The sequence below is a fragment of the Nicotiana tabacum genome, chromosome 1 (assembly GCF_000715075.1).
Source record: "Nicotiana tabacum cultivar K326 chromosome 1, ASM71507v2, whole genome shotgun sequence".
In the NCBI taxonomy this organism is placed as follows: domain Eukaryota; kingdom Viridiplantae; phylum Streptophyta; class Magnoliopsida; order Solanales; family Solanaceae; genus Nicotiana; species Nicotiana tabacum.
This window is the reverse complement of record NC_134080.1, coordinates 52,957,889-53,029,977: the sequence shown is the minus strand read 5'-3', so window position 1 is coordinate 53,029,977 and position 72,089 is coordinate 52,957,889. Positions and strand designations below refer to the sequence as shown.

Sequence of the window (72,089 nt, the reverse complement as noted above, 5' to 3'; positions counted from 1 at the left end):
TGCCTTTCGAGAAGCACTCTCTCCATCTTGCATTGCTCTGTATTGCATAAGGCTACTGTTCTGCCTTTCGAGACTAAGCATTATCTCCATCCTGCATGGCTGAAATATCGCCACTTTATCACTCTTGTATCAGCTGAAATTTCGCCACCTTTTATTTACGTCTTGCATCGGCTGAAATATCTCCAGCTTCTGGATTTCATAGGCTAAAAGATCGCCAAATTGTCCAAAGGCATCATTGTTCGGAGGCACCATTTGCATAGCCCAAGAATGCCATGCCATGGCCTGAGGACCGCATTTTATCTCCTGCATATCATTATTCAAAGGCATCATAGTTCAGAGGCATCATTCTCATAGCCCTAGAACATCATTTCATAGCATGCGAATCCTTTATCATATGCTTCATGGCCAAGGACGTCATGGTCCGAGGACATCATCCTAACCGTCCGAGAAAAGCATTCATGGTCCAATGGGAACTTGCATCACGTTTAAATTTATGCACAATATACGCTCACTTGCAGGTAAACCGACTAGCAATGGCCGTCTCAGCAGGAGTGATCTCGCTCTAGTTCCCGCAGCTTATCAAACTCTGACCATCCTTCTCAACCCGAACATCGCGTCCGCTCTTCGAAATTTCCATCGGTATATTCCGCTAATGGATCCTGAACTACATATGGCATGATTCCTGTAAGACCAGGGATATGTAGGCAGCTCAGGAACCAGAGCTCGGTCAAAATTCTTCAAATCGTTTCATTCGGTCAAAATTGGCCATCATATCTTTACCCGATAACTCTTTCATCCTTCCCGGGTAAAGAGGGGCAGTTGTTGATACCCAATTTTCCCTATGTATTTTTATAAATAAAATACTTTCAAAATAGCATGTACATGCATAAATAAGCATGTCCAAGAGTTCTGGTATTTTTTTCCTAATTTTTTTAAGATTTTTAAAATCAATTTATTGTCTATTTTAGCAGTACAAAATTCATGATTATTCCCAAAATTATCAATTTTGTGAATGATTTATTTTATTCCCATATTTATACCAAAATATAGTTAAGGTAATTTTTGTATATTTTTACAAATTTATTTGGTATTTAAAAGACTAAATTGCATATAACTGCAATTCTAGCCTATTTTAAGATTAATGGCATTTTATAATTGTAAAATTTGTTCCAGTATTTTTAAATTAATATTTTTGTATTATTAACTGGCTCAGTACTTTTAATTTGCTTTTAAAATCATTTTTTACCATTTCTATAAAATAAAAGGGAAAAACTGGTCATTTAACATTTAGCCTCATTTCATTACAATTACAGCCTATTTACATTTGAATTTTATCCCTCGAATTAACCCAATCCTAACCCCCAGCTAGACCGGCCCGATTTCATCTTCTACCCGGCCCATGACCCAATTAAAAAACCCACCCGGATTCCCTTTTGATACAGGTCGTTGATCATTTTGATCAACGGCCATAATTCCCCTTTCCTTTTTAATTTCTCAAACACCCCTAACCCTAATCACTTTCACCTAACTAGCCACCTTTGAATCCCTTCGTCTCTCAAACACTCTCGAAGGTTCTTCGAAACCCTAGTCGACTTCCACCCTTTTCAATCGTTACTTCACCAGAATCTATGGCTTCTCAGGCCATGGATGACCTGTACTCACCCTTTCTCACAAACAAACCTAAGATGTTCGATGATTTGAAGCCCGACTCTGATGGTTCTCTTTAGATCCTGCTCAGATCTGTAGATCTATGGCTTCTCCGGCCATGCTCCGGCATATTCAAGCACTAGAAGCCTTTTCTGACCTCATTCGACTCAAGATCGGACTTTCTTCCAAGCCTTTCTCATTTCTAGGGTTTCTCTAAAACCCTAGCTATTCGAGGTTTTTCTCTGTGTGTTTTTCTTAGATCCACGCTATATCTGTGTTCTACTGGTGTTTTAAAACGTTTTCCCCAATCTTCTCTTTCAAAATTTGTTTCTCTTCGATTTAGGGTTTCTGAAAAATTTTCAAAATGTTTTCTGACTCTTCTTTTTTTTTTTGTGTATCTGCCTATGTTTTCTTCTCTTATGTTTTATTTTTATGCCTCGCATGATCCTCCCCTTTGTTCTTATATTTGCTTTATTATGCATATTCTTCTACTATGCTCCGTTCTTTCTTCTACTAATTTCTATGTCATGCTTTCACACGTTTATCTTATGTGTTTGTTTAACCCTATGTCCCGTTACTGTATTTTCTACTAAGCTCTTAGTTCTTATATGCCTTCTTCTGGACTTTGTTTGAGTTCTTTCTAAACATGTTTCATCTACTGTTCTCTTAAGTGCTATGTTACCTGTTTTCTCCTCTGAACCTGTTTAAGTTCCGAGCTTTTCTTAAAATATGTCTTTATGCTTCAAATCAGTTTCTTCACTATGTTTGCCTCGAACTTGTTATTGTATCTGCTTGTTTTTCTCATAAGTCTCTGAAAGTGATTCCTAAGCATGTTTTAATTACTTGCCTCCTCCTCTTTGTATCTTACTCGAGTTGGAAACCCTAGGATTTGGGATTTTTCGGCGAGTTCTGATCTGGTGTTCGGACTAGGGTTCTACTTTGGAACTCTGCGCTTTATCTGACTTGTTTCGAGTCTATGTATTGAACTTGAAATTCTTTGTTTATGACTTTGAACTTTTCTATACTAGATCTTTCTAATTAGCATGACAGTTCTTTCCTGATTGACATGTTTGTATGCTTTATATATGAAGAATTCTTCCTTCAAAAAAGGTTTGCCAATTTGTGATTGATTTAGAATTCCTTTTCAATAAGGTTCGATTAGTTGTTGCTGATATTCTTTAATTAAACCTTTCTTCACCTTTTCTGGTTGGATTCATTCATACCAAAACTATATTTCCGATTTTACTGGCTATTGATTGATTGCCTTTCCTTATTTGCACAAACTGTGTACCATTGGACTTTTGCCTTAAATAGTTTCTATGTATTTGCCCTTTTTGTACTACTTTGGAAAATATTTTAATCCAATTCTTTCCTTAATTGTCTTCTACCCGTTTGAAATCAGAATCCTTTAACTGAAGGGAGTTTCTGTGTGATTGATTGCAATCTATTCCCTTACTTTTTCTTACTTGTTTTATGCACTATAAAAGGGGCACGACCCTTCTGCACTTAGACAACCTTGAACCTTCAGTTCAACACTTCGAATTCAACACTTTACACACACACCTCTCAATTACAATACTCTTTCAACATTATACTCTCTCTGAGATCTTTTGGAACTGTCTGCTTGCAACTTGGCTTTCTCAAGACTGCTTTTACTTGTTTGTTTTCGCTGAAAGTGGTATATTCTAATTTAACTTTTCTGCCTCACTCCCCTATGTGTTTATTTATAGTTTCTGCAAGCTTGTTTACTTTGTTGTTCATGTTCAGTGATTAATGTTAACTATGTAAATTGTTTTTTTTTTCTCTTTGCATCTGCTGTTTGTTATGAATTCCCTATGCGCCACTCCCTTCTATGTGTTTGAGTTAAGATTCATGGCCTGACAGCATCCAAATTACTACTTAGGTTTGAACCTGATCCTCAATGGATCCTAACTCTCAAAATGTGGCTAATAGGCTAGTTAGGGGTGTGCCAGCACTCCTGATTGCTGGGCATGACCACCAGCCTGTCATGTCCTTCCCCTAAATCCCCTCTATGCACTTACACTTACTCTTAGATTCTAAGTTCTGCCCCCCCTTCTTATGAACCTTGCTTTGGGACCTTGAGTTCCCTCTGAACTTTGACATCTGAGGGCTGGCATTTCCACACTGCACTATCTTAGTTCTACAGTATATTTGGGTTGTAATCACTGCCCGGAGTCCACTCGAGGCTCTTAGGGAACTTTGACATATCCCAAATAGGAGAAGGCTTTGGAAATCTGTTCCTGGAAGTTGGTTCACCTCATATTGTTGGACTTTGAGTCTGAATTAGGCTCCTTGGTTGTAGCTTAATTTCTGATGTAATTTCACCTTTTTCTTAATTCATTCTGGTATGTAATATGTCGTAATAACTTATGGGGTTCTAGTGAAAAAGGGAGGGTCACTTATGTATGCATACAGGTAGACATCATGATCTTATGTATTTATTCCTGCAATCACAACCTGTTTTTACTTCTGCATTTCATATAGAGATCCTGACCATAGGATTCTACACTTCTATATTTCATATAGAAATCCTGAGTATAGGATTCTTCATTTATGCATTTCATATATAAATTATGCCTATTGGTTTTCTACACTTCTGCATATATAGAGATCATGTCTATAGGTTTTCTTCACTTCCATGTATCATATAGATAACCTGTTTATATGATTCTGCATTTTACATCTATCATTAGGCAAACAGTCATAGGTTAAATAATAATCAATTGCATTCTAGATACCATGTCTATAGGATGCCTGCACTTTCATAATCGTTTTAAAACCAACAATGCCTACAAATCATGCCTATAGGAGTAACCTTTGAATCTGGTTCGCTTATGTCATCTGCATTGTTTTCTATAATCAGTAACTTTTCTTTAAAATCAGAGCAAGCACTACTAGATATCATGCCTATAGGTCTCACTTAGGCAAGCCATTAGGTAATTAATTAACTACATCAGTCTTTGATAAATTACAACCAGGGAAGGCTAATTCGGACTCCTCATCTGAGAAATATGTGATGAATCAGCCTATCCCATGCTTTAATTTGATTTTAGACCATAACCAGTACATGCAAGAAATGCTAAACAATCTGTCTTTAAATGAGGAAGCCTGTTTGAGCCCTTTAAACTGTTATATGTTCTTCCCATACTTGCCCTATAGGTTTTGATTTTCGCCCTAGAATTTTGTCCTATTAAAACTTTGAAAACCAGATCTCCCTTCCCTTTAGGACTAGTAGTCCCAAATGCCTCCGGGACTGATAGGATTGGGGCGGGTACTAGCATGCAATAAGTAACGATACTATTCTGCGCTTAATACCTTAACGGGATGGGAAAGGGTAGATATGGATATGATGACCGATGCGCTAATACCACGTGCAACCCATCTTCCGAGGAGCGATTGTCGGGTATTGCATTGACGTGATCCATATTGTTTGTAAACCTAGGACCCCTTTTCTTTTGACTTGTTTTATTGTCCGAAAATATCCGCTTTTTTTAATCTCTTCAACCTTTCAATTTGCTTGCAATAAGATGTGAAAATCCCCTTTTATTTCATGCCCTTAATTGCTTACTTGATTATGTGAAGTCACAATTGTAACATGGCCGGGAACCACACTAGTGGATCTTGAGGGGTGCCTAACACTTTCCCCTCGAGATAATTTCTAGCCCTTACCCGAACTATGGTTCTTCAAACTCAAACCCTTCTTAGTGTCCTAATGCACTTAATTATTAGGTGGCGACTCTTCAAGTTCCAAAACCCAATTCCCAAAATGGAACGAGTTGTCCTCCTAAATGTCACAAGCCCGATTTCGCGAGAAAAAAGGGGCGCGACAATTCCTTTTGTCTTTGATTTCAAGACCAAAGACGTTGGAAATTGAAAAGTTATTCATCCCAACACTTCAACCAAGTCTTAAAGTTAAAGTTGAAAGCTAGAAACATAAGCTTCAACATAGGAACAAAGATAAGAATTTTGTTCCAAATTTCAAATTTAAAGTATAAATTTCGTTCAAGCATTTAGCAGAAACAGATTCGTTCAGATAATTTAAGGGACAGGTATGTTAAGGCTATCCCTTATTTCTTTTGGCATGATCCATACGATATGAATGGAACATGCAATTTCACAAATTCCATGAATGACTCTATTCATAGAAGTATTAGAGATATCTATGTTCTTGAATTTCCATGTGGCATAATATTTTATCATCTGTTCATGGGTCTTAGAAAAAAATATGAAAGTTGAAAAGAGTTTACTTTATGATATTTCTCAAAGACAAAATGGTCTAATGAAATTCTGAAAGATTTTATTAACGTACTTTTCATGCATTTCATACATGTGCATTGACCCATGACCAGATAGTGTTATATACGCGCATATATGTAAATATATGGGATATGGGATATGGGAAAAGGTTACGGCGTTATATACACACCACCAGCTAATACGGGTATGTATTCAAACGGCCTTATATACGCATATATATGTATGTATTCAAACAGCGTTATATACGCATATATATGTATGTATATATATGTATATGGGATATGGGAAAGGTTATGGCGTTATATATGCACCACCACCTGATCAGCTGGTATACGATGATGATTTTGCCCATAGTGGCCGATATGATATGATGGGATGCCCTCAGAGGCTGATGATGTTATGAAACATGTACCTATGTACGACATGACATTCATACGCATATGCATGATGCTAAAAGTAATTTATGATTTACAAAGTTATTCAGACTTACAGGTTGAGTAATGTACTCTATATGTCTTCCATGTCTCTTATGTATTTATGTATGTGCCTTACATACTCGGTACATTATTCATACTGACGTCCCTTTTGCCTGGGGACACTGCGTTTCATACCCACAGGTCCCGATAGACAGGTCGAGAGCCCTCTAAGTAGGCTATCAACTCAGCGGAAGATGTTGGTGCGCTCCATTTGCTTCGAAGTTTCTCGTTTGGTTAGTATAATTTAGACGTGTATTATTCTGTATGGCGGGACTCTGTCCCGATATTTATGACAATTATGTATTTTTAGAGGCTTATAGACATATGTCGTGTACGTGACAGATTGTACGGCCTTGTCGGCCTATGTTTTGAGTTTATAAAGGATCATGTTGGCCTATTAGGCCTATATGTCATGTGTATTTGGTGATGTAATAAGAAAGATACGCTACATTGGTACTCGGTTAAGCAAGGTACCGGGTGCCCATCGCGGCCCATCGGTTTGGATCGTGACACTCCACTCCCTAGTCGGTTTTTCCAATATAGGGTCTCCACTCCCTAGTTGATTTTATTTTAGACACAGGATGTCCACTCCCTAGTTGTCTTTCCAATATAGGGTCTCCACTCCCTAGTCGCTTTTCCAACATAGGGTCTCCACTCCCTAGTCACTTTTCCAACATAGGGTCTCCACTCCCTAGTTGAAGTTATTTGAGGCATAGGGTCTCCACTCCCTTGTCGCCTTTCCAACATAGGGTCTCCACTCCCTAGTTGATTTTATAATAGGCTTAGGGTCTCCACTCCCTAGTATTCTTTTCCAACATAGGGTCTCCACTCCCTAGTTGAGTTTATTTTTAGACATAGGGTCTCTACTCCCTAGTCGCCTTTTCAACATAGGGTCTCCACTCTTTAGTTGATTTTATTTTAGACAGATGGTCTCCACTCCCTAGTCTGCTTTTCCAATATAGGGTCTCCACTCCCTAGTTGAAGTTCTTTTACACATAGGGTCACCACTCCCTAGTCTGCTTTTTCAACATATATAGGGTCTCCACTCCCTTGTTAATTTTATTTTAGGCATAGGGTCCCGCTCCCTAGTCTGCTTTTCCAACATAGGGTCTCCACTCCCTAGTTGATTTTATTTTATACATAGGGTCTCTGCTCCCTAGTGGCCTTTCCAACATAGCGTCTCCACTCCCTAGTTGATTTTATTTTAGACATAGGGTCTCCACTCCCTAGTCGCCTTTCCAACATAGGGTCTCCACTCCCTAGTTGAAGTTATTTAGGCATAGGGTCTCCACTCCCTAGTCGCCTTTCCAACATAGGGTCTGTCACACTTCCTTTTTACCTACACCCCCGTAAGGGAGTATATAAGGGAGTTTTTTCCAATTTAAAGTGACAATCGAAACTGGATTATTTTATTTAAATTCAGAGTCGCCACTTGGGATAATTTATGGTGTCCCAAGTCACCGGTTCAAATCCCGAATCGAGGAAAAGATTGAATCTGTTTAACAATCCGCGAACCAGAAATCCAGGTAAGAAATTCTGTTAACTCGGGAGAAAGTGTTAGGCATTCCCGGATTCCGTGGTTCTAGCACGGTCGCCCAACTGTTGTATTCGGCTTAATTATCTGATTTTAGTACATGTTTTAGCCTATGGTTCAATGTTAACTTATTAACAGCTTTTATTCATTTTTAAAAAGAAAATTGCAATGCTAATAAAACACGCCTCGAACCACATCACATAAATGCACATGTGGCTTTCAACATATTTTAATATAGTTGAGATTTGGGTTTGGGTCACATAAATGTGCACCCGAATTTAAGAAGGTAATATTACTAAACTAACGTGCCTAAAGCAATTGCGCGTTTGCAACTTTGCGAGGGCCATGAAATTTGCTAAATGGATTATAGATTTGGTTGTAGGAAAGGCAAACTAGCAAACAATCTCAAACCCTACGACTCATCTCAACAAATCATCCACAAGATTCCCCTGTACCTACTACTATATCAACAACCCTAATTCTGCTATTTCTTCTTAATTAGTTTACTATCGGATTGGTTTCTAATCACACTAGGAAATTTTGCTGCAACTCAGATACAAACAGTTAAGTACCATACATGCCAAAATAGAGAAGAATATTTCAAACACTTAACAAATGACATGAACAAATGGAAGCAAATATTTCAAACATTTTACTATGACATGAACAACAACAACATCTAACATCCAAATGCAATCAAACACTGAATTGACTCAAAAACATGTATATGAAAAAATTGAAACTCGAACCTCAAACCAGAAATGAAGAACAACGGTCTCAAGCCGAACCTCGCCAGAAACTTGAACCGGAATCAACCTCGACTTAACTCCATTCCCACACCCGAAAGCCAAAAGTCGAAACCAAATGAAGCACGAAAACGTTCTCGTCGGTAGACTCAAACTTCAAATGGAAATCTGGAATGCAAAGAAGGTTTAACGCAAAAACAGAGGCTAATTGCATAGGAATAACAGAATTTTGACCAAAACGAAAATCAAAAGGGAAAGGATTGATCCCATCTCTTGTTCGAGTGAGAAGTTGCAATAGAACATCAAAACAGCCCAGGAAATCACCTCAAAACCCAAGTCAGATTCAGTCAATTTCTAACTAATAGGACACCATACAAGAGAGGTCGGCAGACAAACAACATCAACAACAAACAACAATAGCTCCTTTAAATTTTCAGAAGTACAAAATAGAGGAGCAAGGCTGAAACGCAAAGAAGCTTGAAATCCAAAGAAAACGTCGAATGAGTTGCCGGAAAAACCATTGGTTCGCCAACAAAGTAGACTTCGAGTTCTAAGGATTCATAAGGGGTCCGATGACTGGCCGGATTTTTTGCATTGACTCGCCGGAGATGAAGCAAAAAAAAGGGATGTATAGCTTTTGGAGTAGAAGGCTGTGTTCTTGTTCTAACTTAAGGATTATGTGGGTTTTTAGTGAAGAATAAGAAGCCTAGCTTAAAGGGTGTGGAGGAAAAATGGAGATCAGATGTGTTCTTTTGTTGTCATCTGAAGAAGGAGCAGAGGCGTGAGGGTGTGAAGAAGAAAAAGTTCGGGGGGCGGGGGGCCTCAGATCCGCCGTTTGTCTGTGTGGGAGCCTACTTGTTTTTGTTTTTTCCCTTTTTTTTGATTTTTTAAGCACTAATTTATAGGTAGAGTCTAGGTCTAGGTGTATCTTTGTGTATTTTGCCTATTAGTCCCTAGGTCTTTTGTGTTAAGTCCTTAGGGTCCTCTTTATTTGTTTTTTTATTCCAAAGAAGAGTCTAGAAGAGTCCCTAGGCTTAATTGACTAATCCGAATTGGGCCAAGAATTGGGTTCTAAAACCCATAAAATTATGATCCAACACCTTAATTGACTCATTTTAAAGTAAGATAAAAATACTACCCCATGCCAAAGGCTAACATGAAACTATTATATATTTTTTATTTTCAAAATTATATAAAGATAAAAATAAGTACTATTTTTGTATATTTTTATTTAAATTTATGAAAGATACGTAAGCAAAAAATATATTTTTTCGTAATTTTCCATTTTTATGACGAAAATAAAGTAAAGAAGTTAAAAATAGTTGAAATAGCTATATTAGGCCTAAATTAAATATTTACATGCTAAAATATAAAAAATCTTGGGGAGAGTCAAAAATCGCATGTCTACAGCTGCCCCTCTTTGACTGGAAACGCGAAGCGTTTTCGGACAAAGAATGACTAGACAGGTTTTTGACCTGACCCTTATTTGGGAGAGACTAAAGCTAAGAGAAAGGGGGAATGTGACCGAGCCCTGGTATCTGAGCTGCCTACATATCCTTGGCTATAAAGGAATCAGGCCACGCGTAGTTCAGAGGTGAGTGAGATGATGGAGTATGCCGAGGTGGAGATCCGGTCAAGGTGTCGTTCCGCCGAGGTTCCAGTCCGCAATCCTATTATTACATCAAAATCAAAACATGAAAAAGACTAGCTAAGCCTATCAACTATGAGTTACAAGATTCCTATATATAAGTCTTCTGAAGTTTGATCTTGAGCCTTAAATGGTTCTTCATGCAGACTTTAGATTTGAACCTTGGCGCTTGTTAGCTGCAGGTGCTAACTCGTTCTTTTTCAGTTTTTTTGGTCAAGACCGGACCTGTAGTGCTTGTGACTTCTACCATGTCTTAAGCAGTTCACATCCTCCATCAACTTCTGCATTTGGATTAACTTGTTGCCTTTCTCTCTTTTTCCTTTATTGTGGCAAACTTCGGTTGATCATCTAGGACTACTGACTCGCATTCTTGACGCGAGCTTCTTCTGTTACTGACCTGCATTGCATTCTGAATTGAATTCCCTTTTTTTTCCATGTGGGCGCCTGACTGCTGAACTTGAACCGTCTTCTCTTGTTACTTGATACTGTTTTCCCTTGCACCTTGAATCATTTTCCCCTGAAACTTGAACCGTCTTCCTTCGAAACTGCTTTCCCTTGAAACTTGAGTTGTCTCCCCTTGTTCTCCAGGTGGGCGCCTGATTACAACAGAACAGAAAAAACAAAGAAATTTTTCTGCCCCAGTTTGCACTAGGAAGATTTGTGAGTTGTTAGCAAAATTGTAAGCCACTTGTACTATTGATGCAATGATGAAAGTAAACTAAAGAATAGACTAAGAAAACTATAAACTGAGCTTGACTAAAGTAAAAACTGACCCGATTCTCCAGGCGGGCCCCCCTGACTGCTAACATGAAATCTATTCCCTGCTCTCCAGGAAGGCTCCTGACTACTAAACTTGGAATGCATTCCCTGCTCTCCAGGCGGGCTCCTGACTGTTAAACTTGAATGTATTCCCTGCTCTCCAAGCGGGCTCCTGACTTCAACAAAATAGACAAAACAAAGAAAATTTTTTGCCCCCGTTTGGGTATCCGGCACATATGTAAGTGTAAAACGAATCACATTACCAAATATCAATAAGAACTTGAAAGCTATATCTTGAATTGTACTCTCTTGTTCTCCAGGTGGGCTCCTGATTGCTGACTGGAAATGTATTCCCTGTTCTCCAGGCGGGCTCCTGACTGTTGAACTTGAAATGTATTCCCTGCTCTCCAGGCGGGTTCCTGACTGCTAACTTGAAATGTATTCCCTACTCTCCAGGCAGGCTCTTGACTGTTGACTTGAATGTATTCCTTACTCTCCAGGCGGGCTCCTGATTTCAACAAAATAGACAAAACAAAGAAAATTTTCTGTCCCAGTTTGGTGGCTGGGGACAGATGTGAGTGTAAAACTATCCACATTTCCAAATATCAATAAGAACTTGAAAACTAAAACTTGAATTGTGCTCCCTTGTTCTCTCGGCGAGCTCCTGATTGCTGACTTGAAATGTATTCCCTACTTTCCAGGCGGGCTCCTGATTTCAATAAAATAGACAAAACAAAGAAAAATTTTTGTCCTAGTTTGGTGGTTGGGCACAGATGTGAGTGTTAAACTGAATCATATTACCAAATATTACTACGAATTTGAAAGCTAGGTCCCATTATCCAGGGGGGTCCTGACAACTCTTAACTAAACGACAGTTTTATATCTAAGCTATATCTTTTAAAGATGTGACTTCCGCTACATCTTATTATCTAAGAAGGTCTTAAACTACTCCCCATTATCCAGGAGGGTCCTGAAAATCAAAGGTCAAGTTTTATCTTAAGGGTGACAACTTCTATGGCTGAATTATACTACCCTACAACAGAGTCTACGCTAAATGTTGTTATCTAATCAAAATCTTAAAGCTAAGTCCCACTATTCAGGAGGGTCCTGGAAACTCCTAATTGAATCCTATCTCGAACATGCAAACTTCTAAGCCAACTTACATTCCTTTGGGATGCATTTATGCTAGATTATGCTATTTCTGAACATTTAAACTAGGTCCTATTTTCCAGGAGGGTCCTGAAAGTTTACGGTCAAACCTGTCTGGTGCTTGCTTTTCCATGCGGAGGGTTTCTCCGAAACAAACGAAGACCTTGCTCGAGGACTGATTAAAATGTGGTGGTTGGTTTGTGGCCTTGACTTTAAGGGCAATTGCTCCTTCACTTCCCATGATAACTGATTTCCACTCGAGGACCTTGCTTGTTTATGGACTAACCACTTTCTCTGTCGTCCTTATCACAGAAGATACCCCTTCTCCGTTCAGACCCAATTCCTTTTATCTGTTGCATTACTCATGAACTGACATTTACCAACCTTTGTGTTTTACTGAAAATACCTTTGATCTGTCCACCTAACACCCTCCATCTGTTGCATCGTGCTCTTGTGTTAACAAGACTGCACCTTTGTGTTTCTCATGAATTCCAAAGCACTTTAATTGCCATCCACTTAGTGCGCATGCTGTTTTTTCCTGACTTAAATCACTAGACTTGGACTTGAAGTCTACTATTCCCTCATTTGTCACGATAACTTTGATTTCTGCTTGGAAGACCTCGCATGTCACTAGTTAAACACTTTCTTTGTTGATCTCATCGTAGAGAATACCTTTGACCCGTTCACCTAACATCCTCTGTCTGTTGCACTGTTCACGAATTGAAATATACCAAACCTTTGTATTTCTCATGGACCCCAAAGCATGTTGATTATTACCAACTTAGTGCGCTTGTTGTTCTTTCCTGACTTATGACATTTTGATGTGTCAGCCAGACCCCGTTTTGTGCAATTGGAAAGCTGGTGGATACCAACTCTAATAACCATGACATGCACATGTTGATTAAGTGGCCTAATTTGTCAAACAAGTCTGATATTAAACTCTTGTTATACCCATGAACCGTGAAACTGGTCTTAAATGCTCCGATTATCCAATCTGATTCACAATCCTTATTCGACTTGTAGTGCCCGAAGGGTTTTCACCATCAAGCCTCACTCAATTTGTTCTTTCTCTCAACTTACCGCCGCCTTACTGTGCCTGCGAGGGTTTTCACAAATAAGACTCTCTCATTTTTGGTTTCTCTCAGCTCTCGTCGCCCTACGGTGCCCATAAGGGTTTTCACTAATAAGACTCTCTCATTTTCATTATTTTTTTGCTTGGACCAGAGTGTTGCCCCTGATGTGAATTACCTCTCCTTGCTTGACTTGGAATCTCTCGAAGATTGATCGAAGGGTCTTTCTTTGGACCATAACGTGGGCTTTTGGATAGGGTTAAAAAGAAAGGATATCAAAGGCTCAAAACAATTCACATGGGTTCAAAATTACAACTTTCAGAATTAGATTTCTTACAACAACCACAACTTCTGCCCCAGTTTCTTGCTTGGGGACTTTTGGATTTTTATTTTGTTGAGACCGAACTGTTAGGCTGCCTACGTATCCTTGAAAGGAATCAGGTCAAACATAGTTCATGACATAGGAATTACTTTGTTGTTGTGATTTTCTCTTTTCTCTTTCTTTTCTTTCTCTTTTTTGCTTTCTTTTTCTCTTTTTGTTGTTTTTCTTATTTTTTTCTTTTCATTCTTTTCTTCCTCTCTTTTTTTTCCTATTTTTTCTTTTTTTCTTTTTTTGATTTTCATTTTTCTTCTCTCCCTTTTCGTTCTTTTCTTTTCTCCTTTTCCTTTACTTATCTTTCACGCGTGTGTTTCTGATCTTTGCTACTGATTCCAAAAGAGGGGTATGAAAGAAAATAAACAAGGCTCAAAAGGGTAACGAAGGATAAGGTGTTTAGATAGCAGAACAAAATGCCTTCGTCATTCCAATCTTTAAAACATCCCAAGTACAAACAACACAATCAAACAAACCAAGGAAAATATTTGTAACTTCTTTTGATTGCGCCACACTTGATGACCATATCCACACATTCGCCTTCTACATCTGTTACATACAAAGCACCATTGGACAACACTCTCACTCTCACTACCACGAACGGCCCCCTACAAATTTGGGGGAAACTTGTCGTTATCTTCACCTGATACAGCATGATGCATTTCAATAGTGTATTTTTATGTTCTATCTGCCCCAGTTTCACATAATTCGGGCTTGAAGTGATCTCAAAATGCCTTCACTTATTTCCCTCAAATGTCCTTACATCTTCAACATTGTTTCATTGCTTCGTGACTAAGCTGAATTTTAAAACCAGGTTGAGAATTACTCGTGCATGTCATGTCACTAGAGTTAACAGGAAAAGAACTATAAAAAGAAAAGAGAACGAAACAAAAATGACTAAAAATAACAGAGAACAGAAAGTTGCATTAGACAAATGGTGAAAGGTTTTGAACAACAAAACAAACAAACTAAACTGGGGTTACAAACCTAGAACAAACCTAGACAACACTAGACGGGCTACTATGACTAAACAAACTAGGCACAATAAAATGATAGGAGGGTTTGAGTCACAAGACAATATTCAGATTACAACCCTGAAATAACCCGGACAACAGAAATGACAACAAAATAAACCACCAAAACTCCTCTGTGGCTAACCAAGAAAGGAACGTCTTTCCAATTGCCAAGCTCGGCATCTTAGCCACTAAATTCCGCACCAACATTACTGGGACCTTCACAAACTTCCATCACATTGTTCTTAATAAATTGCTTTTGGGTTCCCTTTGCTGGCTCATTCTCAAGATCAACCTCTGATAGCATTGAAAACTTTACAACGCGTGGACCTTCGGGGACCTCAAAAGAATTCTCATATTCCTTTTCAAAGCACATCATACTCACCATATGCGTCTCATTACGAACAGGCGATGGACTTTGGCTAGTGTCCGCTGCATCTGGATTTTGCACGACAATGTCACCTGCATCAATAAGCTTATGAATTGCTTTCTTCATATTCCATCACTTCTCTATGTCATGCCCCGGGGCATCTGAGCAATATGCGCAACTTTGAGAAAAATCAAACTTTTTTTATAGAGGGTTTGGTATTTTTATATAAATCCGCTTCAACATGTCCAATTGCTTCAACTTTTGGAATAAACTGGCATATGATTCTCCAATAGGGGTGAAAGCCATTTCTTTTTTCAGCAACCTCTCGTTCTTAAATGCTTGATTGGGCCGAAAACCTGATCCAGGGTGATTTTGGCAGGCCGTGGTGGCGGATATGACATTTGGGGAAGTGGTGTGGGCCATCGCGGGCCTTGTGGGTGTGGAGCATATGGTGGTGCATTGTGGACAGGGTATCGGGAAAGTGATGTACGACTTTGGGAGTTCTATGGGGAGAAGTAGCATTGGAGAGGATTACAAGCATATCCATGAGGTCGACATTGAGGCTGAAAGCGTTTAGCAAGAACGACCCTTGGACCCTGTCGTCATCAGGGCTCACCAACATCTTTTCTATCAATGGGAGGACTATCCCGAGCAATTTGTTCGTTCCATCTGAGCCAAAAATCGCTAAAACTTTTCTTGGGTTTCTTTTCCATTTGAGATAGGGAGGAGTGGTTTGGGACAACACCTAATCTGTATTGAAAGTATCGAACAAAATCTTGAGCCATGTCACCCAATGTAGGCCACTTACCAGCATCTTGACGATTATGCCATTCCAAAGCTGCCCCAGTTAAACTCTCACTGAAGTATGCCATCAGCAAATCATCTTTCTCGCAAACACTTTTCATTTTACTGCAATAATCCCTTAAATGGGCTACCGGATCCCCACACCCATCATACAAGTTAAACTTTGGCACCTTAACCCTGCAGGCAGACAAACGTCGGGGGACATAGACAATTTTTTGTAAGACATGCTACCCTGGTCTCCCGTTCCTTGCTTGTTCTTTAAGGACTGTTCTATGCCTTTCAGCCTCCTGGGTATCCATCTCTCCCCTTTCTTCCTGTGAACTTTTCATTTTCAACATGAGGCTCATCCCGCGGGCCCTGCTTGTATGAGTTGGGAACCTTGTGGGCAACCTCTGAGGGGTAATATTGGGCATCATGAGCTTTGAGTGGGTGATCATTGTTGGGGATGGTGGATAAGACCGGAGGGCAATTTTTGGGAAAGGTAATTGAAAGATAAGTGATGGAGCTACTAAGGTGGTTGGGAAAGCCATGATAAGCGGGTGGATCTGGAGAGTAAGGAGGATCATCTGGCATTGCGTTCGGATTTTGGGTAAGGGCAGCATCTAGGAAGCTAGGTGGTAGCGGGGGTGGTGCCTTCCCAGACATCCAAGCCTGATACATGTCCTCCATGTGTTGTCATAACATCTTTACCTCTTCAACCAACCTATTGTCCTGTTCAACCAACTGCTTTCGGGCACCGGTATCAACCAACTTAGTTCTGTTGTTGTCTGCCATTGCCTTTTGACTTTATGTTGTAGAGAAGAGTTACCCCTTTAAAACCACAAAACAACCACCCTTCTGCTATGAATATAACAAAATGAAGTCATCACGTTAGCATTAGGGCATTTAACATAATATAATATCACATTGTGTGCAATGCACCTAATAACAATTAATGATTCCAGAATGACTTCGAGGGTCTTAAGGTCACTTGGCATCATCCCAATTTATCCATTTGAATATTCTCTTTTCTCTTCTTTTCTCGCACTTCTTAGCTCTCTCATTTTCCTTCCCCTTTTCTTTCTGATTATCGCTCTTTTTCTTCTTTCTCATTTCTCACATCCCATAATTTCACCCTTTTTTTTTTCTTTTATCTCTCTTTTTTTTTCTTTTAATAATAATAAAAAATGATTCGATCGAACCCTACGTAGGTTGCCTACGTATCATGGCCCCGCATGAATCAGATCTTTGCGCAGTTCTGGAAGATTGGGAATAAAGGAAACAAACTAACGTTCTCTTTTTTCTTTTTCTTTTTTTAATGACTACTCTGATGAGAAAAAGGAAATAAAAGAAGCAATTTTTTTTTTTTGAATTTTCTAGACTGAATGCTCTATAATCTATTCTAAACTCAAGCTTAATGAGCACATATTTTTTCTTTTTGAAACAAATACTCTATGAGAAATTATTAAGGAAAATCCTTACAAGAGAAAAAATATATTATTTTTTTTTTGATATTTTTTCTTTTTTAAGAAGGAAATCTAAAGGCTAGACCAAAGAAAAATATTTTAAATTTTTACTTGATATCCTGAAGAAAAGACTTCGAAACAAGACATGAAAAAGATAAAAAAACTATTTTTGGATTTGAATTTTTGATTACCTAAGCAAGAAACTCTGAAAATATACCAAAGAAAAAGTATTGTTGTTTTTTTTTCTTATATGTACAATGTCCTAAAGTTCTAATAAAAATAAAAGATTTTTTTTTCAAGTCATTTTTCATCAATTTCCCAAAGAAAAAACTCAACAGAAAATCGTTTGGATTTTTGGATTTAATATCTTAACAAAAAACTTTTAAAGAGGTACTAAAGAAAATTCTCTTTTTTTTTTGAATTTTTGGTCCTAATATAGTAAAGGAAATATAAAATAATTTTTATCTTAAGTTCTATATATTAATTGCCTAAAGGAAAAACCTCCTTAAAAATATATTTTTTCGTTTCTACAATTAGTATTCTAAAGAAAATTCCCAACGGAAATATAAAATACAAAATCTTTTTTTTATTTTTGATTTATTACACACCTTTTCAAATGCAAAATAGAAGGTACAATAGTAATAATAAAACTCGACATTACTATACAAAACTAAAAGGTAAAAGAAAACATAAAAATAAAAACAGACTCAAAACATAAACAAAAGAAAAGAAAATCTTCTTTTAATCCAACCCTGAATGAGCAATCCTGACTAGATGTCCTGGGGCTTCGTCATGCTCCAACTCCGATAAGTAAATCTACACCTGTAGAAAGGTTCCCGACACTCAAAGCCTGACCAAACCCAGACTCTAAACATCAGCAATAAACTTCACTTCTTTTTTAGGCATAGAAAAGCACACTGAATGCTCACTACTAGCCTGGGATATCATGATTACGTTAGCACCAACATTTTTTACCGCAACACAAATCTCACTAGCTGTACCATGAACACCAGCCATTCAGGTTCCCTCAACACTCACTAGAGCCACATTGTCAATTGTTGCAAATCCTTTGACGGGGAATATTGATCGTTGTCCATCCTCCTATTCATTATCAGTGGATCGGCAGTTCATTGTTCCAGGTGTAGAGAGGTTAAAGATACTTTTTATAACAATAGGAATGTCATATTGCACCATTGGAACAATTGTCCGTGGATGCAAGACATTTGTACCGAAATATGATATTTCCCACGCCTCTTGATAAGATAGTGTCTTCAGTATTACGGCCTCACTTACTTTTCTTGGATCAGCACTATAGACACCATCAACATCTTTCCAAATTGTGACTTGGCATGCTTTAGACAATGCCCCCATGATAGCTACAGAGAAATCACTTCCATCTCTTTTCAAAGTGGTAAGAATATTTTGGGGAGTGCTAGCTATAAAACTAGTGACAATGATAGTCATTAATGGATTCTTAGAGTACCATTTCTCAAGTCTTTCCTCAAACTTTGGATAATCTGGATCAACTTGATTAGAGCTCGTTGGGTTCACAATGAGCACCTCTCTTGTGTCCACCCATGTAGACTCTACACCATTCATTCTGACAACGGATGACAACAACTGAGCAAACCATAACTCTCCATGCCCAGCAACAAAATCAGAGAAAGATTCTATTGCATGACCAGCTGCAATACAATTAAGCAATATATATTGCATGGGGCGTGGCTTTTAGGCTGTTGATGTCATGATGAAGACGAGATAAGAAACTAGCAAGATCATCCCCATCAAGTAGATCAATAGCAGTCAATTTGTGTTTTTCTAGAACAACACCCAATGCATTAAGGTACGAGTCATCTCGTGACCGGGCCTTTTGAATCAGATCATGCATCATATCTGTGACTTTTGACATTGCAGACACAACCACCAACTTTCTTTATGATCGATCCTGAATTATTACATTATCAACGTTGCGAATTCCATCAGAGGTTCCCACACAGATACCGCTAAATTTATGAACAGACCAGTTGTCACCTCTAGGAAGCTGAGAAATTTCTATAGCTCCATCCAATGAGTATTCTTCACTTGTAACAGCAGCACGTATGCCGAACCTCAACTCTCCTCTTTCCCATTTTGAACTCACAATCATTAAAACAAAGAAAGGCTTTAGCAGCATAGAAAACAAATTCGACAAGGACAGACCTTAAAGTAAAGAGGCACCTAATTGTGGAATCAAGACTCTTCAGACAATTAAACAAATCACTTTGCGAAAATAGCCATATTTTGTAAAAATGGCCAATGTGATCAAAAGTGGCTAGAGATACAAGATTTGGCTACGGCCCTCGAAGCCAGGAACCTAAGACTAGGAAGATCGGACCCTATATGGGTTGCCTACGTATCACGCCCCGAAAGACGAGAATCAAGTATGCGTAGTTCGGGCATATTGGATACAGGCGAGAATTAAAAAAAATAACTAATTTAGAGAAAATATATTTTTTTGCTTTTTCTTGATAAATGATGAAACATGCAAAATCTTTTTGGATTTTCTTTTTCTCTTGTTTTTTTTGATTTTCTGATTTTCGGAAAATGCTGAAAAAGTGCAATTTTTTTTTTTAATTTTCAAGCTCTTTTTTTAACAACATAATTGGGCCCAACTCGCTTTAACTTCACACTTCACTCTCTCTTTTCTTTTTCTTTTTTTTCTTTTTCATTTTTCATTTGCCCTCAACTATCATTAGTCCGCCAAATGACCATTTTACCCTCGAAGAAATGCAACATGTAGCACATATGATGCATCAAGATGGTCTGTTATTTTGGGTACACCTGTAGTAGACGGACCCAACCCCTGTGTTGAGTCCCCAAAGTCAAAATGCACATGATGCAAACAAGTGTTCCCACTAGGGATCCAGCATGAGGTCTTGTTATACTAGGTTTAAAACATGGGTTTATTTGTTCTAGACCTGGCTTACCCGAGCGGACAACTCGAGCCGAGGGGGGGTTGCGTATCGGTAACCAAAAGAACATCCGGCTTTGCAACTTGTTCGAACCTCGTTCTATTTGGGATATGACACTAACAGAAAGAAGTCACGACCAACATGCACTCCTCGGGAGAGAGAAGAGAGGGGTTTCGTAGCAGTGTATATATACAGTTCAGATAATATCAAAGTGGTAACAAGCAACATTTAGCACATTAGGCTCAAACATGTAATAAAATCAGATAACAGATAAAACCAAATATAACAATTCATCTAAGCTCGAATTCTTGAACCCTGAACCAGAGATTCTGGGTTCGATCCCTAGCAGAGTCGCCAGAGCTGTCACACTTCCTTTTTACCTACACCCCCGAAAGGGGATATAGTATAAGGGAGTTTTTTCCAATTTAAAGTGACAATCGAAACGGGATTATTTTATTGAAATTCAGAGTCACCACTTGGGATAATTTATGGTGTCCCAAGTCACCGGTTCAAATCCCGAATTGAGGAAAAGATTGACTCTATTTAACAATCCGCGAACCAGAAATCCAGGTAAGGAATTCTGTTAACCTGGGAGAAGGTGTTAGACATTCCCGGATTTCGTGGTTCTAGCACGGTCACTCAACTATTGTATTCGGCTTAATTATCTGATTTTAGTACATGTTTTAGCCTATGGTTGAATTTTAACTTATTAACCGCTTTTATTCATTTTTAAAAAGAAAATTGCAATGTTATTAAAACACGCCTCGAACCACGCCACATAAATGCACCCGTGGCTTTCGACATATTTGAACATTGTTGAGATTTGGATTTGGGTCACATAAATGCGCACCCGAATTTAAGAAGGTAATATTACTAAACTAATGCGCCTAAAGCAATTGCGCATTTGCAATTTTGCGAGGGCCATGAAATTTGCTAAATGGATTATAGATTTGGTTGTAGGAAAGGCAAACTAGCAAACAATCCCAAACCCTACGACTCATCTCAACAAATCATCCACAAGATTCCCCTGTACCTACTACTATATCAACAACCCTAGTTCTGCTATTTCTTCTTAATTAGTTTACTAACGGATTGGTTTCTAATCAAACTAGGAAATTTCTTTGAAAATAATATACAAACAGTTAAGTACCATACACGCCAAAAAATAGAAGAATATTTCAAACACTTAACAAATGACATGAACAAATGGAAGCAAATATTTCAAACATTCTACTATGACATGAACAACAACAACATCTAACATCCAAATGCAATCAAACACTAAATTGACTCAAAAACATGTATATGAAAAAATTGAAACTCGAACCTCAAACCGGAAACGAAGAACAACGGTCTCAAGTCGAACCTCCCCGGAAACTTGAACCGGAATCATCCTTGACTTAACTCCATTACCACACTCAAAAGCCAAAATTCGGAAGCAAATGAAGCACAGAAACGTTCTCGTCGGCAGACTCGAACTTCAAATGGAAATCTGGAATGCAAAGAAGCTTGAACGCTAAAACAGAGGTTAATTGCATAGGAATAACAGAATTTTGACCAAAACAAAAATCAAAACGGAAAGGATTTATCCCAGCTCTTGTTCGAGTGAGAAGCAGCAACAGAACATCAAAACAACCCAGGAAATCACCTCAAAACCCAGGTCGGATTCAGTCAATTTCTAATTAACGGGACGCCATACAAGAGAGGTCGGCAGACAAACAACATTAACAACAAACAACAACAACTCCTTTAAATTTTCAGAAGTACCAAATGGAGGAGCAAGGCTGAAACGCAAAGAAGCTTGAAATCCAAAGAAAAGGTCGAATGAGTTGCTGGAAAAACCACTGGTTTGCCAATAAAGTAAACTTCGAGCTCTAAGGATTCATAAGGGGTCCGATGACTGGCCAGATTTTTTGCATTGACTCGCCGGAGATGAAGCAAAAAACAAAACGAGGGATCTATAGCTTTTGGCGTGAGGGTGTGAAGAAGAAAAAATTCAGGGGGGAGGGGGGGCCTCTCAGATCCGCCATTTGTCTGTGCAGCCTTTCTCAACTTTTTTTGTCTTTTCCCTTTTTTTTTGATTTTTTTAAGCACTAATTTATAGGTATAGTCTAGATCTAGGTGTATCTTTGTGTATTTTGCTCATTAATCCCTATGTCTTTTGTGTTAAGTCCTTAGGGTCCTCTTTATTTGTTTTTTTTATTCCAAAGAAGAGTCTAGAAGGGTCCCTAGGCTTAATGGACTAATCCGATTTGGGCCAAGAATTGGATTCTAAAACTTTTAAAATTATGATCCAACACCTTAATTGACTCATTTTAAAGTAAGATAAAAATACTACCCCATGCCAAAGGCTAACATGAAACTATTATATATTTTTTTATTTTCAAAATTATATAAAGATAAAAATAAGTACTATTTTTGTATATTTTTATTTAAATTTATGAAAGATACGTAAGCTAAAAATATATTTTTTCGTAATTTTCCATTTTTATGACGAAAATAAAGTAAAGAAGTTAAAAATAGTTGAAATAGCTATATTAGGCCTAAATTAAATATTTACATGCTAAAATATAAAAAATATTGGGGAGGATCAAAAATCACATGTCTACAGGATCTCCACTCCCTAGTTGAAGTTATTTTAGGCATAGGGCCTCCACTCCCTAGTTGATTTTATTTTAGACATAGGGTCTCCACTCCCTAGTCGCTTTCCCAACATATGGTCTTGACTCCCTAGTTTAAGTTATTTGAGGCATAGGGTCTCCACTCCCTAGTCGCCTTTTCAACATAGGGTCTCCACTCCCTAGTCGCCTTTTTAACATATGGTCTCCACTCCCTAGTTGATTTTATTTTAAGACATATGGTCTCCACTCCCTAGTTGATTTTCCAATATAGGGTCTCCACTCCCTAGTTGAGTCGCCTTGCCAACATAGGGTCTCCACTCCCTAGTTGAATTTATTTTAGACATAGGGTCTCCACTCCCTAGTCGCTTTTCCAACATAGGGTCTCCACTCCCTAGTTGATTTTATTTAAGACATAGGGTCTCCACTCCCTGTTGATACCCAGTTTTTTCCCTTTATATATTTCATATGCAAAATACTTTCTAAATAGCATACGTATGCATATATAAGCATGACCAAGAGTTTTATTATTTTTCCATTTTTTTAAAAAAATTTAAATCAATTTATCAACTTATTTTAGCAGAAAAACCCAATAATTATTTCCCAAATTATCATTTTTGGTAACTCCTTTATTAAATTCTCATATTTATACCAAAATATAACTAAGGTAATTTTTGCACATTTTTTACAGATTTATTTATCATTTTAAACTTAAATTGCATATGATTGAAATTTTAGCCTATTTTAAGATTTAATTATATCTATAATTACAAATTTGATTCCAGTATTTTTAATTTAATATTTACATATTATTAATTATTATTTCCTTTAATTTATTTCCAAAAATTATTTTACTATTTTTATAAAATAAATAAGGGAAAAATGGCTATTTAAATGTAAGCCCCATTTATTTCAATTTTAGCCTTATTTGACCCCCAAATAAACCCAATTCCCAATCTCAATTCCCCAACCCAATTTTAATTTAAACCCGCCCCTGACCCGATTAAATCCTACCAGACCCAGACCCCTCTCATCCTGGCCATTGATCTCTGAGATCAACAACCCCTATTCACTCTTACCTTTTTTAATCTAAACGACCACCCTAACCTTCTCATTTCTCACCTACGATCTGCCTCTGAACTCTTAAACTCTCTCAAACTCTCTCAAGCATTTCCAAACCCTAACCGCCTCTTACCACCACCTTCACCTTGAAACCCACCGGAATCCATGGCTTCTCAGGCTCTGGGAGTGCCTGATACCTGAAGATTCGAGGCCTGACCTCCAAGGTTTGCACCTAGACTACAGTCGATTCAAGGTTCCACGGCCATTTCCGGCTTTACTCCGGCGTACCATGGTGGTTTGAGCCTGATTCTGACCTATCCGACTCAGATCGGTGACCTTTCAAAGCCTATCTCACTTCTAGGGTTCTTTTGAAACCCTAACCCTTAGAGGTTTTCTCCGATTTTCTTATATCCATTGTGTATCTGTGCTCTCCTTGTGTTTTCAAACGATTTCCCTAACTTTTCTTTCAAAAATTACTTTTAAAACCGCTTTGTTTCCGATCTAGGGTTTTCTGAAAATGTTTAAGTGTTTCTCTGACTTTCTCTCCTTTGTCTTTTGTGTTTATTTGCCTCTACTGTGTTCTTATGTTTTATTCTACCTTATATGTTCTTCTATTGAGTTTTTACACTCCGTTCTTGTATGTTCTTCTACTGAGTTTTTACACTCCGTTCTTGTATGTTCTTTTACTGAGTTTTATATACTCCATGCTTGTATGTTCTTCTATCATGTTTTCCATATTATGCTCTCATATGCTTTTCTACTGTGTTCTTATATTTTTTGTCTTCTACTATGTTCTAGCATGTTTCTCCTACTGTATTTTCCTGCTAAGTTCTTATGTTTCCTTATTTTCCTTTTATTAAGCCTTGTTTATGTTTCTTCTAAAAAATCTCTTAAGCATGTTTCTTTTACTGTTCCTATCAGTGTTTTTCTTTTGAGTGCTTCTACTATGTTCCGCATGTTACTTTGCTATCATGTTTTTCTCATGAGTTTCTGTTGATGAATGAAGCATGTAAGAGGTTTCAACTCTGAAACCTCTGAGCCTGTTTCAACTACTTGCCTTCTCATCTCTGTACTTGATTCAGTGTGGAAACCCTAGAATTTGGGGGTTCCTCCAAGCTTGATTATGTGATTTGATTGAACTTAGGGTTTATTTCAAAACCCCTAACTCTTTCAGACCCATTTCTTGCTTTCATACGACTCTGAACTTTTGCTAAACTTTTCTATATTGGATTTTCTACTGACTTTACAATGACATTACAGTCTTCCTTCATGCTTAACATGTTTGTATGCTCCTTATATATGATAGACTTCCCTTTAAAATAGCTTCTGAATTTGTGATTAGTTCCTACTTCCCTCTGAATATGGGTCTAATTGATTCCCTTTCCATTGTTTGCTGATTTCCCTTAAGTTAAAAACCTTTCCTATCTTTTGACTCGGTTCATTCATACAAAATCTCAAACCCTTTTGATTTACTGGTTGTTAATTGATCTTCTTACCTTGTTCGCACAAACCGTGTATTTCAAAAACCCCGTCCTTAAATAACTTTTATGTATTCACCCCTAATTGCCTACTTTGCACAAAGTGTTTGATTAATTTCTTTCCTTAATTGGTTTATACCCGTTTGAATCTGAATCCCTTAACTAAAGGGAGTTTTGTGTAATTGATTGATAATCAGCTCTTCAATTATTTCTTACCTTATTTCTACTTGGTTTTTAGACTATAAAAGGGCATGACCTTTCTTCACACGGCAGACAACACAATTCACAATCTCTTCTGAACTCTTACTCACATAATGTAACTCTCTCTTCTTGTCTGTGCTGAGGTTTTTGCCAGACTACTGCATTTTTCTCTACTTGTTTCTTTGAAACTGGTATGTTCTAATTTTAAATTTCAGCATCCCCACAATGTGTTTACTTACAGCTTTCTGTATCTATGTCTACTTTACTACTTCTGCAGAGTTAAATACTTAAACTAGCATGTTGATTCCCTTTTGATTATTTCTGCTATGAATCCCTATTCCCTATTTCCCTTTATGTGCTTTGAGTTACAGTTTAAGACAGGGCAATATACAAGTTATTGTCTATGGATTGAACTTGATCCCTTAGGGGATCCTAACCTCTAAACAATGTGTTCCTGTAGGCTTATGGTTGTGCCAGCATCTCCCATTGTTGGGTTATGCCCACTAGCCTGCTTTTTTTTATCTCTTGCAACTCCTCATTCCCTATATCCCCATGTGTGTTGTTTCCTTTTCCCTTTTCCCCTTTCAGAATTCTGCACTTACATTCTCTCTTAGTTTCTAAGTTTTGCCCCCCCTCTTGTGAGTCTTGCCTTGGGACTTTGAGTTCCCTCTGAACTTGGATGCCTAAGGGCTGGCCCTTCCATACTGCACTTTGGCTTAATATGGTGATACATTTAGGTGTAAGCACTACACGGAGTTCTTATGAAACTCTTAGGGAACTCTGACATACCCAAGTAGGAGAAAGGCTTTGAAACATGATCTTTGGAGTTGGTTTACTTCATACTTCAGACAGGAAGTCTGAATCAGGCTCTCATTGGTTGTAATTTTCAATTTCTGATGTATTTTTTCTTTATTTTATTTGGACTATAATAACTTGTAATAACCTTTCAGGATGGTTAGTGAAAAGTGAAGGGTAACCATGCATGTAAAAAAGGGTAGATAACCTGCCTATAAGATTCGTGCATTTTTCATTCATCTACCATGTCTATAAGATTTCTGCATTTTTTCATATAACTACCATGCCTATAAAATTTCTTCATTTTTCATATAGCTACCATGCCTATAGGATTTTTGCATTTTGTCTCCATGTCTATATGATTTTCTTCATTCTCATTTAGTTACCACGTCTATAGGAACTTCAGCATTCTCATTTAGATACCATGACTATAGGGACCCTACAATTTCATGTAGATATCGTGACTTATGCATGTAGAGACCATACCTATAGGTTCTAAAAATCAACTACAATTAGATGTCATGCCTATAGGGTTTCTGCATTCTTATTATGTCCAAAAGTTTTTTTTAAAATCAGCAACGCATGGAAAGCATGCCAATAGGAACTATCAACCAAGTCTGAAATGTTTCACTCGCTTATAAGTCTAAAACCAGTAACAACAATGTCTAATGTCTGCAGAATTTATGATCTTTTGTCAAAACTTGTCTTTCCTGAATAATTGACAACCTTTTCTAAAATCAGTATAATTCATCTTTTCTAAATCAGTAGATATCATGCCTATAAGTTTTCGTCTAACACTTAGGCAAGCCATAGGACAATTTATGAACTGAATCAGATTTTATTAACTACAACCAGCAGGGAGGCCTGATTCGGGCTTCTTATCTGAAATATGCAATAAATCAGTCTGCCCCAATTTTTAAGTTTAATCAGACCCTAATCAGTACGTGTAAGACATGCTAAATTATATGTTTTTCTTTGATTCAAGGAGGTCTGTTTGAGCCTTATTTGTTTATGTGCTTCCTCATACTTGCTATATATATGTTTTTGCTTGTCGCCTTAGTATTTTTACCTTTGAAACCACAAATAAACCCGATTTCTCCTCCCTTTTAGGAATAGTAGTCCCAAGTACCTCTGGGGCTGATAGGATTGGGGCGGGTACTAACATGCAATAAGTAAACGAGACCGATCTGCGCTTTAATACCTTAACAGGGTGGGAAGGGTAGATATGGATATGATGACCACGCAAGAACATCACATGTAGCCTCTCACTGAGGAGTGATTACCGGATATTGTATGGGGTGATCCATATTATTAATAAACCTAGGACCCCCCCTTCCTTTGTTTTCTTTGTTTCTTTTAAATCTTTTTTTTAAACCATTTCTTTTAAGAAAATCAACTCTTTTAGTTCCTTTTTCTTACTTTTGTTTATGTGTAACCATTACGTGAAAATCCTCTATTATTTGAAGCCTTTATTTGCCTACGTGTTATTTGCACTTAAGTTACAACAATAGTTTGGCCGAGAACCACACTAGTGGATCCTGTGAGATGCCTAACACCTTCCCCTTGGGAGAATTTCAAGCCCTTACCCAATCTCTGGTTACTCGAAACAAACCCCTCCTAGTTTCCTAATGCACTTTAATCATTAGGTGGTGACTCTTCAATTCAAACCCAATTCCCGAAAGGGAACGAGTTGTCCTCCCAAATGTCACAAACCCGATTTTCGCGAGAAAAAGGGGGCGCGACATATTTCATACTTAGAGGAAAACATATTGCGGAACTGCCTAGTTGATTTTATTTTATACATAGGGTCTCCACTCCCTAGTCTCTTTTTCCAACATAGGGTCTCCACTCCCTTGTTGATTTTAGTATAGATATAGGGCTCCACTCCCTAATCTCTTTTTCCCAAGGATACACGATCTTGATTTTATTGCTTTCAATAAAGAAATAGCTTGGATTTTTTACAATAACTCACGAAATTTTTCTAGCAAAACTGGGGCAAAAAAATTTCATTTGTTTGTTTGCTTTGGTGCCTAAATAGGTTTTCACCGTGAGCTAGCCACAAGGTTTGAAATGACCAAAAGAAGAAGTCTCAACCCGAATAAAAGAAAATAAGAAACGAGAAAAGAAGTTGAACTCAAGGTACAGAAGCGGAGAAAAGATGCAGACCACTCAAAATTTGATTGAAGTCACAAGCTTCACATGTCCTGTCTTGATCCGAAAAGCTGAAGAAGAATGATTCAGAGGTTGCAGCTAACGAGCATCAAGATTCAGATTAGAGTCTGCAGTAAGAACCATCCAAGACTCAAGATCAAACTTTAGAAGGTTTATAGATAGGAAACTTGTAACTCGTAGTTGATAGGCTTAGCTAGTTTAGCTTCTTGTTTTTCATTTCGGTGTAATAAGGAGTTTAGCAAGCAGATACAACAACAACGACAGTAAAATCACAGTTTCCCGGTAGTTCCAGCTACCAAAACTTCCAAAACTACACTGACCTGATTCCTTTATAGCCAATGATATGTAGAAAACCTCCAAAGCAAGGTTCGGTCAGGCTCTTTCAAAAAATGCTTCCCATGAAGTTTCAATCTGGCAAAAATTGCTCATTTTGTCTTTGCCCAAAAATCCTTCATGTTTCTGAGCAAAGAGGGGTAGCTGTGAGCAAGTGATTTTTTCCCTATACGAAATACTCCTATAAAATCCCCAAAAATAGGTTTTCTGTTAATTATTTGCCATTTTAGGAATTTTTGTAGAATTTTCTTAATTATTGCATTTTTCTATGCATGTTTAATTTTTTATTTAAATTATGAAAAATACCAAAATATCATGCATTGCATTTAGGATTTGTTTCTACATTTTTAGGATTAATCAGTAATTATTTGCTTTACAGAAAATTAAAAATCACAAAAATAGCTCATTTTTACATTTTTTTTGTCTTTTAATTTTTAGTTTATTGATTTTTCTCTTTTTAATTTAGAATTAAGTGATGTTTATAATTTTTATACTCAGATAATTGGTTTAATCTTACAATTTAGATAATTTAGGATTTATAATTTCAAAAAAAAAGAAAGAAAAAGAAAAGGGGAAATAAAAGAGTTTGATTTTAAGGGGTCTTTATCTTTGAAATTGGGCTAATTCATGCTCAAATCCGTTACCCAGATCCAAGCCCAAATTTGTTCCACTCGGTCCAGGTCCCCCCATTCCCAAACAACCCCGTTTCGTCATAATCTCATCACAGCTGTTGGATTCTTTTGATCCAACGGCTCAGAACTGACCACCCGTTTTCCGTATAACTATCCAAAGACAAAACCCCCCATCAGACCCCTTCATTCTCATTCGTCTCTCTAACGATTCAAACCCTATCTGGCTAGGACTCCTTCACCGGCTCCGCCCGCCAAAAATCACCCACGGCGACGCTGGCACTCCAAACACCACAATCTTTACACCATAGAACCCTCATCCCCTCCTCATTCTAAACCCCTAATTGGCTTTCTTCGAATCCATTCCGATTTGCTCGAATCTTAGATCAAAATCAGGACCAAAAAACCTAACTATCCCAAATCGCCCCAAATTAACACCCTATGATCCTTGTCCTCATCTGAACCCCAAACCACCATTATTCCCTCTCAAATCAGCCCCGATTTCTTCGAATTTTAAATCTCAGATTCCGGAAGATCCCTAATTTTTTCTTTCTTCTTCTCTTGATCAGTGTTTGGTCAAATGAACCAAAATATCCATTGGTAAACTGTTCTTGTTAAGAACACTCGATTAATGGTGATTAAATTTCATTTATGCCTTTTGAAGTTTAGACGAGTTCATGACAAAAATCCAATTTTAGGTAATTTCTTTTTTCTTTTTGCTTATTTTTACCTTGTTTTAATTATTTTGTTTCTATGTTAATTGTTTCCATTAGCGGCATATTTTAGGATATTTATTTTTAGATTCTTTATTTTCTTTATTTCACAGCTACTTAGTTTAACTATTTGTTCTTGTTTAGCAAATTGGTCGAAGCTTGTTTAAGTCTGTTAGGCAATTACATGAATTATATTAATTAGGTTTAACTGTTTCCCCCTTTGTTAGTTTCAAATTGATTTAAAGTCTTTTAGCCTTTGTGATTCTATTTAATTATAGACACCATAGGTTTTAGAATTCAGCATTGTTAGGATTCATTAGTTAAATATTTCTGTTTTTCTGATTAATTGCATCCACTTGTTATTTTTTGATTCAAATCCCCAATCCTTTTAGGTTTGCCTTTGTTTGTCATACTTTGAAACCAATAGAAACTTTAGGGACTTAACTAAACAAAGAAAGTCTAGGTAAGAACTGCAATAAGCAGAATTTACAATGGCAATTTAGGGCTTTTTAATTAGGAAAATATCTGAAGGTTCTAGAAAGTGTACCAGCTGTCCAAATTAATTTTAAAAGATGCTGAAAATGGACAGCTGGACATTTATCCTCTACAAAAATGTTGTACTAGCTAGGGAATTTAGGGTAGAATATTCCCTAGATGCTATTTTTGGGCACTCTATATAAAGAAAGCTTTCTATCACTCCCACACGGATTTTGGAGCATTATTCTCAGCCTGAAAAAGTTCTAAAAACAGCATTTAGCATCATTACTGCACAAAAAAGGTCCTTTCTTCTGAAAAGATCAGATTTCAGAATACTTTATAAAACCTTCAAAAACTTCTCTTTCTTTTGGATTTCTTTGCTGAAAACATGGTCTGAAGTAGAGGGTTTTTATTGAGTTTGGCTAGAATTTATGGTTTCAAGACTGTTGGGGTTTTGCTTTTTTAGGAATACTGGTTGATCTGAGGTTGTGTTGTGCTGTGTTTTACTACTGTTGTTGCCTGCCCCTGTTTGCTGTTCCATTTTTGGATTTTCTACCTATATAGTTCTTTATTTTCTTTGCTGCCTCTCACTCTTCAAGGTACTGCTTCAGATTCCTATGTAGTTTTTTTAAGTTATAAAATGTCAAAATTTGCAAAGAGATGTTTAATGAATGAGTGTTCCCTTGGCATTATTTGATTAATCTTTTTGACCTTAGCTATTCTGATTGTAAGTGTATTAACATGAGCACTTGTTTGGTTTTTGATTATGTAGTCTTCTTAGAATGTTGAAATCTGGATTTGTATGAGTTGAAACTCTCTATTGATTTTCTTTACTTCAGCTCTCTCAGCTGTTATTCATGCCCTTCTTGCTTATAAGTGATTTTAGTATAATGCTTGCATTGTTTAAAGTTAAATAGGCCATAACTTGTAGATTTGACCATTGATTGGTTAAATCAGCATCTGTTAAAGCCTAAATTTAGATATGATAGCTGATAGTGTACTGAAATCTGTGTGTTATACTTGTTGTTTGGGTATGAGAATGGCTACAAAGATGTTAGTGAACTTAGGGCTAGTACCTATAGATTTGGTCACTAGTTGACCAAATTAGCAGGTTTAAAAGCTAAGATTTGGACTCTGCTACTATAATACAAGATGATATCAAGCTTTGATGGACAAGTCATGTTCAAAAGAGGCAAGGCATATATTTAGGTTATTAATCATAAAGAACTTGTAATAGATTAGTTTACTTTCCATAGTTACTTAATGTATTAATAGGTTATAATGTAATTTTGAAAAGCATTTCATTTTATTTGGAGTATTGTAATAAATCAATTTCTTGCTTCCTGCTTGCCTTAGGAGTGTAGTCATCTCATTATCATGTTCTCAGAAGTGTAGTCGAACAATGGCCCAATCTTTAAAACCAAAAGGTCTTTTTCTGATTCAAGTTAGGCCAGACCTGAAAAATAGCCAGGATAGACACAAGTCTTGACAGGTCTGGGCTGGGCTATTGGGTCTAAGCTTTAGGCCAAGTAGTTTTGCTCAATAGTAAGATTTTTTTTATGAGCTATGGTATGAATGTATGTATGCAAATCATGTGTATTGCAATTATTTCTCAACACTGGAGTTGTATTTTGATTTCTGAATTTCGATATTTCTTTTTAACTAGAAATAATTCGGGTTGCAATTTTGCAAAGTGAGTAGCATGTAAGTTGGGCTCAAAGCGTGAAGGGTAGATAGGCCCAGCCAGTCGCAACTGGACCCACCTAATATGAGCCCAATATGGGCCAACTTGGTCTAAAAATTTAGATGGCCATGAGCGTCCCTCATTTTTGGGCTTGTTTTCTGAGCCCAGTTCCTTCAACCATGATTTCCTCTTCAAGTTTTCTTGAAAGATATTGGGCTCACCGTTGGGCCATGATTCTCTTCAAAAACAACCAATTGCTAGCATGTTGTCCAATACCAATTCGTGATTTTAGATTGAATTTCGATTTAGATTAAGCTTAAGCGCCTTTAATTTACTCTATTTAATACAAATCTTTCTATTAAAATCAATTGAGGTGTACCATGCCAAACAAAACTCTTAACTCATGTCTCTCATAAAACTAGTTAACTCTTACAAAAAAATTCGAGGTGTGCCATCACTTAAATTATCCATGGCCCTCACAAATGTTGTTTCTAAATTCGATCCTTCATAGTTTCTTTAGGCGCGTTTCTTTAAATAACTCATCATAGCTACGGGTACGGTTCCCGTGACATAGTTGTGATTTCTAAATTCCGGGTGTACATTTCATGTAACCTAATTTCAATTTCTCAACGATATTAAATAGAACGTGTCGCGAACCGCGGGTGTATTTCATGTAGCGTGGTTTAAGACGTGTTTTAAATAACGTTGAATCTTCCTAAAAACAGTTTTAAATAATTAAAAGCAGTTATAAAGTTTAAAATACACAATAGGTTAAAAACATGTAATAAATTAGGTACTTAGGCCAATTATTAATAGTTTAGGCCACCATGCTAGAACCACGGAACCCGGAAATGCCTAACACCTTCTCCCGGGTTAACAGAAATCCTTATCTAGAATTTATGGTTCGCCGACTATAAAAAATAAAAATTTAATCGATTTGGGATTTTAAAATAAACTGGTGACATGGGACACCAAATAAACTATTACAAGTGGCGACTCTGATAAATTAAGTAATCCCATTTCGATTTATGTCACTTTAATTTGAAAAACTCCCTTATATACCCTCGGCTGTATAAAAAGAAGATGTGACAGGCGCTCACCTAGAGAACAAGACAATATAGTTCGAGTTTTGGCAATCAGGCGCCCACCTGGGGCCTGTAGAACAAGGGAATATAGTTCAAATTTTGGCAATCAGGCGCCCACCTGAAGAACAAGGGAATACCGTTCAAGTTTTGGTAATCAGGTGCCCACCTGGAGAACAATGAATACAGTTCAAATTTTGGCAATCAGGCGCCCACCTAAAGAACAAGGGAATACAGTTCATGTTTTGGCAATCGAGCGCGCATCTGGAGAACAACGGACAACAGTTCAAGCTTTGGCAATCAGGCGCCCACCTGGAGAACAAGGGAATACATTTTAAGTTTTGGCAATCAGGCGCCCACTTGGGGAACAAGGGAATACAGTTCAAGTTTGGCAATCAGGCGCCCACCTGGAAAACAAGGGAATACAGTTCAAGTTTCGGCAATCAGGCGCCCACCTGGAGAACAAGGGAATATAGTTCAAGTTTTGGTAATCAGACGCCTACCTGGAGAACAAGGGAATACAGTTCAAGTTTTTGGTAATCAGGCACCCACCTGGAGAACAAGAGAATACAGTTCAAGTTTCGGCAATCAGGCGCCCACCTGGAGGACAAGGGAATATAGTTCAAGTTTTGGTAATCAAGCGCCCACCTGGAGAACAAGGGAAGTCATTTCAGAATTCAATTCAAGTTAAAGTTGCAAAAGTTAAATAGTCCGAGATGACCAAAGAAGAAGTCTCAATCCAAGAAAAAAGAAAGAAAAGAAAAAAATAGGGAAGTGAATCCAAATGCAGAAGCAGATGAATTATGTGAACTGATCAAGACATGGTTGAAATCACGAGCATTGCATGTCTAGTCTTGATTCGACGCCGCCTCGTCCTTTCGAACCTTAATCTTAAGAAATTCCTGAACGAGAAAGCGGTATGTATGGTTGGCGTATGCCTGGAAACTAGTCCAGAATGATATAATCAATTGCACGATAGACCATGGAAGAATGAACTAGCACCTGCAACTAGCAAGTGTCAAGGTTCAAATTTAAAGTCTTCATGAAGAGCCCTTCAAGACTGCAGATCAAGCTTCAGAAGACTTATTGATTGGAATTTTGCAATTCATAGTTGATAGGCTTAGTTAGTCTTTTTCATTTTTTGATTTTGATGTAATAACAGGACCGCAGACTGGAACCTCGACGGAACGGCACCTCGACCGGCTCTCCACCTCAGTATAGTCCATCACTGTTCTTACTTCTGAACTTCACGTGGCCTGATTCCTTTATAGCCAAGGATATGTAGGTAGCTCAGATACCAGGGCTCAGTCACATTCTCCTTCCTCTTAGTTTTTGGTCTCCCTAAATAAGGATCGAGTCAAAAAACCTGTCTAATCATTCTTTGTCTGAAAACTCTTCCCGTTTCCAGTCAAAGAGGGGCAGCTGTAGACATGTGATTTTTGACCCTCCCCAAGATTTTACATATTTTAGCATTTAAATATTTAGTTTAGGTCTAATATAATTATTTCAACTACCTTTGACTCTTTTAAAAATAAAAATTACAAAAACTAGTTTCGTTAATGTTTTGTAGTCATACTATTTTACTAGGATTATTATTTTTTATATAATCTTGAAAAATACCAAAATAGTCACACAACATAATACTGTCTATTTTAATTAATTAAGATTAGTCTGATATTTTCATGTAATAAATTGTATATAATTTTTAGAAGGAAGAATTAGTTCTGGGTTGGTTTATCCCATTTTTATGAATTTTGTAGTCCATTTTTAGTGTTTGGCCCAATTTTAAGGCCCAATAAAATCAAGCCCATACTCCCATAACCTAAAAAATCCTATACATATACACACTCTAAGAGCTAGACCCGAGACTTTGAATCTGCCGTTTTACAAAAGAATAGGACCCCCAACGGATTTCATCATCTTCTTCATGGGAACCTAGCGAAAAACCTCGGCAAGAAACAAGGAGGAGCAGCGGTCTCCATGAAAGAGAACGAAACCAAAAGTCGCCGCCCAAACCTCCACCCCTAAGAACCTAGCAGCCACTCTCAACTCGCCGGAAATCAACCATACACACACAGTCACGCACATGAACAGAAAAATTGAAAACAATACAAAAATACTTCGTCTTCTCCGTTCTTAATTTGATTCTTAGTTTTCTGCAACATGGAGTATAATTGATGTTTGGAGCCTTTTTTGAGTTTGAGTCATTTGGAGGTTGCTGTTTGAGGTTGTTGTTGAAGGTTTAAGTTCGAAATTCCGGTTCGATTTGTGCTGATTCCGTTTGAGGTCCGTTCGTCATTCTGATTTGGCTCGTTGTTCCTACTCGTTTGTGTTGTTGCTTCTCAGACAAATTTTTGGAGTAGAACTTTGGAATTGCTATCTCTTCTGCTGTTATTAAATTTTTGGCCTTAACAGGTTTATTCTCCCCCCCTTACTTCTATTTTAGCATTAATTTTCAATGTGATTTGTTGAATGGTATTAGCCTTTGGCTTAATGGTTGATTTCTTATTTGAGATTTGTCGAATCTTTTCGTGATATTTTGAGTTAGATGCGTTCGTAGGAATTATCTTTGCTATATTGTGTAGGCCATGGATATTGTCGAGTTATTGTCCTCAGATTTGAAAGTTGGTTTAGTCTCTATTTCTCATGCCTTGCCATAGTCCCTTATTTCATTCTCGAAATTTCAATTATAAAAGGAGGTCAATGTTTTGGAGAAATTTGGAGAATATAATGAGTTTTTTTTTTGTGAAGGTTAATCATCTAGCTAAGCATATAATGTGTAAAGATTGTGATTGTGAGAATTAAGTGAGCAACATTAGTGTCCTTTAGTTGGCAGAAGAGGGATTAATTGAATATTTAAATAGTTCTTAACATATTTTTGATTATTCTCCCTTATTTTGTTTGTTTGTTAATTTGCTTTCCTTCAGGTTGTGTTTTGTTGGTTTCTAATGTTTTAGATGTAACATATGTTTATTGATGATTGAAATGTGCTGTGGAGTTGGGATTTTAAAGAAACGTGATTAAAATTTGAGAACTACGAGTTCACTATTTTATTTTATTGCTCTAATCGAGTAGGAGCATGCTTAGGCTGTCATCGCGTGGCTAGAAAAACTTTTAGGCGTGTAAATGAATCATCGTGGCTATGGGTACGGTTCCCATGGCATAGTCATGATACCTAATTTTCAAATTCGGGTGTGCATTTCATGTGACCCAATCATAACAACTTTTGGATAATAATAATAAAATAAACATGTTATAGATCGCGGGTGTATTTCATGCGACGCGGTTTGCAATGTGTACTAAAACGACAAGTGTACGACATCGTGCCTTGTTCCAGAAAATAATTCCATAAATGTTAAAAGCTATTAAAAGGAATAAAATGCACATAGGTTTTAAATATTTAATAAATCAGATAATTAGGCGAATTAATAATAGTTGAGAGACCGTGCTAAAACTACGGAACCCGGGAATGCCTAACACCTTCTCTCGGGTTAACAAAATTCCTTACCCGTATTTCTATGTTTTGCGGACCATAGATAGAGTCAACTTCCTCGATTCAGAATTTTAAACCGGTGACTTGGACCACATAAATTATCTCAAGTGGCGACTCTGAATTTGAATAAATAATTCCGTTTTGATTATTGTCACTTTAATTAGAAAAACTCCCTTATATTCTTCCAGGGTGTGAAAAAAGGAGGTGTGACAATTGTGATTATTTGTGATTGCCAGGGGGCATTCTTCTGTTTGATAATGTATTGTGGTACACTTACATGTATGAGTTTTATCTCGTGGAAGTTGTGAGAAAACATCTTACATGCCTTCCGTTCTTTTCCTTATGCTTATTAGCTGGTAGGAACTATGTTAAAGCACTTGCACAGGCATACACGTAGTTGAACACTCCCATTGGATATAAAGTTCTCCTGATATTGCTGAGTATAGATGTACACCCTCGTCTACTTGTCATATATGTGAGAGTAGCTCTAGTTAGTAAGTGAGTTATCAACATGCCCATGAGTTGTGATGGGGGCACCAGATGCCAAGTGTTAGGGTTCAGGTATTGGGACGCATGATCTGTAAGTTGTACGAGGTTCGGTATTTCGTGGAGTCCGTTAGCTAAGACTTGATGTGAACACTGTCATAGGTTCTGAGTTATTGCTTACCTTTACTATATTTGTGATTTAGGTTTTGGGTTTGTGATTTTGCTAACTCTCCTATGTCATTTATGGTATTTCCGCTGTTACTTGCTCTTTTTCTTCCCTTACTGTAACTGTTGTATTGTTAGCCATAGTGTGTAGTTTTTATATGTATACATCATGTTCCGTTGTTCCTATGCTTATATTTGTGCAGTTTATTAGATCGGTAGGTGTCTTGACTGTTCCTCGTCACTACTCCACCGAGGTTAGTCTTGATACTTACTAGGCACCGCTGTGGTGTGCTCATGCTACTCTTCTGTACATTTTTATTATGCAGATCCATGTGTCGATCGTTAGTAGCTGTGCGAATCATTGCTGAGGAAACTCAAGGTAAACTTGCTGCTGCGTTTGCAGGCTTGGGAGTCACCTTCTTACTTGTAATCAACTATTTTCACTCTTTTCCAAACAGTTTATAGAAGTTGTAGCTAACTCTGTAGACCTTATGACTTGTACTACCGGGTTTTGGGAATATACTCATTGTATAAAGGATTCATTCTAGAAAAAAAAAAATAAGATGTTATTGGTTATTGTTGTTCTTCTGTAAATATTAGGCTTACCTAGTCTTTAAGACTAGGTGCCGTCACGAAACCCAACAGAGGAAAATTGGGTCATGACAAGTTGGTATCAGAGCTCTAGGTTCATAGGTGCTACGAGTCATAAGCGAGTTTAGTAGAGTCTTTTGGATCGTTACGGAGACGTCTGTACTTATCTTTGAGAGGCTACAAAACTATTAGGACGATCTCACATTCTTCATTCCTTATCATGCGATATTGATTCATCTCGAAGCATATAACTTATGTTCCTTTACATTCACTCGTGTGTAATATTACACTCTCGGTGTCCGCTATGCGCCAGTAGTTCGTGATGCTATAGACAGGCTACGAGGGAGTCAGAGATGCTAGGAAAATTTCTCAATGTGTCGTCTAGACTAGATATACAGAGGTATTTAGAGACTATTCAGTTGTTTACATGGAGGCGCATCAGAAGCGTGGTGGGTGTTGATTGAGGATAGTTGGCGATATTAGAGTACCTTGTGATTTGTGTTGTATGAGCTGTTAGCTCTACAGATCATCAAACGTCGTTTTCTATGGCTTCATGCCAAGTGGAGGAGTCCATCAGCGGCATTCAGATTGCATAGTCAGACTTATGTCAGTTTTGGCCTAAGGTATATGTATATGTGGTATTGGTAGTTTCCCGGAATTTGTATATGACTAAGGTCTGAGATCTTGCACGGGACGATGTTGGGACTTTAATTGGGATTATTTCATATCGACTATCCGAAGAAATGGGTCAGCTCTATGGTGCTGGGTTAGTATAGCGATGAAGTGATTGGTCCTTTGAATAGGAATTCTCTACTGACATTTGTGCCAGCACTCTTGGATTGGACGGTTTGTGTGACTCAGTTGAGTTAGGGCAGTGCAGTCCTGATGGCTTAGTTGCATGTGAGCGGATCTCATGGGGTTCTTAATGGTTTGGGCAACGACTTAAGTCGGCTGGCTACCATGGGCGTAAGGAATATGTGGTACATTGTGAATTTCTCTTGAAGAGGTATAGAAGTTAATAGAGTGTTTACCTTGTTGGCTAACATATGTGAAGGGTGTGCATTTTTGGAAAGGACCTTGAGTTTGGGTTTGCGAGTGCATGGATGGTAGCATGGTGATTACTAGGTTTTAAGGCTTTCGAGGTTCATATTTTGTTACGTGGCAAGAAAATCTATATGGGTACTTTAGTAGAATAATAGGGTGTGAGTGATATATCAGCCATTTGATTTGCATAGTTGAGTTGGGTATGGAAATTATGGTATTCTAGAGGTTTGGGGCTAGATGCCTTCATATGTGGACTAATTCCTGTTTGCAAACTTTGAAGAAATGTTGAGAATGGGATAATTAATAGCATACAATACTGATAAGTTGTTGTGGATCTTTTTAAGCATATTTATCTAATTGGGATGAATCAGGATTTGGTTGGGACTCTTTGAAAGCTCAATGAGAATATGTGTTTTGTATCAGGTCAAGTTTGTGTGCTCCCATGAGATTGTTATTTTGGTTATGTTCTCAGGCATAATGGACATTATTTGTGCCTCTGGCCTATGTTATGTGCTCTCTTAAGTTGTGGTGAGCTGTGAGGTTGTACGATTATTCCCCATGCATGTTGTAATTCTGTTCAGGCCTTATGGAGATGCGGGTGAGATAGCCCTCGTGATGTTGATTTGCTCATTGCACCTTATATGTTCTTGCTTCTCTCCTATTTTATTACTTCTATTCATTGTTTCCACAGTTTTACTTGTGCACTCTGCTATGCTTGATATCAGTATTCATGTGATTAGTGAACCTGAGCATTTTGGCTTGATGAGCATTTGGGAGCGAGCTGCATGTCGCAGCAGATGTTATGTGAGATTGTACTTGATATCAGTATTCATATGTTTAGTGAACCCGAGAATTTTGGCTTGATGAGTATTTGGGAGCAGGTTGCATGCCGCAGCGGATGGTTTGTGGGATACTCTTTCCTTGTGTTTATTTGGTGTTGTGTCTTCCCTTAATGGGACGACTTGATGAAAAACCTATAATTTTGTTGTCACACATGTTGTACTTGTTAGATAATTCTTCTACTTTGTTTTCCTTTTTTTGTGCTACATAATTGAGTTATTGCTGATTTGGTGTACGAATTGTATAGTGTAAGAATATATGTGGTTCCGTGATGAGTTGTTAGTTGGATTGCTTGTATTGGCTGGGATAGGTTCTTAGACCTGAGATTAGTGCTATGGTATTGGGGGTGGGGAGTGTTTGGAAGTGAGAGGGTGTTTCTGCTAAGATTTGGGTAATGGCCCTTGGCGGGCGAGAGAGCTTCGTGACTTGTTGACTTCATGGGCAGCTATGAGTTTCTGCATATCTCTTTATCATGGGTAGTGTTGTGGAAGTCTGGAACAAGGTTGTATTAAAGGTGAAGTACATTTCCGCCATCCAGGACATTATTTGAGCAGCTATGGTGGTCAGAGGTTATTGCTTCGAGTATGTGAGTTGTGTGGAACAATCTGTGATTGTATTCTGGATTGGAATTTTTGGCTCGATTCAGCTTGATCGAGTGTATTTATGAGGAGCTCATGCAGTGGTTCGATGGCCTTGGAACGACTCCGGGCACGTTCGAGGCCGAACGTATGCTTAAGTGGAGGAGGATGTAACGACCCAACTGGTCATTTTGAGCAATTGCGTTCAGTTCGGCAATTTGAGGTCACGAGTAGCTTCATATTATGTGTATTGACTTACGTGCGCAGTCCGGGCGTGAAACCCGAAAGCTTTCATGTGAAAATATGAAAAATATAGTAATTTCTCGAGTTAAAATTTAGTTTTTAGTTGACTTTGGTCAACATTTTTGGTAAACGGATCCGGATCTGTGTTTTGACAGTCCCGAGAAGTCCACGGAAAATATGGGACTTGGGCGTATGCCCGGAATTGAATTTCGAGGTCCTTAGCCTTAGAAAATAATTTTTGAAGAAAATTATTGTGTTGTTTTTAAAGGAAATAAAGAAATGAATTAACGTTTGATCCCGTTGATATCGGTCCCATATTTTGGTTTCGGAACCTGGTATAAGTTTTTTATAATATTTAAGTCCTATCTGTGAAATTTGGTGAGAATCGGAATTGATTTGATGTGATTTCGACGTCCGATTGAAAAGTTAGAAAATCATGAGTTTTGAGGTTAAATTCATAGTTTTTGATGTTATCTTGATGATTTGATCGCATGAGCAAGTCCGTATGATATTTTTTAACTTGTATGCATGTTTGGTTTGGAGCCTCGAGGGCTTAGGTGAGTTTCGGATAGGTTTAGGATATGTTGCGCTTGTTTTTGGATGCTTCATCGTCGTTTTGTCAAGAAAAAATGATACCACATTAAGCAAATGAGATCCAAGTTTAGTTTTTATTGAACCATCAGATTAGTATCGAAATTACAGAGCCATAGGAAAAAGAATCATCGAATTAGGACATTGTATGAGGAAGTTATGCTCATTTTCGTGTCGGAAAAAATTGCTGGTTTTTGGTGTGGTTGCAAATGCAAACTTTTTCATCGCAATTGCGATGCCCAGTTCCCAAATGCAAACTTTTTGTCACAAATGCGACTTCTGCCAGCCCTGCCTTGTTCGCAAATTGTGAGGGATCGCAAATGCGACATCTGAGGCCTGTTAAGTGAGATTGTTTACGGGATTTTCACCCATTTTTTCAATTTTCTCAAACCCTAAACCTCCATAGGCGATTTTCTAAAGACCCAAACTTCTCCAAATCATTGGGTAAGCGTTTCTAATCAATTTCCAACTATATTTTGTGATTATATCTTAGATTTAACATCAAATTCATGAGAATCTAAAGGAAAATTTGGGGAAAATTTGTGAAATCTTTAAAAAATATAAAATGATGATTTCAAGGACCAAATGGTGTCGGAATTAGATAATTTTCGTATGGGTGAACTCGTATCGGAATGGGTATTCAGTTTTTTGTAACTTTTGTTGGGTTCCGAGGTGCGGGCTCGGGGAGTTGACTTTTGTTGATTTTTTGCAAATTGTATAAGAATCATAGTTTTGTTAATTGAAATTATTTTCTTTTGCATTGTTTGATGTATTCAAGTCGTTTTTGGCTAGATTGAGCTGAGCGTTGATGAATTAGTAAAGGAAAAGCTAAATTGAGTATTGAATTGGCTGAATTGAGGTAAGTATCTTGCCTAACCTCGTGTGGGAAACTTCCCCTTAGGATTTGAGTCTTCTATGTTGATTGTAGTCCATGTACGCGAGGTGACGAGTGCGTGTTCGGATTTATTTATGAAAATTTGGCCTTTTAGAGTTCTTAGATCCTTGTATTCTCTGAGTATGAAGTTGTCTTGATATGATTGAGCTTCCATTTACTAGTTTCACCTCTAGATGCTTTAATTGAAATTAATTGTTTTTGATTCATTCTTATTACCTAGTTAACTCTTATTTTGCTTAATTGAAGATTTTTACCTCTTCTATTGCCATGCTATCTTTCATAACTGCTTGTCTTTATTGGAAACCATTATTATCTCTCCTGTAATTGTTTAGTCTTAATTGAGGTTATGATTATCTTCCCGCTGCTAATCCTTAATTGAAATTGTTGTATATTCTTCGTAATTTGCCCAACCTTAAAAGAAGTTTAGGTATCCTATATTTAGTTCACATTTCCTTATTTGGAATTATTTGATTCGTGTTAGCTTCCTTGTTGTTGAACTACATATTGTGGGATTATTGTTTCATATTATTTTCTCCCTTCTTGAGTTGTTCTTATTAATTTTAGTATTGTCTATTGTGGTTATTCCTTGTGAGCTAGTTTTATCGTCTTCGTGTGATCGAAAGTTCTCGAGTTGATTTACTTATCATGTTATTGTATATATTGTCATTGTTGTTGTGGTACTTGTGGTGGTGCACGAGGTTTCTACTGTACGGTTGTTGATATTATGATGCACGAGGTTTTTGCCGTGCGGTTATTGTTATGGTGTTACTCGAGGTTTCTACCGTGCTATTGCTACTATTGACATATTGCAGATGCAGTGTGACATGGCGTAATTTGTGTATATATATATGCTTATACGTGGGTTGCGCATGTGGCGAGATAAGGTGGGAACATTATGATGCACGTGTGGCGAAACAAGGCGGGCACTTATTATGTTATTATTTGTACACGTGGCGAGACAAGGTGGGCTATATCAGGGATTGATTGTGATGATTTGTGATGGCTTGGGGGCATTCTTCTGTTTGATATTGTATTGTGGTACACTTACCTGTATGTGTTTTATCTCGTGGAAGTTGTGAGAAAACATCTTATGTGTCGTCCATTCTTTTCCTTATGCTTATTAGCTGGTAGGAACCATGTTAAAGCACTTGCACAAGCATACACATAGTTGAACACTCCTATTGGATATGAAGTTTTCCTGATATTGCTGAGTATAGATGTACGCCCTCGTCTACTTATCATATATGTGAGAGTAGCTCTAGTTATTAAGTGAGTTATCAGCGTGACCATGAGTTGTGATGGGGCCACTGGATGCCAAGTGTTAGGGTTCAGGTATTGGGACGCATGATCTGTAAGTTGTACGAGGTTCGGTATTTCGTGGAGTCCGTTAGCTAAGACTTGATGTGAACACTGTCGTAGGTTCTGAGTTATTTTTACATTTACTATATTTGTGATTTAGGTTTTGGGTTTATGATTTCGCTAGCTCTTCTATGTCACTATTATGGTATTTTCGCTATTACTTGTTGTTTTTCTTCCCTTACTGTGACTGTTGTATTGTTAGCCATAATGTGTAGTCTTTATATATATATACGTCATGTTCCGTTGTTCCTATGCTTATATTTGTACAGTTTATTAGACCGGTAGGTGTCTTGACTGCTCGTCACTACTCCAGCGAGGTTAGTCTTCCGTTGTGGTGTGCTCGTGCTACTCTTCTGCACATTTTTATTGTGCAGATCCATGTGTAGATCATTAGTAGTTGTGCGGATCATTGGTGAGGAGACTCAAGGTAAACCTGATGCTGCGTTCGCAGGCTTCGGAGTCACCTTCTTACTTGTATTCAACTATTTTCACACTTTTCCAAACAATTTATAGAAGTGGTAGCTAACTCTTTAGACCTTATGACTTGTACTACCGGGTTTTGGAAATATGCTAATTGTATAATGAAGGATTTATCCTAGAATTTTTTTTAAGATGTTATTTATTATTGTTGTTCTTCTGTAAATATTAGGCTTACCTAGTCCTTAAGACTAGGTGCCGTCACGAAACCCAATGGAGGTGAAATTGGGTCGTGACACGAACTCTTTGTTCTCACAAAACCTTAAGCTCTCTCTTTACTCCCTTGTTCTGATTTCTGCATTAAGTGGCTTTTATTTGGCCGGCTGAAAGTCAAGGCAAAATTCTCTGGATTTTAACTGCTATTGCATTCTTGTTTGCTTTCTTCTCAACTGGCATGCCTTAACTCCTACTATTCTATTCTCCATGCTCTCTTAGATTAATCTATTTCAATATTCAGCACGATTTTGTTTGCCACATGACTGTATGATTCCACTAAGTGATAATAGTAAACTAAGTTATCTTCAATAATGTGAATCCCTGTCCAATTCAGCTGTATGTTCCCTGTTTTGACTATTGTTAGATAATGCAAGCATGTAATGTATGGCTAATTCTCTATGTTAGTTCAAGTATCCTTTCTTTTGTGATTACTTTAAATACTAGTATGAATATCTAGTCTAACTAAATGCCAATCTGCTTGAAATATGTGTTGAACATGAGTTTTCTTGGTTCTTTAGTGCAGTTCTGTTACTATTTTGTATCCACTGGTTTCTAAATTTGTCCCCCTCACCCTTACCCTTATGAAAAATAGTTATTTCTCTAAAACTTTACCCTTACCCTCTATGCACTGGTTTTCAAATTGCTACTCTTTGTCCTTTAAGTTCCTGCCACCCTCAGTGTAAGCACTGACTAGGGTCCTTGAGACTCTTCTGAACTCTGACACGTTGAGGGTAGTCTTCCAAACTATTATGAACTGTTTTTTTTGAGTGTGGTCCTAGTGTGAGCATTGTCCAGGGTCCTTGAGGCCCTTGGGAACTTGACACACTAGGAACATAAGTCTATGTGCCATGTATAGGTCTTCATTTATGCTTCAGAGTTACTACGTTTGAAGGCCTGGTTCCCTGGTTTATATTGGGCCTATGAAGTCTCCCTATAGTGTAATGGATATTTCTATGTAATTTATTCATTATTGTGACGACCCAGCCGGTCGTCTTAAGAATTTATGTCGCGTTCCCCTATTAACTGCTTTCCCCGAGTTTATTTCTTCTATTTTGATTTGCCGGGATGTTCGGTTTTGAATTTCGGAGAGTTTTGGGACACTGTCCCTAAATGAGAGCTTAAGTGTTGGAGAGTTGATTGTAATCGGACCAGTGTGAAGACAACCTCAGAATGGAAATCTGATGGTTCCGTTAGCTCCATTGGGTGATTTCGGTCTTAAGGGTATGTTCGGATTGTGTTTTGGAGGTTCATAGCTAATTTAGGCTTGAAACCAAAAGGTCGAATTTTAATGTTTCCGCTTCGATAGTGAGATTTTGATCCGAGGGTCAGAATAGAATTTCGAAAGTTGGAGTAGCTTCGTAGTGTTGAATGTGACGTGTGTGAAAAATTTCAGGTCATTCAGACGAGGTTTGATAGACTTTTTGATTGAAAGCATATTTTTAGAGTTTTTGGGATTCTTAGGCTTGAATCCGATGAAAAATAGATGTTTTGATGTTCTTTTGAGCGTTCCGAAGGTTGGAACAAGTTTGAATGAAGTTATGGGATATGTTGGTAGGTTTGGTTGAGGTCCAGGGGGCCTCGAGATGATTTTCGATGGTTGACGAAAAGATTTTTGGGATTTGGAGTTGTAGCTTCAACTGTTTTACTGTCATAACCACACTTGCGAGTGTGGGACAGCAGGTGCGGAGCCACAGAAGTGGCGGATCAATCGCAGAAGCGGAAATGGGGAGGTTCAGTAGGAGCCGCAGAAGCAGTATGCTTTTCGCAATAGCGGTACCGCATCTATGGATGGTGAGTCGCAGATGTGAAATCTGGTTTTAAGTGAGGAGTCGCAGATGCGACCAGTGTTCCGCAAAAGAGGGACCGCAGAAGCAGTCCCAGGACCGCAAATGCGGTAACAGTTTGGCGAAAATATGAAATTTTGAGGGTTTAGTTTCAAAAGATGGAAATTTGATTTGGAGCTCGGGAGATGGCGATTTTGGGAGGAAATTGAAGAAGAGATCAGTGGGTAACAACTCTTTAACCCTTTCTAGTTATATTCCATCAATCCATAGTTAGTTTCATCATTTAATTTCGGATTGGAGATGAAAATTGGGGAAAAGTTGGAAGAAAGTTCTTAGACCTAGAATTCGACTTTTGATTAGGAATTTGACCTTAGATTTGGATAATTTTGGTAAGCATGAACTCGTGAGATATGAGGATTCTGAAAATATAAATTTTACCCGATTTCGAGATGTTGACCCGAGGGACGTTTTGGTCATTTTACCTAATTTCGCGTATTAGCTTAGAATTTAATTGTAGAATTAGTTACTTGAAGTGTTATTTACATTATGCTATTGAATTGAATAGATTTGGGCCATTTGGAGTCGAGTGCTCGTGGCAAGAACGTGGTCTCAGTTGATTATTGAGCCGGTTCAAGATAAGTGGCTTGTCTAACCTTGTGTGGGGGACCTTCCCCTTAGGATTTGGTATATTAGATGTTTGAAATGCCTTGTACGTGAGGTGACGAGTGCGTACTTGAGCTAATTATTGAAAATCCAAATTTCTTTAAGTAATTTCAATTGTGATCCTTTTCCTGTTTCATTTTACTTGCAATTAAAACCTGCTGTTAACTTGGAAAAATCATGTCTAATTGACTTAACTGTTTATTTGCTTAAACTGCCTTAACTGAATTATGTGAAGCATGTTAGATTAGAAGTACCTGTTTACTTGATACGTAATTGAGCTTAATTGAGTCTTCTTGTGTTGCTGCTGTGTGTTTTACTTTGGGACTACGGGACGGCATCCCGGGAGATCCCTTGAACGTATTTATGATTTGAACTGAGGTGCGGGATACCGAGAGATTCCTGGCACGTATATTGAGGATACCAAAAAATCCTTGGGATACCAAGAGATCCGTAACATATATTGAGGATATCGAGAGATCCTCGGGATACCAAGAGATCCCTGGCATATATTGAGGGTACTAAGAGATTCTCGGGATACGGAAAGATCCCTGGTTATTTCCTTGTGATTGTTTTTGCCTCTATTTCAGTTATTGAATTCCTCGTTTTCCTGTATTAAATTCTTAGTGTTAGTTTTCGACTTTACTTCTTATCTTATACTGTCATATCTTATATTTTTATTTTATCTCAATAGGGCCCTGACCTTCCTCGTCACTACCCGATCGAGGTTAGGCTTGGCACTTACTGAGTACCGTTGTGGTGTACTTATGCCCCTTCTGCGGATGTTTTTCATGTGCAGATCTAGGTACCTTGACTCAGAATAACCATCCTTGAGGCGATGCGACCCTTCGGAGACTTCGAGGTATATCTTCCACGTCCGTTGATCGAGGAGTCTCTCTCTATTCTCTCTTGTAGTTATAGCCCTTCTGTGTTTACTTGTTTTAGACTATTCTGGAGTTAGAGCACTATGTATTATCCTTAGCTTGTGATTCATGGGTTTCCGGGTTTTGGGAGAGATATATTTTGGATTTGAGAGATATATTTTGTATGCCGAGTGGCACTTTTAAAACATAGTTTTATTACATTATTTCTGTTTTAAATTGCATTATTCTGCAAATTGGTTTATCTTCTACATTTTAGGCTTACCTAGTTGTAGAGACTAGGTGCTGTCACGATAGTTCACGGAGGGCGTACTGGGGTCGTGACAAGTTGGTATCAAAGCTCTAGGTTCATAGGAGTCATGGATCACAAGCCGGTTTATTAGACTCTCGCTGCTCGGTACAGAGACTTTTGTACTTATCTACGAGAGGCTATGTAACCGTTAGGAAAATTCCACTTCATTTGATTTCCTTATTGTACGAGATTTTGATATCATAATTCTAAACTTCTGTCTTTTATTCTCTCACAGATGGTGAGGACACGTGCTACCCGAGACGATCAGGCACCCGCGCCCCCTACTGCAGCTGTCAAAGGCCGGGGATAAGGTAGAGGCCGAGGACACGCACGTAGTCTAGCTAGAGCACCTGCGCGATCTTCCGCCGTGGTACCATCAATAGTTCCAGACGAAGTCCTGGAACCTAATACGCCTACTGCTACCATTACTCCGGCTCTTTCATGAGCATGTACACCACTTTGTCTTAGGCAAGGTTGCTTCCCCTTGCTGCAACTACGTCTCTGGCCGGGGGAGCAGCACAGACTCCCGCCGCATGGACTCCTGAGCAGCGAGTGCATATTGAGCACGTCCCTAAGATTATTCCTGTGCAGCTTATAGTCCGAGATCAGCTCGAGGATAGGGCATTGACTTCCGAGGATGAGCAGTTGAGGCTTGAGAGGTTCAAGAAGTGCAAGCCTCCTGTATTCAGTGGTCTAGCATCGAATGATGCTTTGAGATTTCTAGATGAGTGTTACCGCATTCTCCGTACCATGGGTATATCAGGATCGAGCGGGGTTTCCTTCACTACTTTCTAGCTTCGAGGGGCTACCTATGAGTGATGGCACACCTATAATTTGGACAGTTCGGATGAGGCTGCTTCATTGACTTGGACTCAGTTTTTAGATCTGTTCCTAAGAGAGTATGTTCCTCAGAGCCTCAGCGACGCATGGCGCGCAGAGTTTGAGCATTTGCGCCAGGGTGCTATGACTGTCTCAGAGTATAATGTCCGTTACACTAGTTTGGCTAGACATGCCCCAGCCTTGGTTTCTACTATTTGCGAGAGGGTTCACTGGTTTATTGAGGGCCTTATTCCCAACATTAGGTCTAGCATGGCTCGTGAGTTGGAGATGGTATTTCTTATCAGCAAGTGGTGAGCATTGCTAGGAGGATTGAGGGTCTGCATGCTAGGGAGAGAGAGGATACAGAGGCAAAGAGGTCTCGAGAGTCGAGTCATTTCTCTGGTGCCCATGCCCCAGCTGTAGGTCATCATGGTAGGGGTTATATGAGTTGCCCTATTCATTCAGCTCTTCTAGCAGCCAGTGGTATTCCAGCTCCTCCTAGACCTTAGGAGCCTTATTATGCACCTCCGGTATCTAGCGTGCCTCCTGTACAAGGTGCTTTCAGAGGTCAGTCCAGCAGATCTGGCCCGAGCCAATCACAGCCACCTCGTCCTCCCATAGCTTGCTTTGAGTGTGGTGACACACACCATGTGGTGAGGGATTGCCCTAGACTTGGGAGGAGTGCGCCTTCACAGACTTCTCGGCCACAATGCGCCCTACAGAGTTCTTAGGCTATGGTTACAGCTCCAGCTGCTACCCCACCTACTCAGCCAGCTAGAGTTGGAGGTCAGGGAGGTAGAGGACGCCCTATAGGGGGAGGCTAGGCCAGATACTATGCCTTTCCTGCCCGTAACGAGGTTGTTGCCTCTGATTCTGTCATCACAAGTATTATATTAGTCTATTACAGAGATGCATTGGTTCTATTCAATCCAGGCTCCACTTACTCTTATGTGTCTTCTTATTTTGCTCTGTATTTGGGTGTGTCTCGAGATTCTTTGAGTTCCCCTATTTATGTTTCTACTCCTGTGGGAGATTCTCTTATTGTGGACCGCATTTATCGGTCGTGTTTGGTTGCTCTTAGTGATTTTGAGACCACAACCAATTTAGTGTTGCTCAGCATGGTAGATTTTGGTATTATCTTGGGCATGGACTGGTTGTCGCCCCATTATGCTATTCTTGACTGTCATGCCAAAATCGTGATGCTGGTTATGCCAGGTGTACCGCGTGTTGAGTGGATGGGTACTTTAGATCACACTCCCAGTAGAGGTATTTCTTTTCTTAAAGCTTAGTGTATGGTTGCGAAGGGGTGTGATGCGTATTTAGCCTATGTGAGAGATGTTAGTATTGATACCCCTTCGGTTGATTCAGTTCATGTAATACGGGATTTTCCTGATATGTTTCCAGTTGATCTTCCAAGCATGCCGCCTGATAGAGATATTGATTTTTGAATTGATCTGTTGTCGGGCACTTAGTCCATTTCTATTCCTCTGTATTGTATGGCTCCTCCTGAGTTGAAGGAATTGAATGATCAGTTACAGGAATTACTTGATAAGGGTTTTATTCGGCTCAGTGTATCATCTTTGGGTGCTCCTGTCTTGTTTGTAAAGAAAAAGGATGGTTCTATGCGTATTTGTATTGATTATCGCTAGTTTAACAAAGTTACAGTTAAGAACCGTTATCTTTTTCCTCGTATTGATGATCTGTTTGACCATCTTCAGGGCGTACGAGTATTTTCTAAGAATGACTTCAGCTCAGGTTACCATCAGTTGAAGATTTGGGAGCCAAATATCCCAAAGACTGCTTTCAGGACTCGGTATGGTCATTACGAGTTCGTTGTTATGTCATTTGGGCTGACTAATGCCCCAACAACCTTTATGCATTTGATGCATAGTGTGTTCCGGCCGTATCTTGACTCGTTTGTTATTGTCTTTATTGATGATATTCTGGTGTATTCTCGGAGTTGGGAAGATCATGAGCAGTATCTGAGGACTGTGCTTCAGACTCTGAGAGAGAAGAAGTTATATGCTAAGTTCTCAAAATGTGAGTTTTGGTTGGATTCAGTGGCATTCTTAGGCCACGTGGTGTCGAGTGAGGGTATTCAGGTGGATCCGAAGAAAATGGAAGCCGTGCAAAGTTGGCCCAGACTATCCTCAGCTATAGAGATCTGCAGTTTCCTTTGATTGGCCGGTTACTACCGCCATTTTGTTAAGGGGTTCTCATCGATTGCAACCCCTATGACCAGACTGACCCAGAAGGGTGCTCCGTTCCAATGGACGGAAGAGTGTGAGGTGAGCTTTCAGAAGCTCAAGAGAGCTTTGACTACAATCCCAATTTTGATACTGCCTACAGGTTCGGGGTCTTATACGGTCTATTGTGATGCCTCAAGGATTGTCCTCAGAGCGATGTTGATGCAGGACAGAAGGGTGATTGCCTACATATCCAGACAGTTGAAGGTACATGAGAAGAATTACACTGTCCACGACCTTGAGTTAGCAGCCATTGTTCACGCCCTGAAGATGTGGCACCATTACTTATACGGGGTTCCTTGTGAGATTTATACTAACCATTAGAGCTGCAACACCTGTTCAAGCAAAAGGATCTAAATTTGCTCCAGGGGAGGTGGTTAAAGTTGCTGAAGGACTATGATATCAATATTTTGTATCACTCGGGCAAGGCCAATATGGTGGTCGATACTTTGAGTCACCGGGCAGAGAGTTTGGGGAGTTTGGCTTATTTACCAGCATTAGAGAGACCTATGGCGATAGATGTTCAGGCCTTAGCCAGCCAGTTTGTGAGATTGAATCTTTCAGAGCCCAGTCGGGTTCTAGCTTGTGTGGTTTCTTTGTCTTCCTTATTTTATCGTATCAGGGAGCGTGATAGCTTATATGAGTCCACCAAATTGTAGAGTACCTAGTCCTCTATGAGACTGATACGTAGAATGTAGTAGATAGAATGTAAAGAAGGCAAGAGATTTTCTACATGGAAAAATCCCACACAAGGGGATCAAAAAACCATGACCTGCTCTTGTAGGCTTTTAACTGAACTAACTTGTAATCTACATATTACAAGCTACTTTGCAAACACCCTATTGCAAAGACTTCAAACTAACTTATTATGCAACCACCACAAGCCACTCTCTAACTCTCCTAGTTACAGAGGATTTAACTTATGACTATTCCTAGTCATAACATAAACTCTAAAGTTTACAAAATTGGTTTGTTCCTAAGACAGTGCTTCGGAGAAATCAAACTAGGAATTACAATGTAGAACAATTAACAAGATTACAACTCAACTATGGATATACATAAGACTTGTTTAGAAACTGATCCTTAGTGGAGTTATCTTCTTGTTCTTGACACACCAGTGACTTCAATACCGGATGAATGCTTTTTCTTCTTGAGAGAATATTACTGAATGCACAAGTGATGGTGTGTCTTGCACCAGGTTGTTTTATCACAAAAGATATCATAATAGATAGTGATGTCAACTCCTGGTGTACTTCTTCCCAGTGAGAAGCGACTGCTGCACTGTATGCACAACCACTTCTGGGATACCAGTTCCCCCTTAATCTTAGATCTCCCTCCTTGTCATTATTAGTTCCCCCTCAATCTCAGACCCCCTTTTTTATCACAGGCATAATATTACCCCCAACAACAGCATTCACTTACATGCATAATATTACCCCCAAACAACAGTGTTCGCTTCTTTTTCCCCCTTTTGGCATCATTAAAAAGAACAAGTTTGTCGAAGAGCACAAGAAGATAATAAGCATAAAGAAGTCTAACATAGCTAGCTCATGCCACATATGTGTACACAACATGACAGAACAGAGAAGCTGGAGGAGCACAATATTGTACACACAAAGAAAGGGGAACTATTTTATTAATGTTTACATTGGACTGAGCAATACAGGAGTAGTAATGGTTAAGTTCAACATAACATCACAAAAATAAGTAAACACAAGTAAAACAGTAGCCACAGGAAGTTGGAGCAAAAATAGCTTGACACTGGAGAGGATCCTAGGGAGCACTAAATGAAGGAGGCTTGGATGAAGAGACAATAATGGTTTTGAGAACCAGGTCCAGTCTAGCATTTGCAGCCAGTTGTTCTTCAAGTAGTTGAGCCCCAAGTCTCTCGTTTTCCTTTCTCAGTCGGGCTACCTCCTCATGTATAGAATTAGGTCCCTTAGCTGCTTGGCTAAGCTGAGTTTCCAGTATGGCATTTTGAGCCCTCAGCCTTCTTATTTCCTTAGAGGTTGTATTTTGAGTGTTTATCAGTTGAGAAATGGTCGAGATGCTTCAACCAACTTATTCTATACATTCACATTCTTCTAGAGTGGTCTTAGAGAATGTCTGCTTGCGTGTTCCCACTCTAGGATTTCCGAAGGGAACCTTATAGAATCTGAACACTTGAGTGAGGAGAAAGCCATAAGGTTACCCATGATTGCCACCCTCAAAATTTGCCACCTTTTGCATATGATCTATCATGATTGCTGGCAAATTGATTGGTACAAACTCATCAAGCGCTTCCATCAAGACCAAATCTGATTTTGTAGCAATGGAACGTCTCTCAAAGCGGGGTAAGAGTACTTTATTAACCAGTTCAAAGAGAAGCTGGTACTTAGGAAGCAATACCTTCTTATGGACCTGTTCCCCCTATTGAATAGTTTTCTCTTTCATGATGTCTCTCCGAAAGTTTATTCCATAGATGTCTTTAACTAAGGACACACCTACACACAAAATTCTGAGAATTTTACAAGTGCATAGATGTGATCCCCCTCAACAGTGAAGAGAGATGCGTAGAAGGTTTGCACTGTATCTTCGTACACCTGAGGCATTCTCCCTTAAAATAGGTGTTCCCATTGTTGAAATTCCACAATCTCCAGAATTTGTCTCATACCTGCCATCTCCGAAATTGCTGGATCAAATGTTCGTCCCCACAACACCTTTTGAATTCTTAATCTCTGCTGGCATAGAACACAATCACAGGTGAAGGAACTTGTTAAACCAGGTTCCTTAACAGTTTCCCCTTTTTGTTTTCTAGTCCCTTCGACAGACTTTCCTTTCCAGCTTGCTGCCTCCACATTATTTTCCTCAGACATGGCTAGCTCTGATTTACTCCGTTTAAGCTTTTTGTTGTACTTCACGGATGACCCTTTCTGTTCCTCAACAGTTTTCTTAATCGTCATAGACTGTTGCACTAAGGAACCAGGTTCCCTAGAAGCATCTTTGTCTATCTGGTTTACTGACACACTCTTGATGAAATCCTTTGGATTCATTTTCCTCTTTCTCCTTGTCTTGAAACTCCTCTTACTTTTCTGCAATGAGGATTCAAAATTCTCTTGATGTAGGGACCTGGTGATGGGTGATTTGGAAGAAGACTCCAAGAGCTTGGAATGAACAGGAGGTGCAGGAGTGAGTTTGCATGGAAGTGAATCAAGTTCATCAGAAGGTTTTTCAAAGAATATCTCATGAGCCAAGGACTCGAGGGGTGCTATTGTTCTTACATCTCCTAGGAATGGCATGTCTTCCTCGCGATACTCAAAATAGAGATATGCTCCTTCATTCATCAGAATCTTAGCAGATGTAGCCATAATGTTATGAGCGGCTTCCTTTTCCAGTGACTCCTTTAGAGTCATTGTTTCCAACATGGAGGTGTTCAGGTACTGGTCAGGATCATCCTCAGGGGCTTCTGATACTTGAGGAGTAAGACCTTCTGTGTGGTCTTTGATGAGATCGTAGGATTGACTAGACATAGGATTCTCAAAATACTGGTAAATAGGGTTTATCAGAAATGGAAAAACTGTAAGGGTGGAGGAGGAACCGGAAGTGTATAAGGTGGTAAAAGGTGTGAAATAATGATGCTTAGGGAATGATTTTGAAGGATATTGAAGAAGTGGGAATAGTGTTAATGGCGAGGGAATGAGAAGATTGTTCGATCGCCATTATATAAGTACTTAGTAGACAAGTAGAGAGAGAAAGAAATAGATGGAAGGAGGATCCTAGCTATACACGGGAGATGAAGGTTCATGACTTGCCGTGAGAGAGAAAGAAAGTTTTATTGGAAGAAGAACTAATGATGAGTGGAGAGCGAAACAGGTTCTGAATAGTTCAAAATATGGCAGTAGGTTTGTGGGAAAGTTTTACCGTGTAGAGGGGATGAAAGCATTTAACGGACAAGACACGACACACAGACGTTGAAAAGTAGGATGAAGTGGCAGTTGAATTACATAATATTTATATATTTTTTTGTTTAGAAATGGCATGCAAAATTAAGCACATTACTACTAACCTGAGATGCAGGAACCTGATGCTAGAGCAGTCTTTTGAACAAAGTTTTAGCAGCTCCCCTCTTACAGTTCATTACTGTATCTTTACCTTCTATGATCATCATGTGTGTTTACCTACAACGGTATTGATGTGAGTTAGGATTGGTCAGAAAACACTTTAGCTACCCTTACCTGACGGTGTCTTACAAAGTCAACAGATGGAGGACCAGTTTCTTCATTAGTTTCTTATGTCCCCTTCTTCACCTTGATTTATCCGAAATATTCTCTACTTGAGGTTTTGATGCAGATATCTAGAGTTTGGTCTTCTGTTCTACAATCCTTTCCACCAATCAATCCCTTCTTCATATTGGCCCTCAGAAGAAGATCTCACCCTTCAATGTATTTGCAATTTCTCTCCAGGTGTTGATGAGGTCATTTCATTTTGCTTCATTGTCTCCCGAAATATGAGGTAAGCATCATGACAGGTTCACTTTGGTTTTCCAATTTGATACAGAAGTTGGTTGAAGAGAGAAATATGGAGGTTAATTTGATTTCCCCACACTTTGTGTTCTGCTGCTTGTGTAATGCCATGAGCTGTATCTTTACTTCTTCTTTCAGCTTCAGTGGTAGCAAGTGACGTACCCGATTCTTTGTGAGATATGGAGGATGATGTTGTGTTATCTTTTGCTAGTTTCCTTCATCTTGCTTACTTTATCATCTTCCTGATTTGAAGCCTTAGATATTTCCCAGAGACAGGATTGGTTCATCATATTAGTATTCACAGTTTCTTTCTTGGCAAGGGAGAGTGTCTTGTTAAATACCCCATGAGCATCTCCTTCCATTTAGTGCTTCCTTTGTAGGAGATCTTATGGCCTTGTTTTGTGGGTTGTTCCCCAGAAGGATTCCTTCACTCGCCTTTTTGCATTGCGCTTCCCAAGCTGATCCTTCCTGATGTCAGGAACAAGGCATTTTCTTCCAATTGGCAGTTCCTGTTGAGTTTTTTTGGGAGGGACCTGGTTCGAGACCTGTTCTCAAAAGTAGAGAGCAGTATTCATTCCTTTTGCCCAGAATTTCTTGGTGATTCCATAGGCGATGAGCACAATCCATGCAGCATTTTCCAATTCTGTTCTTTCATTCAGCTACGCTGTGGAGTCCTTGGTGTAATTGTGTGTGATCACTTCTCTCCCTCCTTCATCATTTTTGTGAACTCATGTCCAGGTGATGCTTGAGTTTGGCAGACTGCTGACCAGGTCTTGGAGGTGAGAAGTTTGCATATACCAGTCCTTCATGACATGGTTGCAACTTCATTCATCTCATATCGCCAGCTTGTGGAGATTAATGAATAGCAAGAGTGATTGTTCTTGTTACCATCGTTCACTCAAACTACTTGGAGAGTTATCAGATTGGTGACTGCACCCTTTTTAGGCCATTCACATAGCGCTCGTTCCCACTCGAGTGCCAAAGGAACCTTTCTGCCTTTTCATTTACTGAGAATGTACCCTTTACTTTCTTCTCAAGGATACATTTCCCTCCTAAAGGGCTTTCAGTTAGAAGAAATGCATGATATTTTCAGCTGCATGCTTTAGGCATCCACTGTCCATAGTCCATTGCAGCCTGCTTCCTTCCACTGCTCCATGCACATGCACATCAAGGGTTAGAATTAGGAACCCAAACTAGTTTGGGTCCCTTGTTACTATAAAAAGGATGAATGAGGGATTTCCTATTCCATGCAGGCAACATCTACCTTTTGCGAGTGGTACCTTATCCTTTGCTAGTAATCACTCTATCTGTAAACGTTTTGTTCTTTTGAGTAGACTAAACCCTGCCCTGGAAATTTTCTTTAAAATGCCCGTTGTTTCCATAGTGGGTACATAGCCAGTTATCAGGTACAGTGGCATACTTGCTATGTGGGTTGTAGGGAGTTTTCTCCCTTTGGAACCCGATGCCCTGCTTGTTCCCACTATTGTTGAGATACATGGCAATGACAGCATCTAGGGACCAGGTCCACTTCAAGGATTTCTTAAGATTATTTCTTACTTTCTCCAACTTATTTTGGAGTCACTGATTCCTCTCGAGTTCACTGCAGAGACTGGTCTTTACAATAGTTAACTCCTTTTTGAGAAAGATGTGCGACTCACTGGCTAATTCTTTCCCTTTCCCAAGACTTACATTCCTATGTTCTCTATTGAGTCCCTAAATGGTTTCCTCTAGATCAGTGCATATCACTAGTAGGTCATCCCTTTCCTCTTCAGTAGATGCATCTTTTTCTTCTAAAGTGTGTTTCTAATTGCTAAGACCTTGTATTGTTTCTTTTAGATCAACAACTACTAACATCAGATCGTCTCTCTCATTTTCCACACTACTTATTTTTTCATTCAGGGACTCCTTCTCTTGTTCAAGATTAGCTATGATCTCATTTAAGTGCACTACACAGATCACTAGATCATCTCTAAATTATTCGGCCTCTCCTAGTTCTATGGTCAGGATCTCCTTATCATTTGCGAGACTATAATAAGCATCAATTAGGACATTTGATAAAGATCTTAGCTTCTTAGAAGAATAGGATTTCAGATATATCTGAACATCCCTGAAGTTTACCTCATCGTCTTCATCTTCTTCTTCATCATCATCTAACTGAGCCATCAGCGCGAACAGTGAATCATACTTTGCTGCTTCAGTTTCCACTGCCATCATGGAACTATTTTCTCCATCTGATTCCCTTTCGGATTCACTTGAGGAGTCTCCCCAAGCAGCAAGATCCTGCTTAACGATATTGTCTGTAGCACTTTTTCGATTGAATCTTTTCTTTGGAACCAGGATCCTTTTTCCTGCTTTTGTCAGGATTTTGCTTGTACTGCTCCTGTTTCGTGAGTGGGAAGTCTTTGATGAAATCCCTAACTTTCCACATCCGTGACAGAGATTGTTGTTCCTTGTTTTACTTGAACTGCCCCACTTTGGTATGCCACCATTTCTTCGAACCATTTTTTGAAATCTCTTAGTAAGATAGGCCATGTCACTATCTTCATCACTTGAATCACTCCTTTCAGCCTTAAGCACCAGGTTCTTTTCCTTCTTATGCTATCTTCTTTCACTGTCTTTCTTTCTTTTCATCTTAGTATGTTTTCAGATTACCAATCAACTCATCCTTGGGCAGAGTTTTTAGATCTTTAGCTTCAGTGATGACATTTACCTTACTTTCCCATGACCCAGGTAGAACACTAAGAATTTTCCTTACAAGCTTGTTTATGGGAATGACATCTCCAAGTGAGTGAAGCTCATTTATGATAGAGGTTAATCTGGTGTGCATATCTTGTATGGACTCATCATCCTTCATCCTGAAGTGCTCATATTCAGTAGTGAGTATGTCTATCTTGGATTGTTTGACCTGAGTGGTTCCTTCGTGTGCAATTTGTAAGGCTTCCCATATTTCTTTGGTAGTATCACAAGTTGATACTCTGTTGTACTCATCAGGTCCTATGCCACACATTAAAATTTTGAGAAGGATTCCAAAAATTCCAGAACAGATCCAACAAACTTCATTACAAGTAGAACGTCCGAAGGATCATTCACCAAACTGGGGTAGAATTTTGACGAGAACCCTTAAAATTCTAATGCAAGGAAGCCACAATGTCTCTAAAAGTGTTACAGTTATTAGTTCACCTAATTTACGTGATATTATATACCATTATGTTTCATAAAATGATTCTATCAATAAATGCACATATTCGAAAAGTTTATTTCTGTGACAGCCAGGTGTTACCTAGGGTAACTTGAATAGGGCCTCCAGAGCAAAGCAAAGAAAAGCAAGCAAACAAAGGCATGAACCAACCTTTCCCTCAAAACTCACAATTTTTCTTTGAATGCAGGCACAATGAACATAACAGGAGTATTCACAAATATACACACATCAAAATCACTAACTTCATAACAATCGGTCCGCCAAGTGCAAATATATCTCCATCTAAGAAATATTCTGCTCCTATTTGCTATTTGTCTATTGCATAAGGCTAAGCTTTGCCTCCTCTCGCATGAGTCTAAGCCCTGCATCCATATTTGCATAAGACTAAGCATCACCTTCTCTTTGCATGAGACTAAGCCCTATCTCAAATCTTGCATGAGGCTAAGCCCTGCCTCCATATTTGCATAAGGCTAAGCATCACCTTCTCTTTGCATGAGACTAAGCCCTGTATCAAATCTTGCATGAGGTTAAGACCTACCTCCATATTTGCATAAGGCTAAACATTGCCTTCTCTTTGCATGAGACTATGCCCTGTCTCAAATCTTGCATGAGGCTAAGCTTGCAACCCTATTTGCATAAGGCTAGGCATTGGCTTCACTTTTCATGAGACTAAGCTGTGTCTTAAATCTTGCATGAGGCTAACTCATGCCTCCATATTTGCGTAAGGCTAAGCCTTTCCTTCTCTTTGAATGAGACTAAGCCCTGTCTCAAATCTTGCATAAGGCTAAGCATTGCCCTCTCTTGCATGAGACTAAGCCCATCAAATCTTGCATGAGACTATGCCCTGCCTCGACATTTGCATAAGGCTAAGCATTGTCTTCTCTATGCATGAGACTAAGCCCTGTCTCAAATCTTGCATGAGGCTAACCCTTGCCTATATATTTGCATAAGGCTAAGCATTGCCTTCTTTTTCCATGTGACTAAGCCATGTCTCAAATCTTGCATGAGGCTAAGCCTTACCTCCATATTTGCATAAGTCTAAGCATTGCCTTCTCTTTGCATGAGACTAAGCCATGTCTCAAATCTTGCATGAGGCTAAGTGTGACGACCTAGCCGGTCGTCTTATGAATTAATGCCCCGATCCCCCTATTAACTGCTTTGCTCGTGTTTATTTCTGCTATTTTTATTTGCCGGGAAGTTCTGTTTTGAGTTTCAGAGAGTTTTGGGATACTTAGTCCCTAAATGAGAGCTTAAGTATTGAAAATTTGACCATAGTCGGAACAGTGTAAAGACGGACTCGGAATGGAAATTTGATGGTTCCTTTAGCTCCACTGGGTGAATTCGGGCTTTGGGGCGTGCTTGGATTGTGTTTTGGTGGTCCGTAGCTTTTAGGCTTGAAATGCCGAAAGGTCGAATTATGAAGTTTCTGGATCGATAGTGAGATTTTTGTCTAAGGGTCGGAATGGAATTCTGGAAGTTGGAGTAGCTCCGTAGTGCTGAATGTGACGTGTGTGCAAAATTTCAAGTCATTCGAACGAGGTTTGATAGACCTTTTGATCGAAAGCATATTTTTAGAGTTTTAGAGTTCTTAGGCTTGAATTAATGGTTGATTTGTCATTTCAATGTTGTTTTAGGTGTTTTGAGGATTGGTATAAGTTTGGACAGGGGTATTGGACTTGTTTGTGCTTTTAGTTGAGGTCCTGGGGGCCTCAGGATGATTTCGGGTGGTTAACGGGAAGTTGGAAAGTTGAAAATTGCAGCTTAAGTCTTTGGGATGTTGTCATAACCACATCTGCGGTTGGTAGGCCGCATATACGACTACCGCAGATGCAGAGTTGAGCCGCAGAAGCGGCTAAGTGGAATTTGAGCAGGGACCGCAGAAGCGATAGAATTACCGCACATACGACATCTGGGTCGCAAGTGCAGAGATGGAACTTTAAGTGAGAACCGCAAAAGCGGTTCCCCAACCGCAAAAGTGGTATCGCAGATGCGATGGGTGGATCGCAGATGTGGGATTGCTGGGCAGAACATATAAATAGTTGCCTTCACGAATTTAAGTTATTCTTTCACTATTTTCATCTGGGAAGTGAGCTTTTGGGGAGGTTTTGAGAGGGAATTCAAGGGAACTTCGAGGAGGTAAGATTCTTGGAACCTAAACTCGTTATTGAGGTGATTTTTATCATTTTAAACATGAAAATTTAAGGAAAATCAGTGGTAAAATTGGGGGTTAGGGCTTGACTAATTAGAGACCTTTGAGCGATGATTTGAGGTCCGATATTTTTATTTTTGGTATGACTGAACTCGTGAGAGTGTGAGGATTCTAAAATTTAAATTTTACCTGATTCCGAGACGTGGGCCCGAGGGGCATTTTGGTCATTTTACCTAATTTCGTGTATTAGCTTAGAATTTAATTATAGAATCAGTTACTTGAGCTGGTTCGAGGTAAGTGGTTTGCCTAACCTTGTGTGGGGACCTTCCCATTAGGATTTGGTATTACTGCTAATTGAAATGCCTTGTATGTGAGTTAACGAGTGCGTACTTGTGCTAATTGTTGAAAATCCGATTTTCATTAAGTAATTACTAGTATGTTTCTTTTCCTGTTTATATTACCTGCACTTAAAGCCTGTTATTAGCTTAGGAAAGCATGTCTAAGTGTTTTAATTGCCTTATTTGCTCAACTGCTTACCTGAATTCTATGCAGCATGCTAGGCTAGGATTACTTGTTTGCCTTAATATGAAATTGACATTTTCTAAATATTTTCCTAATGCTACTATGTAATTACATTTGGCACTACGGATGTGGGATTCTGGTAGCTCCCCCTTGTCTGTTTATTTGGGACTACGGATGTGGGATTCCGATAGATCCCCATGCACAGTTATATGGAACTACGAGACTGCACCCGATAGATTCCCCCAGTACTAGTATTTACATTTGGGACTATGGAATGGGATTCCGGTAGATCCTCACGCAGTATGAGTTGGACTACGGGACGGGATCCTGGGAGATCCATTGGATATGTATATTTGGGACTACAGAACGATATTCTGTTAGATCCCCGATTGTTATTTTGGTGGCGAGCCGTATTTCTTTTTGTGTTTACCTTGCCTCGGTAATAACTGTTGTTGCCCTTTATATCTTGTGTTACTTTTACAGCTGTACTTATTTATACCGTTCTGTTCTACACTGTCGAACTTTATATTTTATTTAATCTCAATAGGGACCTGACCTTCCTCGTCACTACCAGACCAAGGTAAGGCTTGGCACTTACTGAGTACCGCTGTGGTGTACTCATGCCCTTTCTTCGCAAGCTTTTCATGTGCAGATCCAAGTACTTTAACTCAATCCAATCACCCTTGAGGTGAGGCGACAACTCCAGAGACTTTGAGGTATATCTGTCGCGTCCGCGGACCAAGGAGTCCCTTTTCATTCTATTTTTTAGTGATAGCCCTTCTATTTTCTTCTGTTGATGTAGACATTCCATAGTTAGAGCATTTTTGTTATATTCATATGTTGTGATTCATGGGTTTTCGGGTTTTGGGGAAAATGTATTAGTGTTTAAGAGTTAATATTGTGAATGTCGAGCGACACTTTTAAATGATGTTTTATTACTTTATTCCTGTTTTAAATTGTTTTCTTCCGCTAATTTGGTTTATCTTCCGTATTTTACACTTATATAGTCGTAAAGACTAGGTTCCATCACTATTGTTCACGGAGGGCGAACCGGAGTCGTGACAAGTTAGTATAAGAGCTTTAGGTTCATAGGAGTCATGAATCACAAGCTGGTTTATTAGAGTTTCGCTGATCGGTATGGAGATGTCTGTACTTATCTACGAGAGGCTATGTAACCGTTAGGAAAATTTCCACTTCATTTGATTTCCTTGTTGTGCGAGATTTAATGTCACAATTCTAAACTTCTATCTTCTATTCTCTAATAGATGGTGAGGACACACGCTACCCGAGATGATCAAGCAACCCCACCCCCTACTGCAGCCGTCAGATGACGGAGCCGGGGTAGAGGCCGAGGACGCGCACGTGGTGCAGTCAGAGCACATGCGCAAGCTACCACTGAGGTACCACTAGCAGATCCAGCCGGAGCCCAGGAACTTGATACGCCTACTGCTACTACTACTCCAACACTTCAGGAGACTCTAGCACAGTTCATGAGCAAGTACACCATTTTGGCTCAGGCAGGGTTGCTTCCCCTTGCTGCAGCTACGTCTGAGGCTGGGGGAGGAGCACAAATTCCCGCCACCCGCACTCTTGAGAAGCGAGTGTATGTTGAGCAGGTCCCTGAGATTATTCCTATACAACCTGCAGTCCGAGATCATCCCTAGGACAGAGCAGCGACTTCCGAGGATGAGCAGTTGAGGCTTGAGAGGTTCAAGAAGTACAAGCCTCCTGTTTTCAATGGTCTACCATCGGATGATGCTCTGAGATTTCTAGATGAGTGCTACGACAATATCCGTACCATGGGTATATCAGGATCGAGCGGGGTTTCCTTCACTTTTTTCTAGCTTCTAGGAGCCGCCTATGAGTGGTGGAGCACCTATGAGTTAGACAGTCCCGATGAGGCTGCTTCACTGTCATGTACTAAGTTTTTAGATCTGTTCCTAAGAGAGTATGTTCCTCAGAGCTTTAGGGACGCATGGCGTTCTGAGTTTGAGCACTTGTGCCAGGGTGCTATGACTGTCTTAGAGTATGTTGTCTGTTACATAGATTGGCTAGACATGCCCCAGCCTTGGTTTCTATTGTTCGTGAGAGGGTTCACTAGTTTATTGAGGGGCTTATTCCCAGCATCAGGTCTAGCATGGCTAGTTAGTTGGAGATGGACATTTCTTATTAGCAGGTGGTGAGCATTACTAGGAGGATTGAGGGTATGCATTCTAGGGAGAGAGAGGAGAGGGAGGCCAAGAGGTCTCAAGAGTCGGGCCATTTCTCTGGTTCCCATGCCCCAGCAGCAGGTCGTCATGGTAGGGGTTATATAAGTCGCCCTATTCATCCAGCTCTTCCAACAGCCAGTGGTATTCCAGCTCCTCCTAGACCTCATGAGCCTTATTATTCACCTCCGGTATCTAGTGTGTCTCCTGCACGGGGTGCTTTCAGAGGTCAGTCCAACAAGCCTAGCCCGAGCATGTCACAACCGCCAAATTCTCCCGAAGCTTGTTTTGAGTGTGGTGACATACGCCATATAGTGAGGGATTGACCCAGACTTTTGAGGGTGCATCTCCATAGACTTCTCAGCCACAGCACGCCCTGCAAAGTTCTCATGCTAGGATTACAGCTCTAGTTGCTACCCCACCTGCTCAGCCAGCTAGAGGTGGAGGTTGGGGAGGTAGAGGTCGCTCTAGAGGGGGAGGTCATCCCAGATACTATGCCCTTCCTGCCCGTACCAAGGTTGTTGCCTCCGATTCTATAATCATAGGTATTATACTGGTTTGTCACAGAGGTGCATCGTTTCTATTTGATCCAGGCTCCACTTACTTTTATGTGTCTTCTTATTTTGCTCCGCATTATGCTGTACCTCGAGATTCTTTGAGTTCCCCTGTTTATGTTTCTACTCCTAGGGGAGATTCACTTGTTGTGGACCACATTTATCGGTCGTGTTTGGTTTCTCTTAGTGGTTTTGAGACTAGAACCGATTTATTGTTGCTCAACATAGTAGATTTTTAGATTATCTTCGGCATGGACTGGTTTCACCCCATTATTCTATTCTTGATTGTCACGCCAAAATAGTGACGCTGGCTGTGCCAGGTGTACCGCATATTGAGTGAAGGGGTACTTTAGATCATACTCCTAGTAGTGTTATTTCTTTTCTTAAGCTCAGTGTATGGTTGAGAAGGGGTGTGATGCGTATTTAGCTTATGTGAGAGATGTCAGTGTTGATACCCCTTCAATTTATTCAGTCCTAGTAGTACGGGATTTTCCTGATGTGTCTCCAGCTGATCTTTCGGGCATGCTGCCTGATAGAGATATTTATTTTGTCATTGATCTATTGTCTGGCACTCAGCTCATTTCTATTCATCCATACTGTATGGCTCCTCCTGAGTTGAAGGAGTTGAAGGATCAGTTATAGAAATTGCTTGATAATGGTTTTATTCAGCCCAGTATGTCACCTTGGGGTGCTCCTGTCTTCTTTGTGAAGAAAAAGGATGAATCTATGCGTATGTGTATTGATTATCACCAATTGAACACGGTCACAGTGAAGAACATTTATCCTTTGCCAGGTTTTGATGATCTATTTGAGCAACTTCAGGGCGCACGGGTGTTTTCTATTCTAAGATTTACATGCGCTCAGGTTACCATCAGTTGAAGGTTCGGGAGCCAGATATACCGAAGACTGCTTTTAGGACATGGTATGGTCATTACGAGTTCCTCGTTATGTCATTTGGACTGACCAATGCCCCAACAAACTTTATGTATTTGATATATAGTGTGTTCCGACTGTATCTTGACTCATTCGTCATTGTTTTTATTGATGATATTTTGGTGTATTCCCGGAGTCGAGAAGATCATGAGCAACACCTGAGGACTGTGCTTCAGACTTTGAGAGAGAACAAGTTATATGCTATGTTCTCAAAATGTGAGTTTTGGTTGGACTCCGTGGAATTTCTAGGCCACGTGGTATCGAGTAAGGGTATTCAGGTGGATCCAAAAGAAAATAGAGGCCATGTAGAGTTGGCCCAAACCATCCTCAGCTATAGAGATCCGCACTTTTCTTGGCTTTGCAGGTTACTACCATTTTTTTGTAGAGGGGTTTTCATAGATTGCAGCCCCTATGACCAAGTTGACCCAGAAGGGTGCTCCATTCCAGTGGATGGAAGAGTGTGAGGCGAGCTTTTAGAAGCTCAAGACAGATTTGACTACAACCCTAATTTTGATACTATCTACAGATTCGGGGTCTTATATGGTCTATTGTGATTCCTCGAGGATTGGCCTCGGAGCGATCTTGATGCAGGATGGTAGGGTGATTGCCTACGTGTCTAGACAGTTGAATATACAAGAGAAGAATTACCTTTTCCATGATATTGAGTTAGCTGCCATTGTTCACGCCCTGAAAAACTGGCGCCATTATTTATACGGGATTCCCTGTGAGATTTATACTGACCATCGGAGCTTGCAGCACATGTTCAAGCAAAAGAATCTAAATTTGCGCCAGATGAGATGGTTATAGTTACTGAAGGATTATGATATTACCATTTTGTATCACCCGGGCAAGATCAATGTGGTGACCGATGTCTTGAGTCGCCGGGCAAAGAGTTTGGGGAGTTTGGCTTATTTACCAGCATCGAAGAGACCTATGGCGATGGATGTTCAGGCCCTAGCCAGCCAGTTTGTGAGATTGGATCTTCCGGAGCCTAATCGGGTTCTAACTTGCATGTTTTCTCGGTCATCCTTATTTGATCGTATTAGGGAGCATCGGTATGATGACCCTCATTTGCTTGTCCTCAAGGACAAGGTTCAACATGGTGATGCCAGAGATGTGACTATTGGTGATGATGGGGTATTGAGGATGCAGGGTCGAATTTGTGTACCCAATGTTGATGGGCTTTGGGAGTTGATTCCGGAGGAGGCCTATAGCTCGCGGTATTCCATTCATCCGAGTGTCGTGAAGATGTATCAGGATTTGAGGCAGCACTACTGGTGGAGGCGGATGAAGAAAGATATAGTTGGATTTGTAGCTCGGTGCCTCAACTATCAGCAGGTGCAATATAAGCACTAGAGACTGGGTGGGTTGCTTCAGCAAATAGATATTCCAGAGTGGAAGTGGGAGCGGATCACCATGGACTTTGTAGTTGGGCTCCCACGGACTTTGAGGAAGTTCAATGTTATTTGGGTGATTGTGGATTGGCTAACCAAGTCCGCTCACTTCATCCCTGTGTGTACTACTTATTCTTTGGAGCGGTTGGCGGAGATCTATATTCGGGAGATTTTTCGTCTCCATGGTATTCCAATTTCCATCATTTCAGATAGAGGTACTCAGTTCACATCACGATTCTGGAGAGCCATTCAGCATGAGTTGGGTACTCAGGTGGAGTTGAGCACAACATTTCACCCTCAGACGGATGGACAGTCCGAGCACACTATTCAGATTCTTGAGGATATTCTCCGTGCATGTGTGATTGAGTTTGGAGGGTCTTGGGATCAGTTCTTGCCATTGGCAGAGTTTGCTTACAACAGTAGCTATCAGTCCAGCATTCAAATGGCACTGTATGAGGCTTTATATAGGAGATGGTGTAGATCCCTGGTGGGTTGGTTTGAGCCTGGTGAGGCTAGATTGTTGGGCACAGACTTTGTTCAGGATGCTTTGGAGAAGGTTAAGGTGATTCAGGATAGACTCCGTAAAGCCCAGTCTAGGCAGAAGAGTTATGCGGACCGGAAGGTTCGAGATGTTTCCTATATGGTTGGAGAGCGGGTTTTGCTTCGGGTTTTGCCTATAAAGGGCGTTATGAGATTTGGGAAAAAAGGGAAGTTGAGTCTGAGGTTTATTGGCCCTTTTGAGATATTGAGGCGTGTTGGGAAGGTTGCTTATGTGCTTGCCTTACCTTCCAGCTTGGTAGGATTTCATCCGGTATTTCATGTTTCGATACTCCGGAGGTATCACGGTGATCCGTCGCACGTGTTGGATTTTAGTTCAGTCCAGTTGGATAAGGATCTATCCTATGTTGAGGAGCCAGTGGTAATATTGGATAGGCAGGTTAGAAAGTTGAGGTCAAAGAACATTGCATCAGTAAAGGTTTAGTGGCAGGGTCAGATGGTCGAGGAGTTGACCTGGGTGACCGAGCAGGATATGCGCAACCATTACCCTCATCTTTTCACTACTTCAGGTATGTCTCTATGCTTGTTCGAGAACGAACGAATGTTTAAGTGTAGGACGATGTGACGACCCGGCCGGTCGTCTTAAGAATTAACACCCCGATCCCCCTATTAACTGCTTTCCCCGTGTTTATTTTTGTTATTTTGATTTGCCGGTATGTTCGATTTTGAGTTTAGGGGAGTGTTGGGATACTTAGTCCCTAATTGAGAGCTTAAGTGTTGGAAGTTTTACCGTTGTCAGAATAGTGTGAAGACAGGCTCAGAATGGAAATCCGATGGTTCTTTTAGCTTCGTTGGGTGACTTCGGGCTTAGGGGCATTTTCAGAATGTGTTTTGGAGGTCCGTAGCTAATTTAGGCTTGAAATGCCGAAAGGTTGAATTTTGAAGTTTCCTGTTCGATAGTGAGATGTTGATCCGAGGGTCAGAGTGGAATTCCGGAAGTTGGAGTAGCCCCGTAGTGTTTAATGTGTTGTGTGTGCAAAATTTCAGGTCATTCAGACGAGGTTTGATAGACTTTTTTATTAAAAGAGTATTTTTAGAGTCTTGGAGTTCCTAGGCTTGAATTTGTGGTTAATTTGTCGTTTCGATGTTGTTTTAGGTGTTTTAACGATTGGTATAAGTTTGGACAGCGGTATTGGAGTTGTTTGTGCTTTTGGTTGAGGTCCCGGGGGCTTCGGGATGATTTCGGGTGGTTAACGATAAGTTGGAAAGTTGGAAATTGCAGCTGAAGTTTTTGGCCTGCTGTCATAACCTCATATGCGGTTGGTAGGCCGCAGATGCGACTACCATAGATGAGGAGTTGAGCCATAGAAGTGGCTAAGAGGAATTTGAGCAGGGACCGCAAAACGATTAGATTACCGCACTTGCGGGACTGCAGATGCGACATATGGGTCCGAGGTGCGGAGATGAAACTTTAAGTGAGAACCACAGAAGCGGTTCCCCAACCGCAGAAGCACTATCATAGATGTGATGGGTGGACCGCAGATGTGGGATTGCAGGGAAGAACATATAAACAGTTGCCTTCACGAATTTGAGTTATTCTTTCACCATTTTCATCCGGGAAGTGACCTTTTGGAGAGGTTTTGAGAAGGAATTCAAGGGAACTTCGAAGAGGTAAGATTCTTGGAACCTAAACTCGTTATTGAGGTGATTTTTATCATTATAAACATGAAAATTTAAGGAAAATTGGTGGTAAATTTGGGGGTTAGGGCTTGACTAATTAGAAACCTTTGAGCAATGATTTGAGGGACCATTTGAGGTCCGATTTTGGTACTTTTGGTATGACTGAACTCGTGAGAGTGTGAGGATTCTGGAAATGTAAATTATTTTATCTAATTTCGCGTATTATCTTAGAATTTAATTGTAGAATCAGTTACTTGAACTGTTATTTACATTATACAATTAAATTGAATAGATTTGGGACATTATGAGTCGAGGTAAGTGGCTTGCCTAACCTTGTGTGGGAGACCTTCCCCTTATGATTTGGTATTACTGTTAATTGAAATGCCTTGTACGTGAGGTGATAAGTGCGTACTTGTGCTAATTGTTGAAAATCCGATTTTCATTAAGTAATTACTAGTATGTTTCTTTTCCTGTTTATATTACCCGCACTTAAAGCCTGTTGTTAGCTTAGAAAAGCATGTCTATGTGACGACCCGAAGGGTCATCACCGTAGTTCTTCCTTGTTTCGCGCTTTCGAGGCCTTGAAAACCTCGCTTTTAGTTGCCTCGATTGGCGTGCGCAGTTCGGGCGTGTAGCCGAAATTTTTTTATGTTAGAATATGTGAATTATGTGAAACATTTGATGAATTTTGGTATTAATATGCATAATGTTGACTTCGGTCAACATTTTGGGTAAACGGACCCGGACCTGTGATTCGACGGTCCCGGAGGGTTCGTAGAAAAATATGGGACTTGGGCGTGTGCCCGGAATCAAATTCTGAGGTCCCAAGCCCGAGAAATGAATTTTTGAAAGAAATTGTTTTTCTGAAATTTGATATGAAAATTTGAAATGAAAAGGAGTTAGAAAATTTAGGTATCGGGCTCGTATTTTGGTTCCGACGCCCGGTACAAGTCTTAAATATGTGTTAAGCACTATCTATAAAGTTTGGCTAAAAACGAACGTCATATGACGTGTTTCGGACTAAAAATGGAGAGTTTGAGTTATGAAAGTTGAAGAAAGAAAATCATGTGTTTGAGGCTTGATCCTGTGTATATGATGTTATGTTGGCGATTTGATCGCACGAGTAAGTCTGTAAGATGTTTTTAAGGTTGTGTGCATGTTTGGTTTGGAGCCCCGAGGGCTCGGGTGAGTTTTGAATGGGGCCCGGGAGGTCTTGGACTTAAGAAAATGCAGGTTCAGGTGTTGCAGACACCAGCGCGGCCGCGGTCATTTCCGCGCGGTCCGCGCTGGAGCCGCGCGGCCGCGATGCATTTTTGTGCGGTCCGCGTGGCTGAGTCTGAGGGCTAGGGTTTCAGGTTAGCCAGTGCGGCTGCGCACCAAAACAGTGCGGTCCACGCTGGAAGGGTTCACAGAAGCCCCACTTTTCTCCCACTCGGCGCGGCCGCAACACATTTTTGTACGGTCCGCGCCAGGTCCTCTGAAAGGTATACAAGTTCGGAAAATCTCAGTCATTTTTCACTTTTCAAATACCCTAAACCTAAGAGGCGATTTTCCAAACAACTTTTTTTCTCCAAAATGATTGGTAAGTGATTTCTAACTTAATTTCTTTATTCCTTAACATCTTTTAACATAATTTCAACTTCAAATCAAAGATTTTCATGGGGAAAATTGGGTGTTTTGGGTAGAACCTAGGTTTTCTACAAATTGAGAAGTTGGACCTGAATTTGGTGTCCGATTTAAAAACAAATCATATATTGGGATTCATGGGGGAATGGGTTACCGGGTTTTGGTCCGAACCTCGAGTTTCGACCACGTGGGTCCGGGGGTATTTTTGACCTTTTTGGGAAAAACCTTGAAAAATCTATTTTCATGCATTGGGGATGATTCATTTAGTAATTATTAATGTGATTAAGTAACTTATGACTAGATTCGAGCGGATTGGTGGTGGAATCAAGAGGTAAAGCTATACTAGAAGCGTGAGTTGAGTTTGGAGCATTCGAGGTAAGTGTTTGTTCTAACTTTGGCTTGAGGGAATAGGATTAGGATGATATTTGCTACTTGCTAATGTGGAGTACGGTGTATAGGCATGGTGACGGTTATCTATGCACTAGAGTCTAGCATGACCGTGAGTCTTGATTGCTTTTAATTCGAATAATGTGACACAAGCTCCTTGTTTATTTGATAAGTTTCATATAATGTGAACGGTTGAGGAAGAATGATTTAAAAGGAGAATGTGTTGTGAATACTCCCTTGCCGGGATGTGTAGACTGATATATATATTCTCCCTTGTCGGGATATTTTGGGCTGTTAGCTGTACCCTTGTTGGGTTAAAGGTATTGAGTTGTTATTCTCCCCTGAAGGGGTCTACTATATGAAGTCAGATATTATGAACTATATTATGGGATCGTGTGGCACGCCGTCCACTTATATATGATATTATGGGATCGTGTGGCACGCCGTCCACTTATATATGATATTATGGGATCGTGTGGCACGCCGTCCACTTATATATGATATTATGGGATCGTGTGGCACGCCGTCCACTTATATATGATATTATGGGATCGTGTGGCACGCCGTCCACTTATATATGATATTATGGGATCGTGTGGCACGCCGTCCACTTATATATGATATTATGGGATCGTGTGGCACGCCGTCCACTTATATATGATATTATGGGATCGTGTGGCACGCCGTCCACTTATATATGATATTATGGGATCGTGTGGCATGCCGTCCACTTATATATGATATTATGGGATCGTGTGGCACGCCGTCCACTTATATATGATATTATGGGATCGTGTGGCACGCCGTCCACTTATATATGATATTATGGGATCGTGTGGCACGCCGTCCACTTATATATGATATTATGGGATCGTGTGGCACGCCGTCCACTTATATATGATATTATGGGATCGTGTGGCACGCCGTCCACTTATATATGATATTATGGGATCGTGTGGCACGCCGTCCACTTATATATGATATTATGGGATCGTGTGGCACGCCGTCCACTTATATATGATATTATGGGATCGTGTGGCACGCCGTCCACTTATATATGATATTATGGGATCGTGAGTTTCTTCTATTTATTTCCGATATTTCATTTTTATCTATTACTCCCCGATAGCATGTCCCCTCCCAGTTTTACTTTGTATTATCTTGTTATTGTTTTCTTGCACTTGTTGTATATATATCTGTACAGGTTAATTGCGGTAGGTACTGTCTAGCCTCGTCACTACTTTGCCGAGGTTAGGCCAGGCACTTACCAG

The 72,089-nt window shown here is 39.5% G+C and overlaps 1 pseudogene; it reads right to left on the bottom strand.

Moving 5' to 3' along the window:
• Positions 1 to 17,878: 17,878 nt before the first annotated feature.
• On the bottom strand, positions 17,879 to 56,031 carry LOC107830670 (uncharacterized; annotated as a pseudogene).
• Positions 56,032 to 72,089: the final 16,058 nt, after the last annotated feature.